Below are 72,089 nucleotides of genomic sequence, written 5' to 3' on the forward strand. Positions count from 1 at the left end.
TCACACCATTCCTCTTGAGAGGTATGTCTTTTTGTACGCCCTGGTTACTGATGCTCCTATTAGTTTTCCTCATCTTTTTCTTCATTCTTTAAACGATGTTTATAGGAGTTCTTCTACTACTCATGCTCTTGTTCATCATATTTTTATTCATAGGATTTTGCTTTATCTTGATCTTAGTGGCTTCCCTTCCTCTGAGCCCGTTCATGTGATAGCTCCCATAGGTGTGTCTTTTCTTAGATAGAGGGCCGCTCATCTTAGAGCTGGTTCTAAACACCCTAAGTCTGAGCCTTCTGGTAGTGCACCTCCTCCTTCTTCTTCTACAGGTCTTGCTGGTGAGGATGTTCCTGATCCAGTGGGTGATGATGCTGTTGCTGCTGATGTTCCTCCACCTCCTTCGACCGACTTTGATGTTCGTCTTACCCTGGAGACTGTTATGATCGTTCAGACGGCTCATGGTCAGATTTTGGTGGACTTGCTAGATGAGATTCGTGCTTTGTGAGCCGACTTTGCTCGTCTTCATTTACCCTCACCACCTCCTTTGGATGGCAACTTGTGATTGCCCTTTGGCATTCCGTCACAAAAAGGGGGAGTGGAGTTTTTGACTTATAGAGGAGTTTTTGTTGCTAGGGGGAGATTTTTTGTTTTTTAGGAGCTTGTGGAGTTTTTAGATTGTATCTAGGTGCTTCTTTTTGTATATCATTTTTGGGGATATTCATGTTAGGGGGAGTAACATTGATTGATATACATGTTATATTCATTGATTCTTGTTGCTGTGTGATTCATTGCTTATTGATTTATATTTATGAGTTGTTCATTCATATATTTCTTTATTTTGTGTTGTGTGAATTTTACAAGAATGTTATACCTGTTGTTTTACTCTTTTCTGTCACACATGTGTTTATGCGTTTGTTGAGTATTTCAGGAATATACAGGTTGATTCAACTAAGCTGTTGTCTACACATGCAACCGATGGATAGTAGTTAGGGTTGAATTTGAGTTTATGAGCATTATTTTTGGAAAGGGCTTTTTACTTGTAAACTTTGAACTTTTAATTAGGGTTTTGTCACGGATTGCCAAAAGGAGTGTTTGTTAGGTTCTAAAGGTTTAGGAATTTATGTATTTAGAACTCTAATTTGTAATATTGGCAAACCATGATCAAAACAATCTGTTTAGTCTTGTTAAAGTGTGCTCAAAGTTGTTTAATTATTGGAAAGTTGGAATCGAGAGACTGTAGATGCATTGGGGCATTTCGGTCTGGCTCGATCGATCGAAGAATATATTCGATCGATCGATAGTCGACCAGATTGCATTTTCTACAGTTTTTCCAACTCAGCCCTAACTCATTAAACGTTTAGGGTTTTATGTTTTTGCCCTAGGTATATAAGGTAAAACCCTAGCCACGTTTTTAGAGTTACTCTAGTTGTATTGTTGCTCATACATTGCTGTTTTGTGTAAATCTCTTGTGAGATCTAGAGGAGCTTTCCTTTACACAAAGTTTAGGGTTGTCAAGATTAAGATTACTTCAACATCATGATGATCAATTTGGTTGCTACCATTGAAGCTTAAAGAATATAAAGCGTGGGTGCTTGTAGCTGATTGAAGAATTCAAGAAAGAAGGAGTTCGTGGATTCGAAGCTTGCACAGGGTCGTGTCAGTAAGTTCTACCGGTAGGTAGCATTAGGAAGTTTAGTGGGGAGCTTGTAAGTCCTTTTGTATGAACTTCAATTCTTTCATAGTGAATTCAGTTTTGCCTTGAGGATCGGTGGGTAAAATCCTCCCCAAGTTTTTTACTGGTTTGGTTTTTCTGGGTGATCATATCTTGTGTTATTTATTATTCCGCTGCTATATTTTCTTGATATGATTGTTTGATTGTTTTAACCTAGAATTGCTTAATTTGACTAAGTAACAACTTGGCTAATTAACTAGGCTACTCAATCTGGTAGTGTGTTTAAGGGTCTAAATTTTTCCATCCGAAGAGGCTCCAGTGAACATCATGAATATAACATGCCATGGATGTGAAGAAGAAATAACATCTAGTGATACTTCTGTTATATTTCATTTTCTGATCGTCTAAAATGTTGCAGCTGAAGAACATGCTGGAGTCTTAATAATCTTGAATCAGCGACTTTGCTAAAGGCCATATCAACAAGGTGGCTTTAGAAGCAGGTTGTTTATAAATTATTGTTGTTGCGCTTTTGTTTATAATCATTTTGATTTTTACAGAGAAGATTCAATTGCATTGCAGAACGTATGAAGTATTGTGTTGTAAATTTTTATTTCATTAGTAATCATCTTGAACATGATCAAAGCTCTTGAACCCAAATATCTTCCCCAAAAAGATTTAAAAAGACTAAAATTGTCCGAACTGTAGTGTCAAAAAACCTGAAGAGTAAGTGTGGTGCCAGCCGAAAGTCCTTTAATGGTTAAGTATGAAACTTACAATGATTTCCAAGAACTCTAAAAGTATAAGAGTTAGGGAATTGCATTTTCATGTACCTTGAAAGTGTGATATCTTGGTGTTTATATAGGGATCTAGAGTGATCACGTTTGCTCGAATGTAGGCATCTACATAATGTGATAGGCCACAAACGTATTGACCCCTCGTGATTAAACCAATTAATTAATTAGCCAAGTTATTAATTAATTAATTTAACATGCAAACGTGTGGTAGCACAAACAAATCACCAATAACCTAAATAAGCAGCGAAAAATAAAAGACAAGGTGATTTGTTTACGAATGGGGAAAAACTTAACGGCAAAAACCCCACCGGGTGATTTTCAGGTCACCACTCCCGAAACTCCACTATTATCACAACTAGGCATCAGCATAATGTGATAGGTCACAAACGTATTGACCCCTTGTGATTAAACCAATTAATTAATTAGCCAAGTTATTAATTAATTAATTTAACATGCAAACGTGTGGTAGCACAAACAAATCACCAATAACCTAAATAAGTAGCGAAAAATAAAAGACAAGGTGATTTGTTTACGAATGGGGAAAAACCTGACAGCAAAAGCCCCACCGGGTGATTTTCAAGTCACCACTCCTGAAACTCCACTATTATCACAACAAGCGGTTACAAGTAAAAGAATCTCAAGTACCTTACCAACCTATAATTGAACCCTTATCCCAATACCCAGTTGGACTTGTTATGTAGTGACAGTTCCTCTTTTCAATGCATAGCTCCCAAGTACGTGACTAACCAATTGCACGGATCTCAGTACGCAACTTCAATCACCAATTAGAAAGAGATGTTGGTTGCAAAGTTTTTCAGTTCATCCACGATGAAGATCAAGAAGATGCTTGGTTACAAAACCCAAAGGTGCACATACATAGCAACTTCTTTAGAAGAGATGTACTAGGGCAAAACTTTGTATCCGGTCACAATTTGCTTCAATAGAGTTTTCTCAATGCTTTTGCAACTTGTGAACTCTTTGATGGCCCTTAAAACAATCCTTTTATATGTTTAGGGTTAGAAGAAAAGAAGGCGAAAAATCATATTCACGGATCCCAAGAAATCAGATCAGAAAATCTGATCTTATAAATCTTGACAGACAGCAAGGTGTCAAGTAGCTATCGAGCAGGTGTCGAGCTTTAATGAATTTGCACTTCTTCAGCTTATTTCTTGGACAGACTTGATGACTTCAACACTTGATCTTGAAACCTTGTTTCTTGAAGTATTAAAAACATCTAAAACTACCCAATTACAAGTTGAGTACATTTTGTCAAAAGATTAGTCAATTACATAAGGGTTAGAAGAAAAGAAGGCTTAAAAACATATACACGGATCCCAAGAAATCAGATCAGAAAATCAGATCTTATAAATCTCAACAGACAGCAAGGTGTCGAGCAACTATTGAGCAGGTGTCGAGCTTTAATGAATTTGTACTTCTTCAGCTTATTTCTTGGACAGACTTGATGACTTCAACACTTGATCTTGAAACCTTGTTTCTTGAAGTATTAAAAACATCTAGAACTACCCAATTACAAGTTGAGTGCATTTTGTCAAAAGATTAGTCAATTACATAAAAGAATGGCATATTTTCTTTAATAAGTGAAACCACATATGTCCTAACATAATGGAGGTAGTGGGTTAGTGGCACTGAGATTTTCGAGTTCGACATCCCATACTTAGTGCGTACAAAATTGTAGGAGGACCTTCTGTCGTAATGTGTAACTGTTCCTATATGTTGTAAATGTAGAGTACAATATTTATGTCACTTTGTGGAGTTTAATGTTCTCACTCATTTGATCATGTAGGTGACGAATGAGCATATAGGTGACGAGTGAGCATGTAAGACGAGTACTTGTAGAAATGATTGCCATAGGTCGTCCAACACCTTGGGTGTCAGACGACTAGTGCTAAATGGGTCAGCTGGTCAGTTGAGAATATGCTTGGTCAATCATTCCTAAGGTTAGCCTTGACGGATAATCAAGACCTCACTGAATTATCAGGCATTGTCAATCAATTTTCCTTGTAGAAATATTCCTTATCAAATATAAACCAATGCCCAAGCTATTTACTAGCCAAAATGACAGAATATCCATGCAAATTAATATCCCCGGATGTGGACTGCGTAAAAAAAAAAAGGTGGACAAGAAATCATACTTAAGCTGGGAAACTCGTGACAGGATGAGAGAGAGAGAGAGAGAGAGCTATTAAAATAAAGGACAAATTTTAGCTAGTGTTCAAACTTCAAGACCTTTAGAGTTATTACACATTGATCTCATGGGTCCTATCAGAGTTCAAAGTTTGGGTGGAAAGAAGTATATTCTAGTTGTTGTGGATGACTTTACTAGATATACTTGGGTTGTGCTTTTAAAAGATAAAGCTGAGGCTCCTGAGAAGATGATACATCTATGCAAGAAATTGCAGGTTGAGAAAGATACTGTGATAGCCAGAATCAGAAGTGATCATGGAAGAGAATTTGAGAATACCAAGCTAGCTACTTTCTGCAATGATCAAGGCACTCACCAAGAGTTCTCATCACCCAAGACACCTCAACAGAATGGGATTGTGGAAAGGAAAAACAGGGTTATACAGGAGATGGCACGAGTTATGCTACAGAACAAAAATTTGCCAAAATCCTTCTGGGGAGAAGCAGTCAACACTGCTTGCCATACACTCAACCGGGTGTATTTTAGACCTGACTCCAAGAAAACTCCCTATGAACTCTAGAGAGGGAAGAAACCTGTTGTCAAATATTTCAGGATATTTGGTAGTGACTGTTAAATTCTACGTGATAGAGAGAACCTAGAAAAATTTGATGCAAAGAGTGACAAAGGATACTTTCTAGGACACTCTTCCACCAGTAGAGCTTATAGAGTGTACAATATGAGAACCAAAACAGTCATGGAATCTTCAAATGTTGTGATAAATGATGAAGTGTGTTTAGAAGCATCTTCAGAAAGCACTGTTCCTGCTCAAGATAAGTCCCTAGAAGTTAATGATTCTCTTCCTACTGAGTATGTTGGGAAACATAGTGAGGAGGAGTTGTTGGTGTTGAATGATACAGCCTCAGTACCATCAAGTTCAGAACCATCCACTCTGGTTCGTGACACTCGACAAATACAAAGTAAGCTCAGTCCTCCATCTGAACAGAAAGGGATCACAACATCTCTTGTTAAACGTCCATCCTCTAGAGTGAAATTAAATCATCATTCCACAAATATATTGGGTAGTCTGAATGATAACATGAGATTGAGATCAAAAGCCTTGAATGTGATCACTCACTCATGTAATAATGCTGATTGGGTCAATTCCATGCATGAAGAACTTCATCAATTCGTTCGGAATGATGTGTGGGAATTAGTTCCTAGGTCGGAAAGTGTAAATGTGATTGGAACAAAATGGATCTTTAAGAACAAGTCAGATGAACATGGCACTGTGATCAGAAACAAATCAAGACTTGTTGCACAAGGGTACACACAAGTGAAAGGAATTGATTTTGATGAGACCTTTGCACTAGTGGCTAGATTAGAATCCATCTGGATATTGTTAGCCATAGCAAGTCATCTAAACTTCAAGCTGTATCAGATGGATGTCAAGAGTGCTTTTTTGAATGGAATGCTACAAGAAGAAGTCTATGTTGAGTAACCTAAAGGCTTTGTTGATCCTCACAGACCTGATGATGTCTACAAATTGAAGAGAGCTCTCTCTGGTTTGAAGCAAGCTCCTAGGGCTTGGTATGATAGATTGACTGCATATCTCACTGAGCATGGATCCAAAAGGGGATCTGTAGATACAACTCTCTTCATAAGAAAGGATAAGACTAGTTTTGTTGTAGCTCAAATTTATGTTGATGACATTGTTTTTGGTGCTACTAATGATTCTCTTGCTCATTCTTTTGCAGATGAAATGAAGGCAATGTTTGAAATGAGCATGGTTGGTGAATTGACTTATTTTTTGGGATTGTAGGTGAAGCAAACAGAGTCAGGAATCTACATCAATCAAGCTAAATATGCAAGAAATTTAGTCAAGAGATTTGGCTTGGACAAGGCTGCTCATGCTAGAACACCAATGGCTGCTAATGCAAAATTAACAATTGATCCATCAGGTGAGTCTGTTGATGTTACTTTGTATTGAAGCATGATTGGATGTCTGTTATATTTGATTGCTAGTAGGCCTGATATATCTTTTAGTGTTGGTGTTTGCTCTAGATTTCAGTCCAACCCTAAGGTTTCTCATTTAAATGTTGTTAAGAGAATTATAAAATATGTGAGTGGAACTTGTGATTATGGACTATTTTATAGTAAGGAGTCTAATTTGTCTCTTGCTGGGTTTTTTTATTCTAATTGGGCTGGGAATGCTGATGACAGAAAAAGCACCACTAGGGGGTGTCTTTATGTAGGAGCCAATCTTGTGGCTTGGATGAGTAAGAAGCAAAATTCTGTTTCTTTATCCACTGCTGAAGCAGAATATATTGCTGCTGGGAGTTGTTGCTTTCAGCTCCTTTGGATGAAAAAGTTGTTGAGTGATTATGGGATTCCTGAAGACACCATGGTTGTTTATTGTGATAATTCCAGTGCTATAGATATATCTAAGAACCTTGTTCAGCATTCTAAGACCAAACACATTGAACTTAGATATCACTTCATTAGGGATTTGGTTGAAAAGGAAATTGTTGTTCTTGAGTATATCCCTACTGATCGTCAAAATGCTGACATCTTTACCAAACCGCTTGATGGAAGTAAGTTTGAGACACTTCGTCAAGTGATTGGTGTGCTTTGGTGTCCTTAGTCTCTTTTGGCTTTCTTGGTCCTTGTGCTTCGTTGCTCATTCCTCTGTGACCATTCTTCTTTTTTTTTTTTTTTTTGTGTTTCTTTTGTTTTGTTTCTAGGATTTGTATTGCATTACATTCATGCATTTCATTCTAGGATTTATTTTGTTTTCTCTTAAAAAAAAAGGGGAGAAAAGGAGAAAGCAAAAATGTGTTTGACATTGTTTTATTGGTTTTTGAAAACAAGGTTGGTCAATTTATTTACACATATCATGTCCTATGTAACATGTTTAGTTTTGATGAGCTTATTTATTGCACTTGACTAGTTGAAGCTTTGTAGTGCATGTTGTGTGGGAAAGATGTTTACGGTGTTTATCATTTTGTCTTGATCTTGAAGTCACATGTTATTTGACTATCGGACTTGATCCTTTTGAGAAAGGCATAAATAACCATCTCACCATTGTTCACTAGCCAATCATAAACACGTTAGTGCATATCATAAGATTCTGTGCTCGAGAAAGTGTAGCACATGCACAAAAAGAATATAAGGTGATGCCTCGGCTTAATTGCTTAATGCTTAAAATTGGTGTGTACTATTAGGCTTGATGCCATCTCACATAAATAAAATTGGTGTGTACTATTAGGCTTGTTGCCATCTTACATAAAAAAAAAAAAAAATGAGGCAAAAATACAAGAAACTTACATGATTGCAAACTTTTGTTCTAGGAGATGTGGGAGTTATATGATGTAACTCTTTAGGTGATAGTCTCTTTTAAATTTTATGTGATGGATTGTGTAGACTTTGTGATTGATTGCTATTCACATATCACCTCACATGTTTCTCAAAATTTTTGCTAGTTGCACACACTACACAAGTTACTCTTTGCTAAACTTTGTATATGTTATTGTGTGTGTTTTTGGTCTGACCAAGCAAGTTTGAAAATACTTTGAGAATTATGCAAAACATTTTTTTGTTTGCTTGAGAATTTAAAAAGAGAATGGCTGAAATTTTCTTTGGAGAAACTGGGATTAAAATTGGGCTTTTGAAAAATCATTCCATCTCATACTTATGCATTTTGTTTTCATTATTTAATGCTTTGAGGAGTTGTTTTTCAAAACTGAGGATTGTGTTTTTCAAAACTGTGATTTTTCTCAAAATTTTTGTGAGCCTCTGCCCAATTCAATCGATCCATTTTGATTTTCGATCGATCGAAAAAGTTCTTTAATTTGTTTAAAAAATGACTGTCTCATTCGATTGATCGAATGTATTTTTCGATCAATCAAAAGTCGCGAATCAGGGTTTTTAAAAACACTGTTCTTGACTTTTTCAAACACTTTTTCAAAAGTTTTTCAAAGTCTTTTCTCTCTCTCCGACTTGGCAAGCTCAACTGTTCAAATTTTTGTTGTTTTCCTCTGGATTTTTTGCAAGAATTCTCTTTCCTCAGGCCGGTATGTCTACCTTACCCTTCCTTTTTGAGTTTATTTACTACTTTCATGCATTTTTTCATGCATTTATACTCAAAATTTCGGACCCTTTTCTTTTTGGGATTGTTGTTGATTTAAGCCCAATTTTGTGTAATTGATTAATGGGTTTTTGTGGGGACATACAATAAACATGTTCTTAATAGTTTAATTTGATCAATTTTGGGTTTTGTGTGAAATTGAAAATTCTAGGGTTTATAATTGATCCGAATTGGGGATTTTTGTTCAATTGGGTTTAATTGATGAAATTGGCTTGTTGTTTTGATGAAATTGGTTATTCTAATCTGTTTTCAACAATGTGTGATGATCAATTCATCAATTTGTTTCAAAATTATCAAGTGGTTTTTCAATTTTTTTTGGGTTTTTGTTAGAAACTCTATGTTCGAGCCAATTTTGTGAAATTGAACCTAATTTGAACTGTGTTTACTGCATTAGTTCATGCATCACAACATTGTTATTGTTCATGCATCATATAGATTTTTTATATGTTTTTATTGTGCTAACTTGCAGTCTGCTCTTGGTTTTGTTTTATTCTGGTCTTTTGGTTTTCTCTTTGTGTCTCTGTTCTTTCCTTAGCATCATGCCTTAGAAGACTAGAGCCTATAGGACTATTCCCTCATCTTTTCCATCCCTTCCTTCTTTTGACCGTGAGAAGTTTTCGAGTGAGAAAAACCAAGAGATTTTTGAGAAGCTAAACCTTAAGAGAAAGATTTGCGCTGAGCGTTCTGCTCTCTTAGATGAATTTGATCCTGCCATTAAGGCAAACTTTGAACGTCGGGACTGGTTACCCTTGGTGGATATTTCTGATCCTCCTCCACCTTCTGCCTTGATTAGAGAGTTCTTTTCGAACATCTCTATCCCCATCTATGATTCCAACACTTTGGTAAAGAATTGGATAAGAGGTGTAGAGTACACCATGACTCCTCGGGTAGTGGCTAATGCTCTAGGGGTACCTTTGGTCCAGAATCCTGCCTATCCTTATGATGAGTCTCCCGAGTTGAGTGATGTCTTGTCTTACATCACTGGGACTTCTGTCCAGTGGGGTTCTAATCCTAGGATCACTTCTGCTGAACTCTCCGGGTTGCACTATCTGTTCTTTAGGATTGCCTGTCATTTTATCTAGCCCATTTCTCATGTTCACACCATTCCTCTTGAGAGGTGTGTATTTTTGTACGCCCTAGTTACTGATGCTCCTATTAGTTTTCGTCATCTCTTTCTTCTTTCTTTGAACGATGTTTATAGGAGTTCTTCTACTACTCATGCTCTTGTTCATCCTATTTTTATTCATAGGATTTTGCTTTATCTTGATCTTAGTGGCTTTCCTTCCTCTGAGCCCGTTCATGTGATAGCTCCCATAGGTGCGTCTTTTCTTAGACAGAGGGTCGCTTATCTTTGAGCTGGTTCTAAACACCCTAGGTCTGAGCCTTCTGGTAGCACACCTCCTCCTTCTTCTTCTACAGGTATTGCTGGTGAGGATGTTCCTGATCTAGTTGGTGATGATGCTGCTGCTGCTGATGTTCCTCCACCTCCTTCGACCGACTTTGATGTTCGTCGTACTCTGGAGACTGTTATGACCGTTCAGGCGGCTCATGGTCAGATTTTGGTGGACTTGCTAGATAAGATTCGTGCTTTGCGAGCCGACTTTGCGTGTTTTCATTCACCCTCACCACCTCCTTTTGATGGCAACTTGTGATTGCCCTTTGGCATTCTGTCACAAAAAGGGGGAGTGGAGTTTTTGACTTGTAGAGGAGTTTTTGTAGCTAGGGGGAGTTTTTTTGTTTTTTTTTTTTTGTTTTTGAGGTGCTTGTGGAGTTTTTGGATTGTATCTAGGTGCTTCTCTTTGTATATTATTTTTGGGGATATTTATGTTAGGGGGAGTAGCATTGATTGATATACATGTTATATTCATTGATTCTTGTTGCTTTGTGATTCATTGCTTATTGATTTATATTTATGAGTTGTTCGTTCATATATGTCTTTATTTTGTGTTGTGTGAATCTTACAAGAATGTTATTCCTGTTGTTTTACTCTTTTCTATCACACATACGTTTATGCGTTTGTTGAGTATTTCAGGAATATACAGGTTGATTCAACTAAGCTGTTGTCTACACTTGCAACCGATGGATAGTAGTTAGGGTTGAATTTGAGTTTATGAGCATTATTTTTGTATAGGGCTTTTTACTTGTAAACTTTGAGCTTTTAATTAGGGTTTTGTCACGGGTTGCCAAAGGGGGAGTTTGTTAGGTTCTAAAGGTTTAGGAATTTATGTATTTAGAACTCTAATTTGTAATATTGGCAAACCATGATCAAAACAATCTGTTTAGTCTTGTTAAAGTGTGCTCAAAGTTGTTTAACTATTGTAAAGTTGGAATCGAGAGACTGTAGATGCATTGGGGCATTTTGATCTGGCGCGATCGATCGAAGAATAGATTCGATCGATCGAAAGTCGACCAGATTGCGTTTTCTGCAGTTTTTCCAACTTAGCCCTAACTCATTAAACATTTAGGGTTTTATGTTTTTGCCCTAGGTATATAAGGCAAAACCCTAGCCACGTTTTTAGAGTTGCTCCCGTTGTATTGTTGCTCATACATTGCTGTTTTATGTAAATCTCTTGTAAGATCTGGAAGAGCTTTCTTTTACACAAAGCTTAGGGTTTTCAAGATTGAGATTACTTCAACATCTTGATGATCAACTTGGTTGCTTCCATTGAAGCTTAAAGAATATCAAGCGTGGGTGCTTGTAGCTGATTGAAGAATTCAAGAAAGAAGGAGTCCGTGGATTCGGAGCTTGCACGGGGTCGTGTCAGTAAGTTCTACTAGTAGGTAGCATTAGGAAGTCGAGCGGGGAGCTTGTAAGTCCTTTTATATGAACTTCAATTCTTTCATAGTGAATTCAGTTTTGCCTTGAGGATCGGTGGGTAAAATCCTCTTCAGGTTTTTTACCGGTTTGGTTTTTCTGGGTGATCATATCTTGTGTTATTTATTATTCCGCTGCTATATTTTCTTAATATAATTATTTGATTGTTTTAACCTAGAATTGCTTAATTTGACTAAGTAACAACTTGGCTATTTAACTAGGTTACTCAATCTGGTTGTGTGTTAAGGGGTCTAAATTTTCCATCAGTTTAGTTGTAGGTTTAAAGTGTAAGGGCCTGTTGGCTTTATGATTGTAGGGCCTTTTTTAGTCTATTTTGCAAATTATGACAACCTTATTTGGTTAAGCATGCACACTCATTGGTATCTTTAGTCATCGGTCTACCAAATGGGTGGGACTTTAAAATTTTTGGGTGACCAAGCACTTGTCGGTGTCCTTAGTCGTCGGTCTATCCCGTAGGTAGGACATAGTTTTTATTTTGCTTTTCTATGTCGTAGTCTGACGATTCCTCAAGAATAATACTTTTATTAAAAATAGCAGGAATACATGAAAATGTAGATAAATTGCCCGACGAGCCTTTGGAGTTTACTTAGCAAAAACTGTAAATGCAGTAGTCTACTTAACAAAACTTAAAGAAAAGTGTAAAACATAGTTTTTAGTTGGTGCATTACTGGTAGTATCTCCTTAGGTGCTCGGCGTTCCAAGGATAACATAGCCTTTGTCCGTCAAACATCTCTAGGTGGTAGGTGCCCCTTCAATAACAGTCGACGAACCTGTAGGGTCCTTCCCAGTTGGGCCTTAGCTTACCCTGTGTGGGATCCTTTGTAGCAGTTGTCACCTTCCTCAGGACGAGGTTCCCAACGTCAAAGTGTCTGGGCTTGATCTTGGTATTGTAGTGTTAGGCCATAAGTTCCTGGTAGTGGGCCATTCACTTCATCCATTTGGTCCAAATGTAGGTGTATTCTTTGTTGTTCTTCCCTTCATCATAATGAGCTACCTTATAACTTGCGAGCCCTACTTCTACTAGGATAACGACCTTACTTCCAAATGCAAGTTTGAAGGTTGTTTCACTTGTGGGAGTTTGAGCCGTTGTCCTGCATGCCCATAAAACACTTGGTAGTTCGTCCAACCATATCCCCTTTTCCCATTCAAGCCAAGTCTTGATTAATTTTAGCAAGGATCGACTTATAACTTCAACCTGTCCATTGGTTTGCGGGTTGTCAAACTACTTTCCATTGTCTGAGACAAAAACTCTAGGGAGTTCGAAGCAGCAAATGATGCTCTTCTAGACAAAGTTTTAGAGATTCTTCTTAGATATGGTGGCCAAGGGTTATGCTTTAACCCATTTAATGAAGTAGTTGATTCCCATGACGAGGAACTTGAGCTGTCGTACTGCTATAGGGGAGTTCTCACAGACGACACCAACTATTGATACACAAAATCGTCAATGAGTTGATCAACCACACGTGCGCCAATTAGGGTACCTGAAGAACAAGAGAACAAAATATTTACAGAAAGCACTGGTGGGGTGCTGGCCAAAAACCCTTCGAAGGTTAAGTCAATGATAGAAGAATGTCCAAGAACTTAAAAGTGTGAGAGCTAGCAAATTTCATGTACCTTGATGAAGTGGAGGCTTGGTGTTTATATAGCGATTTAGAGCTGACCAAGATCCTTTGGATGAATGGTCTTTCCTTGTAGAGAAGATAAAGAGTCAAGGCCTTGAGATCTTAAGGTTTTTACTTTCCATACTAGGAAGATATAAACGTGTAGCAAGGTCCAAAAGGTTTTTGGACGTGGTGCGCAGGTTCTTTCCGTATAGAGATGCATGAGTAGGGAACACACAAATAGCATGGGGGAGCAAGCATTCTTATTTGTCGGTATACTTATCACTCTGTCGATATGTTTGTCACCTTGCCAGTTGTTTTCAGGCCTGATGGGTTACCTGGGTTTCGTATGGAAGGAGTCCTCGTGGGGCTTAGGTCAAAATGGGCTTCAAGCCCGACGGACGCTTTTACACCAATGGAAGACTCAAGGCCGAAGGATCTTAGTGGCCCCGACGGTTGAAAGAGTTTTTTTTTTTTTTTTTTTTTTTTTTTTTTTTTTTTTTTTTTTTTTTTTTTTTTTTTTTTTTTTTTTTTTTTTTTTTTTTTTTTTTTTTTTTTTTTTTTTTTTTGTTTTTTNTATTTAGCTAACACATATAAACTTATAAATGAGTCTATGCTTGAATTGTTGTGTATCAAGCCTAATAGCTCACGAGCTTGTTCGTAAACAAATTTTTTTTCTTGGGCTTGGCTTGTTTATTAAATGAGCGTAAAACTAAGGCCCAAGCTTGGTTTATTTAAAAAAAAAAAAAAAAAAAAAAAAAAACAAATATGAACAAGTTTTTTATTAAGCTAAGCCTGAGTTGTTCATGATCGGCTTGGTTCATTCACAGCCCTAATTGCCAACCCCCTCTTTTGAGATGTAAGGTTGCTGGTAGAATCTAACCTATGACTTCAAAGCTAACACTGAGTAATCCATCTATTTTTTCACTCTGAGGTAGCTTTTTTTTTTATTTTTTTATTTTTTTTTTATAGTTTGGTTATTAGCTAATTGTTTTATTTGTTTATTTAATTCTCTTGTATAACTGGGATGAAGTGAAATAAATTAATCCAACACCTAGTCAGAGTGATGTTTAACAACTCTCTTATGAAACTAATAACGTTGACTAAATCCATTTGTTTAGGCATTTGTGCAGCCTAAACATGCATTTTTAAATCAATTTGTGTTTTTAAAGAAGCATAAAACGCTGTTTCAAATACGCGATAGAGTCTAACTTTTTTGACAAATGCCCCTTTTTCAGGTTTCCACAACAGCGCAAACAAACGGACTTGTTGATAAATTAGGCAATAAGACGAGGTTTGATTCTCATGAAATGAACAATCTGGTGAATATAATTTTGGAGCCATTGATTGATTTTGCACTTCACTAATCCTACAATTAACACAAATTTTGGCGTGCATTTTAAGAAAATAAGAACATATTAATTATTCATTAGTTGAATTTTAAAAAAATTATACACCTAAAAATATTAAACGGTATAACATGAACACATACTTACACTAGTATAGGTATAACTTGATCCTAACTGTACATACACCTAAAATGCATCTCAGCATTGAAGCCTAACACAAATTATTAATAAAAATAAATAAAAAAACCACAAATGATTATTCGTATATGGGAATAGGTAGCCGTGAATATGAAGCCTAAGCATAAATATAAACACCCGTTCTTTCACTATTAGTATCGAATTTGATGTATAATACCTAATACAATGAGAGTCTCCTTTTCCTTGAGTAGTTTCTCCTTCTCGTTTTAAAGAGAAGCTGTGTGTCTTTGTTGATACAGTTGATCTTCTTTACATTGATTCACGATTTCTGGTTTTGTGCAATATTCTTGCGCTCGTTGCCTTATTACATTGAGACACTATCTTCATTGTTCCAAATGAGCATCTTTATTCTTTATTTCCGTATCAATCGTGTATCTTCTCCATACTATAGCCAATTTCTGCCTTTTTTATCACAAATAGAGGATAGAGGTTTTCTATATATATTCAATGTATCTCTTTACTCTTCACTAGTAATGATAGGATGTTTGATGTAAAAATATTTCTCATGCTATAAAATTAATGATTTATTATTATTGATTTGTACTGGTAGATTAATGCTTTGGATACACAACCTTTCTAATAATAAATTATTCATTAATTTTTTTAGAATAGAATAATAACTTATTTTATCAAACATACATACATATTTTGGTTCATGTCAACAGAAATATGATAAATCATTAGTGTTTCGGCACCTAGTTCTTGACTTTTAGGGATTGTTTCATTTTGGTCATTAGAAAAACTTCAACGTCAATTTAATCCATACTCTTTATATACCCACTTCAGTGTGCTCTTTGCCATCATCTAACTCACGAAAAATGTTATTGTTGTTGTTGGTTTTTTTTTTTTTTTTTTTTTTTTTTTTACCACTAAAAGAAAACATTACATAAAAGCTGGATGAACCCAGCTATGCTGTCCTGGGAAATTGGCTGCTATTTTAGCTATACAAAAAACTGAGCTCAAGATGGCTCTGGGAACACAAAAAGCTTTACAAACAACACCCTGCTGTTGTAAAGCAACAAGATCTGCAACCATTGTTTTTTTTTTTGCCAACTAGTACAGCATTTTATGTTAAAGCCTTAACTAACCTACTGCTGCTACACAAAAAAACAATCAGCAGAAACCCAAATTCCTGGCTTTTAAAGCTGCCTCCACTATTGCTTCCTGTGTTGCTGCAATGATGTTTGCTGCCGCACAACTAGCACCACCTCAGAAAATGGCAATCCCTTGAATGTTGATAGCTTCATATGCCAGGGCAATTTTCCGAGGTCTTCTTTTTGTAGCACCTGTTACTTTGATTATCAGGTCCAAGGTTCTCCCAGGACTTGACTAATGGAATGAGGTTGTACAGATTTCCTTTTCTGAGTATTTAACATGCTATATGCAACCTGATACCTGCAAGATAAATTCTGAGCAGTTAGGATAACTTCCATAGGATTAGGATTTCTACCTTCATGAGTAACAAGGTTCCTATGATTCCAGATAGTCCACAGATAGGTGAAGACTGCTTGGATATAGTTCATCAGAACTATATCTCTTAAATCAGAACTGTGAACAGCTAGAGCAGATTTATGCCAACTTGCTCTAGCAAATGTGCAGTGCAGGAACAGATGGGAAGTAGATTCTTCCTCTTCCTTACACATAGGACAGGTGCTATTAGTTTGGATGCCTCTCTTTCTCAAAGTGAGTAGAGTAGGGAGATTGTCATGCATAAGCTTCCACACAAAGAGACTAACTTTATGTGGCACTTTCACCTTCCAGATTATTTTCCACACCTCAGGTGGGATCTGTGATGGTCTGAGTTGCAAAGGGGAGTTTTGGGAGTAGTCCTCAAGCAGTAGGTTATAGGCATGCTTAACATTATATTCCCTTGTGTCACACAAACTCCTACTCAAATACAAATTGGAACACATGAGGTCTTCTTCTAATAGGAGTTTTTCACTACATGGCTCTCTTGCCACAAAATCGGGCTAGACCACAACACTTGTGCCAAGCATACAGGACCACTCAAACAAAAAGCTAATTTCAACTAGATAACAGAGCTCCATACCGTTAAGAATTCAGTTATTCATTTCCTCCATATTGTCCAATAGTAATAGAGTAGTCAGCAGCTCACAGAGCTGGGGAGGTCAGGACGTCACCACTGACGCCGCTTGAAGCCGTCACCACGAGGCTGCCTGGAGCTGCCGTCGAGGTTGCCTAGGTTTGTAGGGGTTTGGGTTTGGGTTCACAAGAGCCGATGGGTCGTAAGAGTTTGGGTCTGGGTTCAAACATGAAATCAGAGATAGGAAGGTTGGGTCTGGTTTCACCACCGCTGGAGCCTTTGCTGCCGAGATGAATGATTTGAGTTCGTGAGGTTTTAGTTTGTGGGAACAAGTTTTTGTCGTTTTGTTTTTAGATTTTAGGATTTTGGCTGAAACTGTGCCGTCTACGGGGACGTTTTTGTTTTAAGTTTAGCTTTAAAACTACATAGTTTTGATGCATGCCAACTCTTTGCTTGGTCATGAAAACAATGTAGTTTTGAGGCTCATTTGTTAAAAATAAAATACATCAGCATGATGATATGTCACTTAACAGCAGAAATTAATCATGGAGGGCAAATTGCACGCGGAACCAAACTTCAGAATGTAAAATTAAGTTTTCAAAACTTTAGAATGTAAATTTAGTTAACTCCAAATTTCAAGGATGTAATTTAGGAAAGTAATTTACGATTTAAAATCCTGTTATCCTCAAGAAAAACTCTTTGTTCTTTTAAAATTGCACGCATGCTTTAAAATTGATGCACGAAAATTATTAACTTTTACCAAAAAAAAAAATAGAAGAGCCTATGCTCAGAGGCTAGTAATTTAAATTTCATAAGAAAAATTGTAACTATTCTATCTTTGAATTAAAATAAATAGTTAGCTAAAAAATAGTGTATATTATTTTCTTTTATCAACGTTAGAGAAAGAGAGAGTGGGATTTATTTATTTACTAAAAAAAGTTGTAGTATAATCAAATAGCTGTTATTTCTTGAAAAAACTACTCATCCGAATCCGAATCCACTTTAAACCCACTATTAAGCTGTTAACCAACTCAAACTTACTTCTCCACTAATAAATGGTTACAACAATTACTACTACGAGAAGGCAAGCACGCTGCCTCCTTGTTGTATCATGATACTAGTACACACAGTGTGTTGCACTGCAAAAATACACTGAAAAATGTGATTTACGTTTCTAGTGTGTACGATAAACACCGCCTTTGGTGTTATTCTTGCTAAACCCTACGAAAGTTTACAGAGTTTCTTGAGCTCGGCTTTTTGTTAGCTCAATAGATATTAGTGAGAGTTTAGGGAGGTCTGCTGAACTAGTACGCGGATCACACTGTATAAAAAATAAACATTTCCTACAATCAGAAACAATTGCAACTTACAATTTAGGCAGGGGCGGAGCCAAGAATTTTTGTTTGGGGGGCCAAGTTGCAACGTTAATATATTTATCAAGACAACCCCATACACGCACATAAATACACGGGCTTTTTATTTTATATACACACTTTTTTATTTGATAAGTTATATATATACACACACCCAACCAAAAAAAAAAAAAAAAAAAGCTTAATATTTTCAATCAAAATTATGTTTGATGGCTATCTTTCATTAAATTAATAAAATTTATTTTCACAATTTTCATAGTGAAATTCTTAAAAAGTTTCATTTTCTATAAAAATTATCAAATTTTATACTAATGCAAGTAAAAATATTCAATTGAACTAATGAAATTTTCAAAAACAAGAATGATTCAAAACTTGGAGGAACAAATTAGGCTCTAAACATATTTGAAATTATCTTACTTTGACCCATTATGTGGGAACTAAAGAGACATTTCATGTGTAGTTTTAGTGACCAGAATTTTTTAATGAGTCAATAACTTGTTAATCGCCACATAACGGGTTGAAAAAGATAAATTCAAACATGTTTAGTGCCAAACTTTTTCAAATATTTAACAGATATAAAAGCACATTTTACAATAAAAAATAAAATTACAAAAAAATAAAGTTATTTCTTTATAACTATTAGACCAATTATTTTTTTTAAGAGCATCATTGAACTAATTCAAATACTTGGAGGGGCCAACTCTTATTTTTGTAAACTAAATTTTGAAAACATTAAAATAATTATATATATATTTAAGAAAATTTTCAAAATTTTGGGGGCGCCATGGCCCCCCCACCCTTCAACATGGCTCCGCCCCTGAAGTTGTCCCCAGGACAAGTAGTGATACGGGTTGTGTGGGGTACGGGTATAATTGTGAGGAACGGTGAGAGCTACTCACGCTCTTTTATTCCAGTAAACGTGGAAGACTAAGACTTTGATCACTCGACAAAAGTAAAGCTATCTAAAAGACATTTTTATAGTCTTTCTTTATAGGATACTTCAAAATTTTGCCGTCTGCATGGGTTTGAGAAATTGCGGTGTGATTGTGAGCGATTTAGGAAATTTTTATTTTATTTCAATAGTCTTCGTCTTTTTATTGTTAATAGTAAAGACGAGGAAGCCATTGCTTGATTTGAAGAGTACTGTATTTCTCTCTCTTTTTTTTTTCTTCGTAGAAGCTTCACTACGGGGCACAGTGCAGTTGTTGAAGGTATAATACTGTGACTTGGGAAATGCTGAATGGAAATGTTGAAAGTTGCATTTTTAAAAAATAGCTTTTTTTTTTTTTTTAGAAAATGTATTTTTTGAAAACATGATTTAGAAATCCACGTACACTTAAATGTTTCGTAAAACATGTAGAAATTGTTATTTGAAAACTCTAAAATTTTTGTTGTGGATGCAAATTACCAAAAGAGATTTTTCCTTTTTTTTGAAAAGGTAACAAAAAGACACCTCTTTTTTCTTTTTCTTTGTGTGTGTGTGTGTGTGTGTGTGTGGAGAAGAAGGTACCAAAAAGACTTAATTGTGATGTCGATGCTAATAATAATAGGAGCAATAATTATTATTTGCTAAACGCGTTAACACACAGTGACACCAGTCACTTCCTCCGTGCCCCACTACAGAGCTTTTTTTTTTTCTATATGATCCCCACTCCAGAGCTAAACACAGTAATATTATATATGTTGCTATTCACATTCCCTTTCCCAAGTCTTAGTCAATATCAATATTAACCAGAGAGAGAGAGAGAGAGAGAGAGCCGTGTGTCTCTTTTCAACAAAATAGTTTGCAGAGTTCACAATTGAACTTGTTCTTCCATTTCAGCGTTTGGCGTGTGTCGCATGACCTTCTTCCCAGCAGCACGGCTTGTGCCAAGAAAGTTGCAGGCACTGGAGAGTCAAACACAAGTGAGGATTTTATTATAAGCTGATAAATTTGTTATTAAGCAAATACTTCAAGGTATTTTAGGTATTGAGTGCCCTAATACATCCATGTTGCGAAAATGCGATGAGTTTTAAACTAGTATTTTCATAAAAAGCTAATCATTGGTACGATTTTAAAACGTGACTTCTTAGCATTTTGAAAAATGTATTTTCCTAAAAATCACTCGGCCAAACGCATGTTGTTTCGTGTTTTCTTCTAAAAACAAGTGTTTACTCTGTGCAAATGCTTATCCACACAAGCTCATAGTCTTAATAAAAAGAATTGAACACCAACCAATCAGAAGTGGATTTTGATGGAGTCTCGCTGAAGAAGAGCCTTACACATTTAAGGGTGTTAGCACCTAGTGAGCTACAACTAGGAAGCTAGCAGCCCCTTCCTTATTATTAGTAAGATAGGTTCGGAATTCTTATTATTAGAGAAAGGGGAGTGTAGCTAATTTCATTTTTCAATTCGAATTGAGATCATATGCAATAGCTGTCAATGACTGAGATTGAGATTTGGAAAAAAAAAAAACTTTTCAGTCTCAACCATTGAATAAATGAAGTGAAAAAAAAAAAGTAAAAGTTGAAAGTAGTAAAAAAAGAACGATGAAACCAGCCTTGCACACATGACAGTTAATCAAAAACAAATACAAAACCCTTATCTATTTAATTAAAGATCAAATTAACTAGAATGCTGGCAAGAGCTGTTGTCGGATCGCCAATAAGAATACTAACAATGGTCTGGAGAATTACTTTCACCATCTTCAACAACATTTTACCCATCCCACTATTTCTCTTCAATTGTTGACGCTCAATAGGCAGCTCCAAATTCTCCAAAGGCAAATCGTCAATACTAATAGACTTTCCCTTCTTCTTTATTAACTCAAACAACATTTCCCATGTGCAATAAACATGAAAATTAAATTTGCCACACTCCGACACATAAGACCACCCTTTAATTTGATTGCACCTTGCGCACTTTGACTCAGTCTTACGAAGGCGAAATTTCATACCATCATATTCGAGTTCATTCTTGAGGTTGCAACAGCAAGGGTGCAAAACCAAGTCTTTTTCATGGCAATGGTAGACGAAACCTTTGACTTGTTTCCCACAAGCATCACAATCCCTCCTGCATTTGTTGCAGTTCCTAGGGAGCTGATCGTAGAATTTGAAAGTGGAGTCTTTGAAGAGCTTGTGAGTTGTGGTGGGTGTGCTATGCATGCAAGCTATGTGAAGATCATAGTCACACTCGTCACATCTGTATCTCTTTCCAAGGCCATCTGCCTTGCATCCATTACATTTGTACTCATCTACCTTGCATTCATTGCAGTTGTTCTTTAGCTTGAGAACATGGTTCTTGGAGCAAGTACGATTTTTCTCCATACTACTACTTATTTGCAGACTCTGCACCAAAAAAAAATGTCATATATATTAAAAGACATAACATTTTTTACAATTTTTTGCAAGAAACAAAAATTAAGTTTGAAAAAAGAAAACAAATACAGAGGATAGAAGCGTGAAAGTTCCTTTAACAACTTAACTTCTATTCTTTATCAAAATAGGGATTTTACATAATTCAATGCTGAAAGATGGTGTTTCATGCTATAGGAAAATTAAAGTACCTGGTTTTCGTAGTTAATAATGCTCCTAGAGAGTATTCCCCTGTCGATGGTGCCATTGTTCTTGACCTTGCAAGAGACATTTAAGATACCATTGGCATCAATTTTAAAGCAGACAGTGATCTGATCTTCACCCTTGAAAGTTGGAGGAATGCCAGAAAACTCAAACTTGCCTAGCAAGTTGTTGTGCCTGGTACTTGTTCTCTCACCCTCATAAACCGGGATGAAGATACTAGAATGGTTGCCAGAATAGGTGAACACCCACTGCATCTCCATAGTGGGGATGGTGGTATTTCTTGGAATCAAAACAGTCGTCTCATCGTTGGTAGTCTCCATTCTAAGTGACCGAGGGGTGACATCCGATAACACCACCCGACCCTTCTTTTTACGCTCATCAGTCAAGATAGCAGCCTGAATAGCAGCACCATAGGCAACAACTCCATCCAGGTAGAGGAAGCTCATGCAAAGTTTCTTTCCTTCGAAGAATTCCTGCAACAGCTGCTGCACCTTGGGAATCCTAGTTGAACCTCCAACAAGGACAACATCATCGACAGTTCTCTTCTCCATCTTAGCATCCCTCAAACACTTCTTAACAGGCTCCATACACTTCTTAAAGAGTTCCCTATTTAGCTTCTCAAACCGAGCACGACTAATTTCTGAATGAAAGTCAAGACCCTCATACAATGAGTCAATGTAAATGGTGGCATTTTTAGCGGATGATAGTGTCTTCTTTGCCCTCTCACAAGCAGTCCTCAACCTACTAAGGGCTCTGTGGTACCCACTAATATCCTTATTGTTCTTCTGCTTAAGCACCTCAACAAAGTAGTTCACCATTATGTTAACAAAGTCCTCCCCTCCAAGGTGAGCGTCACCAGCTGTGGCCTTCACTTCAAATATACCATTTTCAATTGTAAGAAGTGAGACATCAAGAGTACCGCCACCAAGATCAAAAATCAAAACATTCTTGCCAACACTGGCCTTCTTATCAAGACCATAAGCAATGGCTGCAGCAATGGGCTCACTGATGATACGCATCACATTGAGACCAGCAAGGACCCCAGCATTCATAGTTGCCTTGCGCTGAGAGTCATTAAAGTAAGCTGGAACGGTCACAACCGCATTCTTGACTTTCGTACCAAGATAGGCCTCAGCAGTCTTACGCATCTTTCTAAGGACCATGGACGATATTTGCTCAGCTGTGTACTGCTCCTTCATGCGTTTGTAGTTGACCACAATCTTGGGTTTATCACCAGAATCAGAAGTGACCTCGAATGGCCAAAACTTCATGTCACTCTGAACAGAGGCATCACTGAATTTCTTACCAATCAGACGCTTAGAATCTGTGAACGCCAGAGGATAGAACATAAGCATCCAATAGACAAAAATATCACATAATGTCATAATCATTCAAATCTAATAAAGCCAATAAGTATTGATGACTACCCACAAAAAAAAAAAAAAAGGAACAAACCAACTCCAAAGAAAACTACGACACTATATTTGTATTTCTCATTGACCGAAAATGCAATTTTATTTATGTTTAAGTAGTTATCCAGTAAGACTTCCAACTAACTTCATAAATAATTTAAATTATTAGATTACAAAACAACATAAATCTAGCAATTTTTTTTCTCTAATTAATCTAAAATTGTCGCATCTAATTCTAAAAAATAATATAATAATAATAAACCAAATAATGAAAGAACTTTTGTTACATGACTCCTACGTACTCATAGAAATAGCTCTCTTTTCATCTGATAAGAAAGCAAAAAATACACATGAAGCCAAAAAAAAAAAAAAAAAAAACCCAGAGAATAAAACCTACATAACCATTTTCCTTGACACAACAACCCTCTACAAATCGGATCTCACTAGCTACATCAAAACGAGGTCGTTTTCTGATAAATAAAAGAAAAGAAAGGTCATATTAGAAACTTTACCGAAGACAGTGTTGCTGGGGTTCATGGCGACCTGGTTCTTGGCCTCATTACCGACCAAACGCTCGTAATCAGTGAATGCGACATAAGACGGCGTCGTCATGTTCCCTTGGTCGTTGGGTATGATCTTCACACGATCATTTTCCCACACAGCCACGCACGAGTAGGTCGTGCCAAGATCGATTCCAATAGCAGGGCCAACTTCTTCACCGCCCATTGTTGCGAGCAAAAAAAAATATCAAATTCTTCGAAAATAGAGACAGAAGTTTCAGCTTGAAAGAAAGAGATGCTAGGATTGTTACGAGCAAAAAATATCAAAATCTTTGAAAATAGAGAGAGAAGTTTGAGCTTGAAAAGAAAGAGAAGCTAGGATTGTAGCGAGCAAAGAAAAAGGAATTTCCGAAAATAGAGAGAGAGTTCAGCTTGAAAGAAAGAGACGAGGGAGTGAATGAAAGGTGTTGTAATATAAAGACAAGGACGTGAATGAAGAAGTGCCTGAGTGCGTTAAGGTATTTAAAGGAAGGTCGGCTAGGTGAAGCAAATGCTAGCCAGCAAGGCACAATCCCGTGAATCGTGAGGCCCCCTTAAAAAATAATAAAGAGAGAGAGAGAGAGAGAGAGAGGGCGTCGGCAGCAGTGCATAAAGGACTTTTTTTTTTTTTTTTTGAGCCTCTGCAGGACTATTCGAATTTTATTAGATGGAGCTATAAATTGCATGGTTTTAAATTTTTAATAATAGATACTAACTGTTAAAGAATCGAAAAATGAAATGAATACCGGTTCTTTAGTCCAACAAGTGATCCAACCGGTAACATCTTAAATGAAGAATTAATCATTTTAAAGTTGTATAAATATATAATAAGTTTATAATTAATAATATAAATTAGATTGATAATATAATTAATAATATATAATAAGTTTATAATTAATAATATAAAAAGGAGAGGGCGTCGGCCACAGTGCATAAAGGCATATTCGAATTTTATTAGATTCAGCTATAAATTGCATGGTTTTAATAATAGATACTATTAAAAAATGGAAAAATGGAATGAATACTGGTTCTTTATTCCGACAAGTGACCAAACCCGTAACATCATAAATAAAAAATTATATATATATATATATATATATATTAAGAATACTAAATATTTAACACACACGAAAAAGAGAGAAAAAGTTTTAAAAAAACTGACAGTGGTGTATATTCAAAAGAATTTAACTCTTGGATACACAAAACAGACTTTAAACTTCTTTAACTCACTGTCAATTTTTTTAAAACCTTCTCCTTAGAGACGGAGGGAGATTTGGACGGGGGCAATGGCCCTCCCCCACTATTTAAAAAAAAAATTAATATATACATAGTCACCAATTTTAGAAATTTTGTTATATAAAATCACACTTTGCCCCCCCTAATATTATCATTGATTCTTTTAGGAGTACTACTCTAGACACAAAATTTTTTATAACATTTTTACAAATTGTTATAGTAGTAAACTTTTATTGGTTTGCATCTTGGCCGATCACTTATATCGCATTTTTACTTACTAATAAGCACTCACCATACTAATAATTTGTAAAAAAAAATTGTAATTTTAGCATTTTCCTCATTTTAAAGGCTAGATCTAAAATCTAAAGCAAAATAAACAAGCCCAAAAAAAATAATTCAACAATAAAAATTACCAATAGTAAAGCTAAAAACAATTAAACTCAACCAACCAATTTTACTTAAAACAAACAACCTGATCCTTTAAAAAATTTAAAACAAAATAATTTTGTCCATACCTAGATGCACAAATAAAAAACACAAAAAAAAAAAAAAAAAAAAACTCATTAACTGTTAAGCAACTGAGCTAGAAGCTAGAGCTACTGCACGCAACTAACAACAAAACTACCCTCCTAACTTCAAGTTCTGCCTTCGTCCCTGCCTCTCCTCTCTTCCCTCTCTCCGTGTGTATATGTTAAATACGTAGTATTCTTAAAAGAAAAAACAGTAAGTTAATCTCACATTAGAAAAAATTAATAATTTTAAAGTTATACAAATATATAATAAGTTCATAATTAATAATATATCTAGTTATAATACATAATAATTTAAGTGGTTTTCTCCTCTAAATTTTTTTAAAAAGGAAAAAGAAAAAGAAAAGGTCGTGACAATCTCTGTCCTTTCTTCTCCCTTAATCCCTCTCAATCTTCGAATCTCTCTTCTCTCTGAGCTTTCCCTCATGATTTTGTGTAGGATCTTCGAATCTCTCTTCTCTCTTAGTTCTCCCTTGCAATTTCGGATTTGGGTTGGTGGTACAAATCAGAGTTTGGGTCAGTGGTTGTGGTTGGAGTTTAGGTGGGTCATTTGGGTCAGTGTTTGTGTGATTTTAGGATTTAGGTGGTGTTTGGGTTTGCATTTGGTCAAAGTTTGGGTGGTGTTTGGGTTAGATTTAGGTGGTGTTTAGGTCTTCGTTTGGATTGGCATTTGGGTGGCAATTTGGTCGACATTTGGGTCGGTGGGTGTTTTGATGGTAGCAATGGGTTGTTTCAGTGCTTGCTAGTTTTGGTGGTGGGTTTCGGTGATGGTTGTTTTGGTGGTGGCTAGGTTTCACTAGTGGGTCGTTCTGGTGATTTTATTTTAGCATTGAACATAATAAAATAATATAAATAATACAATAAAATAAAATATCTACCACATTAAACAACTGCCACACCTCCAACACAATAAAATAATATAACTTTTAATAAAATATTTCTTTTTTACCATCTTAGCTATCATGCATAGCCATCTTTGGCTATACATTGTAGCTCAATAACCAATTTTTTTAGCTTTTCCTTCATAATTGCAACATGCTTTTTAGTATTGGTGGTGCTAAAAAAACAACCAATGCTGGTGCTAATACAATGAAATTTTAGGAGGGAGATGGCAAAAATCTTACGATTCTTATCCTCAAATGCTGACAGTACGTGAACGATATTCTTATCTTCAAGTTAGGTGTCTGAATTGTTTTCTTCCCTGGCTAGAAAGTGCCAAAGTAAGGAAGGTAGAAGGAAATTTCTCCGCACAGTACAAGTGGGTAAAGCATCAAAGTTTCTGGGTGTATATATATAGATATATTTGCCACTCCTTAACTCCTAAATCCTAATTGCGTGCATTGTGGATATATGAATATCATGAGCAGCACATGCAAGTCACTTTCTGAAGGTTGGTGGTGGGTACGTATCGTAGGGGCCGGTTAGGATGTGTTTTGGTGTCATATTTAATTTTAAGTGGCCATGCGAAAGCATCCACATGGATATTGAATTATTGCATATGTCTTTTAGGATTTTTAATTCATGAATTAGCCATTTTCTCTTATTTTTTAGTCAAAGTTTCATTTACCATTCACTTGAAAATATTTTTAGTACTTAATAACAACTCTTAAAGTACAACTAATGTGAAGTATGATATTTTGGTTAATACTCATTAAATGTTCAGATTGTAAAATTTATAAAATTATGAACATATATATATACCTAAACTTCAAAGTTTAACTTAAAAACAATAAAAAATTTGGAGTTTATAATTTAATTGTCCTTATGTTATATTATCTATACACAAATTTCGGGAAGAAGAATAGATTATTCCATCAAGAATTTGAGCTTTTTTTTTTTTTTTTTTTTACTCTTAAAAAGTTATAAAAGTGTTTTTTTTTTTTCCTTTTTTTTTTTAATTATTAAAACTATTACTTCTTTTTTCTTTTTTCCTTCAATTTTTTAAATATATAGGTTTTGAACTAATAGGAAAGATTTTCTTTTCCTTTTTCAATTGAAGTTTGTCATAAAAAGTAATGGTCTATTACTCTTTTAGTTATGGTACAAAGAAAAAATAATTACGTAAATAAAATTCATAAGAAGGAAAGTTTTTTTTTTTTTAATAATGAAGATTATCATAATTGAAGGGAAAATTTCCTTTTTTATTTTATTTTTTATAATAAGGATTATCGACAAAACTTCATTGGTAAGTTTCAATGTTCATGCATGTGCTGACTCTTATAGTCTTATTAATCATCGAGTATGAGCATCCACGTTGAAATCTCACGAAGCTTCGTCTTTTTTTTCATTTTTGTTTTTTTTTGGGAGAAAAACACGAAGCTTCGTCTTTCCATTTCAAACGTATCCGGCCGGAACTGTATGGAATATTATCACATATCATAAAACTTCCATAACTAACAAACGGACACGCAAAATATCTTTTTTGCATGATTTTGTGGGATTAAATAATATATATTTACATGGGATTGGGTTAAATTAGTAAATTTGAAAATATTACCATATTAAAAAACAAATTGGGTGCAAGGGGAGTTTTAATTATTTATAATTTTATATATAGATCATAAGTTTACACACCAAATAGGTAAGAGTGCCTAATTCCATTACATCCCATAATAGTGCTTTAATATGGTAGAAACTTCATTTTGCAACTCTTATTTAATCTTGTTTGTATCTCATGTGCAATGTGCATATCATCATCACACCGCATCACAGGTATTTCAAATTATAACTCAAATATCATAGTCAAATCAAATCTAATTCAATATTTCAAATAACTAAATAATAATATTTATTTCAAATTTAGTTTTCTATTTGAGATACAATTTTGTGAGTCACTTCTTTCATTCGCAACAGGGAAATAATTGTGACCCCCTCTCTCTCTCTCTCTCTCTCTCTCTCTTTATTTTGTGTTAATCAGAGTTAGGCCATATTTTTTTTAATGATTTCTCACAATTTTTTAAATTATTTTAGTTTCATAATTATGGAGACTTGGGTTGCATAATGTGTAAGGAATCTTCAAGTAATAGATAAGATAGAGGGGTGTTAATTATTAATGACTCTTCGTAACCTTTGGTCTAATTTTCTAAAAGCAAAGGTTTTTTATTTTATTTTTTTATTTTTTATTTTTATTTTACCTTGACAGTCGACCATTGGGCTTGAGGTTAATATTCTTTGTTTAATCATTGATTGTATACATGATCTTATACTAAATAATAATAAATAGCAAAAATGGTAGTTACAAAATTCTTAGACACCTTATACAGGGCCCCTTAACTCGAGAGGCTTCCAACTGGGCGATCAAAGATATCATGGTGGACTCGGGGCTAGATTGGAACCGAGTGCCTTTTGAGTTTCCCTCAGACATAAAGCACTTGCTTCAAGCCACTCCATTGTCACTAACAGGTAGAAGTGGTGATAAGATTGCATGGGCTGAGAATCCGAAGGGTAGCTTTGATTTAAAGAGTGCCTATAAACTTGCTATGGGTAGTGAGGAAATTGCACCATTTACAGCCAGTTGGATTTGGAAGGCTCCGACTCTTCCTCGCATCAAAACTTTCTTATGGCAATGTGCTCACAATAGCATTGCTGTCAAAGCATGTCTCACAAGAAAAGGAGTGGTAGAAGATGAAAATTGTCTCATTTGCAATAGGGAAATTGAATCTACTTTGTGTTGAGGTAAAAAATTTTGGGCCTTAATTTCATTAGCCCACTCACAAAAATACCCACACAAGCCCATAAATTATTTTAAGCCTGCATAAATATTTCCCACATATTACTCAAATATTCTCCATGTTATTGGGCTCTCACAAATATTCCCTACATGAGCCCCGTAAGTTATCTTGGGTCCTCTCACAAATATTCCATATATAACCCCCATAAATTATCTTGGGTCCTCTCACAAATATTACTCATTATATCCTACATATTATCCAACTTAGATTTTCCCCAAATAATACTAATCATATTACTACCAAAATTGAGCCACAAAATTACACTATCTCCACAAAAAGCCCAAAATCATCTAACTTGTGGGCAAAGCCCAAAAAGCCCAACAAAGCGTTCTTACAAAGCCCGTTGCTACACGGCACCTCTAAAGCCCCTTGCTACAGGGCACCTTTACAAAACCCGTTGCTACACGGCACCATTTACTAAGCCCGTTACTACACGGCACCTTTACAAAGCTTGTTGCTACACGGCACCATTTACAAAGCCCGTTGCTACACAGCATTCTTACTAAGTCCGTTGCTACACAGTAATATTTTTACAAAATCTCAAATTATTTTATAAATCCCAAATACTAATTTGGCACTATTTTCATAAAGCCCAAATGTCGGATCGTGTGCCTTACCAATCCATCCAACGATCAATTGGTGAAAGATGAGGGGGCACAAATCTTTTATAGCATTCGATCGTAGACCAAACCCATTGATATTGGAGCGAATTGTGAAAATCCCTCACAATCCCTCCCTCACAATGCGGCTCCAACGACTCGAACCTATGACCAGGCTCTGATACCACTTGATAGGTCACAATCTGAATGACCCCTTGTGATTAACCATAATCAATTAATTTAGCCAAGTAATTAATTAATCAATTAATCATGTAATTTTATGGAAGCACAAACAAATCACCAAAAACTAAATATGCAGCGGAAAATAAATAACACGGTGATTTGTTTACAAATAGGGAAAACCCTAACGGCAAAAACCCCACCGGGTGATTTTCAGGTCACCACTCTCGAAACTCCACTATTATCAAATCAAGGGGTTACAAGTAAAGGAATCCCAAGTACCTTACCAACCTACAGTTGAACCCTTACCCCAATACCCAATTGGACTTGATATGTAGCGACAGTTCCCACCTTTGATGCACGGCTCCCAAGTACGTGACTAACCAATGCGTGGATCCAAGTACGCGACTTCAGAACACCAACTGAGAAAGAATGGTTGGTTGCAAAGTTCTTCAGTTCATCCTTTATGATGAATAGCAGGAAGATGCTTGGTTATAAAACCCTACGGTGCAAATACACAGCAACTTCTTAATGGAAGATGAACTAGGTCAAGAACATAGTCTTTTGATCACAATTTGCTTGAATAGAGATTACTCAATGATAATGCAACTTGTGTCACACTTGACGGCTCTTAAAACAATCCTTTTATATGTTTAGGGTTAGAAGAAAAGAAGGCCCAAAAACATATTCACGGATCCCAAGAAAATCAGATTGGAAATCTGAAATTTTAAATCTCGACAGATAGCAAGTGTCGAGGTAGCTATCGAGCAGGTGTCGAGCTTTAAAAACTTTGCACTTCAGCTTGCTTTTTCTTGGACAGACTTGATGACTTCAACACTTGACCTTGAAACATTGTTTCTTGAAGTATTAAAAACACCTAGAACTACCCAATTACAAGTAGAGTGCGTTTTGTCAAAGGATTAGCCAATTTACATAAATAAGTGACATATGTTCTTAAACAAGTTAAAACATATATTTCCTAACAATCTCCCCCTTTGGCAATCCGTGACAAAACCACAACAAACAAATGAGCATATGAGAGAAGTCATAAATCACTCAACTCATATTCACTTGTTGAATACAATAAAATCTATCCTAACACAAACTCTTGAAAAACTTTGCAAGAAGAGAGTTTATGGCAAGTAGACTTTGACAACCTGTATTTCTGAAATACTTTAAACAAAACTCATTAAGGCATCTCGTGTGAAACAGAAATAAATAGATTTCATACAAGTATAAAGAACATGTGTATAAAGATAGAAAAGAAACAACACATGAAGAGAGAGGTGAAAGAATCATACATCCACATATAGAGAATAAGATAAGTGCAATGTATGTAAAATGGTCAAAGGACCTCATATACAAGATCAATGTATCTAAGAGATGAGAAAAGAAAAAGATACATATATAGCCTCACTACATCCCTCAAAAATGACAACACTCCCCCTATCAAAAATGTCCTATACTAACTCTTCCCCTAAGATGACTACTCTCATAGCCCAAAACTACTTCCCCTTTTTGTCACGAGTGACAAAGGGTAGAGTGTCAAGTAGACATCTCATCGGCAGAGCTAGCATCCCCATCATCATCATTATCATCAAAATCTGAAGCTGCTAGAGTAGGTGGTGAAGGAGTAGCTTCTGGAGCAAATCCACCCATGGTCGCCTGCCGTCGTGCAATACGACCAACACGAACATTCACCTAATTCAACTCAGCAGAGAGTGTATCAAGACGAGTGTCCATGCGCTGCAGCTGCACCATAATATCTCCAAGGGATACATCGCTCGAAGTGGAAGAAGGAACAGATGTAGATGGAGCTGATCTGGATGGAGCCGAACGGGAGGGAGGAGTGGCACCCGGCTATCTCGACCTGAACTGCGCCTCACTACGTTTTACTGTAGCAGCATCTATGGCAGATATGTGTGTGAAGTGGTCGAACACAAGAAAGGGAATGGAAAAATGGCGTAGGATCCGCGTGATAGCAGAAGGAAAGATGAGCTTATCACGGGACGCCGAATCAAGATACACATCTATGATAGACCGGATGAAGTGAGAAGGAAAGTCTATGGTAAGATGCTCTAGCAGAGATAGCAAAAATCGAGCACGAGGCTCTGTGATAGAGTTATAGTGAGAAAGAGAATGGAGAACAAAAGTCATCACCATGTTAATAAATCTAGGACCTTCAGTAAAAGGCCTACATGATGTGAACTGATGCTCACCCCAATTAGCAGGGTGCTCATAAAAAGCGGAAATGAGCTCATCTTTGGACACAGTCCTCAGACGTTCACAAAAGGGGTAATCAGGAAACTCTATCCTAAGTACCCGAAGCACATCCGCAACAAGCTGCGGTGTGACAGGGATGCGCGTACCTCGAACGTGAGTGAAGAAGAGAGGTACTAAAAGATCAATCCCGTGCATGTTGGAGTAGAACTCCTGTATCAGCATGAGAGGGCAAGTGACTGGGATGTCACACAGTGACCCCCATCCCCTACTGTGAATGACAAAGGGAAGGTCAGTATCGGCGAAGTCCGCTAGAATAACTTGGCGTTCCAAATGAACACCTCGTTTAGAAAAGTTCTCCGAAAATGCCTTATGGGCATTTCCATCACGGAACCGAAGGTTAAAGGGAGTAGTATCAGAAGAAGTAGAAGCTCCAGAATGCAGAGGGTTCCGAGCAAGAGTGGATTTACATTTGGGTGCCATAGACACTACTAACGTAAATGAATGAGAGAGAGAGAGAGAGAGAGAGAGAGAGAGAGAGAGAGAGAGAGAGAGAGAGACACTCAGAAAATTTCCCAAAACAGTTCATAAATGACAAATATCTTGAAAAACAAGTACGTATGCATGGGAATGCATGATCATGGGAACACAAGGGTAAAAATTGTGGAGGGAGTCAGCCAATGAAACTACTGGATTGGAGGATGAGAAAAGTTGTTGATAATAAGCGAGGAAGATGGCTGAAATCTGATCTGGTTTGGTACACCAATTGTTTTCATGATCTTTGATGCCTGTAATAAGATTCTTCCGCCGCCTCTGTGTTGCTCGACAATGGAAAAAGCGGGTATTGCGGTCTCCATCTTTTAGATACATGGTGCGAGATCTTTGACGCCACATTCGTTCTTCTTTGTCCATAAGAGAGTTAATCTCTTTTTTTAATTCAACAAGTTTGACCGAATTCCCTCCTTGGAGAACCAACTTCTCAACCCGTGTGAGCTCCTTTCTTTTTTTTTTCCAAAGCTTTCCTAACGTTACCGAAGCATTCTCGGCTCCATTTGGTTAGAGCTATCCCACAGTTTTCTATTTTCCGTATCACCCTTGTGTTTCCTTCCTCATCGCACCCAATATTCCAAACTCCCTCCACATTTACATCGCATGGGAATGCATGATCTGGGCCGATCATTTACATCGCATTTTTACTTACTAATAAGCACTCATCACATTAATAATTTGTAAAAAAAGTTTGTAATTCTAGCATTTTCCTCATTTTAAAGGCCATATCTAAAATCTAAAGAAAAATAAACAAGCCCAAAAAAATTATTCAACAATAAAAATTACCAATAATAAAGCTAAAAACAATTAAACTCAATCAACCAATTTTACTTAAAACAAACAACCTGACCCTTTAAAAAAAAATTTAAAAAATAATTTTGTCCATGCTTAGATGCACACATAAAAAACACACCAAAAAAAAAAAAAAACTCATTAGCTGTTAAGCAATTGAGCTGGAAGCTAGAGCCACCGCACGCAACTAACAGCAAAACTGCCCCCCTAACTTCAAGTCCTGACTCCGTCCCTACTTCTCCTCTCTCCCCTCTCCCCGTGTGTGTATGTTAAATACATAGTATTCTCAAAAGAAAAAACAGTGAGTTAATCTCATATTAGAAAAAATTAATAATTTTAAAGTTATACAAATATATAATAAGTTCATAATTAATAATATATCTAGTTATAATAAATAATAATTTAACTGGGTTTTCTCCTCTTAAATTTAATTTTAAAAAAAAAACGTTACTAAATATATTAACATTATAATATTATCCTTAGTGGCATAGCCTTCTTAAGTGGATTATAAGGCCATCACTATAAAAAAGTTGGATTCAACTAGCATCTTGAAAGCTTGTATAGAAGTATTTATTTTCTTTTATGACATAAATTGTAATTGTTGATCATAAAAACAAGACAAAAAAGTGCAGTTGTGGATATCACAAATTATATTAATAAAATAATTAATATAAGAAAATAGAAGTTGGTTTTTTATGAATTCATTTTAAAGAAAAGTTTAGTAGATTTTAAGTTATTTTATTTAATTAACTAAAAATAATCCTCTTTAAAAAAAAAAAAAAAAGTCGTGACATACTTGTGCTACTTTACCAAAGTTCCAAAAGGGCCAAAACAATCCACTACACTAGAGATGACAATTTTGCCCCACACTGCCTTGACTCATCCCTACCCACTTTCACCTCACGGGTTTTTCCTACTACGGGGTGGGGCGAGATTTTAGCTCCTACTATGGGGTGGGGCGGGGATGAGTTTAGATACTTTAGCCCCTCCCTGTCCCATGTTGATAAAGACTTTTATTGTAAATTTTTCATATCCTAAATCCTTACTATTTAAACAAACAAATCAATACTAGCTTATTTAAATGCATGTATATTAAGATTTTTGTTTTTATTGTGATATTGTCTTGTTAAACACATGGATAATATTGTTCAGTTCTTGCCCTCCTTTCTAAAGGACTCATTGAACCTACAACCTTGCCATGGGTATGTGAAGCTTTTTATGTCAACAAACATACTGAGCAAGTACAAAGAAAACTCAGATTGGTAATCAATTACCAAGATCTCAATCATTTCCTTGCAGATGACAAATTTCCCTTGCCAAATAAGAGTGCTCTTTTCCAGCATCTTTCAAATGCTAGAGTATTCTCAAAGTTTGATCTTAAAACAGGATTTTGGCAACTAGGAATCCATCCAGAAGAAAGATACAAGATGGCATTTTGCATTCCAGACCATCATCACCAATGGACTGTTATGCCTTTTGGTCTTAAAAATGCTCCATCTCAATTTCAAAAAGCAATGGTAACACTATTCTAGCCCCTCTTGACAAATGCATTAATTTATGTGGATGATATCCTTCTGTTCTCAAAGGACGAAGAATCCCATGAAAAGTTACTCACTGAATTTTATAATTTGGTGAGATCTCAAGGGATAATGCTTTCTAGAAAAGAAAATGGTCATCGGACAGTCTTCTATAGACTTTTTAGGAGTAAATATTTCAGATAGAAAGTATACTTTGCAGCCTCACAAGGCCGTCTCTCTTGATGAATTTCCAGACAAGCTCACAGGTGCCAAGCAAATACAACAGTTCCTTGGAATTGTCAATTACATGTCAGATTTCATCCCAAAGATATCCAAATACAGGAATTGTTTGGCTCAATTACTGAAGAGATCACCTTCAGAATGGAATTCTGTTCATACAGAAGCAGTCCAACAACTGAAAAAATTACCAGAAAAGTTCCCCCCTTTGCAGATTCCAGGACTAGGTAAACGAATATTGCAGACAGATGCTAGTGATGAATACTGGGCAGCAGCATTTTTTGAAGAACTTAATGGCAAAAGAAGCATTTGTGGATACAAAAGTAGTGCATTCAAGCCTTCAAAACTTCATTATCCCTCTACTTTCAAAGAGATTCTAGCAATCAAACATGGGATTGAAAAATTCCAGTTCCATCTCCTTGGGCATAATTTTCTAGTAGAAATGGATATGTCTTCCTTTCCCAAAATGCTTCAGTTCAAAAGGAAAATGCTTCCACACCCTCAGTTACTCAGATGGTCAAATTGGTTTTCACAATGGTCTTTCCAAGTAAAACACATTAAAGGCAAACATAATCTCATCACTGACTATCTTTCTAGAAAGCCTCCTGTCCTTAACACCACTATTATCCCTCCACCCCTGTGTGTATACCCTATTACTGATCCATCCTCATCTTCAAACCCTCCCCTGGCAGACCCTGATGATATCCTTACCATGATAGACACTCTCCCTCCAGAAATAAAAGACCAAATAAAAACTTTGACCCTTCAAGCCAGATCCAAAAGAATCATTAGAACCCTCCATGAGTACCTCAAAAAACACCAGTGTCACTTCCTAGCCGTCTTTCCTGATATAGACCAACCTTGGAAAACCCCTTTGGTCTTTTGGATAACCAATTGGAATGTTGTGCATTACCTCTACATGTGGTATCTACTCAATGAGTATTACCTATGTCTTCACTTTGAACCTGAATTCTACAGGTACCTCTTTCCACATGGCAACAAATATTTTCACAAATTCTGGTTTGAAATTTTAAAAAATGATGCTCATAATGGTGAATGGACAAAGTATTCAAAAACAAAACACCCTAGATTTGGGCATAAAGTCACTTCTGCGTGCCTAGTAGCCAAGCTCAGTTCCAAAAATGACATCAGAGCAGATGGAATTCTCCACCCTTCAAAGATGCATTGGGTTACTAATTCAGATAGTACTCTCCATACACATTCAGATGTTCATTGGGTATCCTGTTATCATGCACTCACAATGGCTGGATCTCTTAATAAAGGAATCCTCCCTGAAATAGTACCAACTGATCCAGATGTTTGCAAACAACAATGACCACATGAAGATCATTGGGAAATGCCTAATCCTCTTGTGGGATATGAGGACCCTCATTATCATAACCATGATCCAGATGATGTTGATGAAGAATGGTTCCAAGGAAGAGACGGATGGGATTAAAAACCTTTAGCAAAAAAAAAAAAAAAAAGCCCTAGAAACGTCTTCAGACGTAATCCTTTATCTTTTATAAAGCTAAAAGACTAAAGAGTGGTGTAAAGCATAGCACACATTGAAGGATTTGTTCACCGACATAACGAATCACGCTTAACTTACTCATTCCCCTTTCAATATTTACAGAGTTTTCACACTGTGTGCTAACATTGGTATATTTTATTCTACTAAATGTGGGCAAAGGCAAAGGATAGAATTTGGTAATGTTGGGAGGTCAACCATATCTTTTTTTTTTTATGGGAAATACTCAAACTTTTTATACAATATGTTGTAATAAAGATACATCTTTTGCACATGCATGTGCCACTTGACTGGGACACTCCTCCAGCCAAACTACCAAGCTCTTAACCTTTTGGGCATGCTGAGCTAACAAGTGGGCAGGGACATTTCCCTAATTTTTAATATGTAGAAAATCAAACGTCCTGAAGCACTGGGCCTTCTGCAGCACACCTTGGATAATGTTCAGCACCGACGATGCTGCCTCTCCAATGTCGTAAACAGCGTTAATTATCAGCTACAAGTCACCTTCAAACACCACATCCCTGAGCCCCACCTCCTCGGCAAATATCATCCCAATCTCTAAGGCCTTCGCTTCCGTCTCTAGCACACCGAGAGGTAAGTCTAGCTTCCTGCACATAGCTGCAACCACGTTACCCACCTCGTCCCGCAAGATCACACCCACGCCGGATTGCTTAGATTTTGCGAAAAGTGCACCATCTACATTGACCTTGAAGTAACCCGGCGGAGGTGGTTTCCAAATAGCAAAGTTTTGGATGTCAGAACTAGACTGGCTTGGCTTCACATTGGCAGAATGATAATTCTCCAATAATCTCAAAGCGTTTCTCACAATTACAGGCCCTAGACGCCTTTTTCCTCCATGCCAAACCTCGTTTCGGCTCTTCCAAATGCCCCAACAAATCGTGACCCACCGCTCCAACAGCCCTTGCTACGCTTCCCAACAAATTCGAAGCCTACTGAAGGTGTCCAAGAAACTCCAATACTCTTGAACGTTAACTCTGTACTACGGTTGCAAAAATAGAGCAAGTGCATTGTAGTTTCAACATGCCTACCACAGTCTTCGCAAATATTGTTGGCCGTGATTTTTCTGCGAAAGAGAGAGTCTTTAGTGGCCAGGATACCATTACAGGCCTTCCAGGTAAACTGCTTTATTCTATTTGGCTGGTTCAAACTCCACACCCCTCTCCATACTCCGTGCAAATTTGCCAAGTCAGAGCAACTAGCGTTCTCACTCTCTGCCACAATTTCCAGAGTCAGCCTATAAGCACTCCTCACGGTAAATCTACCTTTCTTATCTTCAACCCATACCATTCTATCAATAGCAACCGAATCACTAATGGGGGTGCTTAGAATCGCCTCTGCATCCTGGGGTAAGAAGAGCCCCCTAACTAGTTCAATATCCCATTCCTTGCTCCCATGTTTCAGTAATTCACACACCCTTTTAATTTGGTTCCCAAACCATTCAGGAGAAACCGCCCTATAAGTGCTCCGAGTAGTAAGCCACTGATTCTGGCAAACACATATGTGACAACCATCGCCAACCTGCCATCTTGAACCGTGTTTTACCAGGTGTTGGGCTGCCATGATGCTCCTCTAAGCATAGGAAGCATTCTTACCTATCTCAGCTTCCACAAAGTCCCCATTGGGGAAATATTTAGCTTTATAGACCCGAGAAAGAAGGGAAGAGGAATTAGTTTGAAGTTTCCAGCCCTGTTTTGCTAAAAGAGCAAGGTTGAAGGAATTCAGGTCTCTAAAACCTAACCCCTCTTCTTCCTTTGGGCGGCACATTCTATCCCAGCTCATCCAAGCCACCTTCTTCTCATTCTTCACTTGTCCCCACCAAAATTGTCTCACCATTCCAGTCATCTCCTCACAGAGCTCGTTAGGGAGTTTGAAACAGCTCATAGTATAAGAAGGAATGGCCTGTGCAACTACCTTGATCAATACTTCTTTTCCCGCATTTGACAGAAGCTTCTCTTTCCAACCCGCTAGCTTGGAAGCCAATTTTTGTTTCAGTTAAGTGAAAGTGTTCTTCTTAGACTTGCCTATCAACGACGGAAGGCCTAAATAGAATTTATGAGGTTTGATAACCTGGGCACCAAACATGGACTTGATGACTTCCTGAGTGCATGTAGTGGTATTGCGACTAAAGAATAGAGTTGTCTTGTTCCTATTTAATTACTGACTCGAAGAAGACTCATACACTTGCAAAATTCTCTGCACTTTAGCCCCTTTCTTCTCTGTTGCTTTGCAAAAAATCAAACTATCATCCACAAAGAATAAGTGTGAAATTCTTGGCCCCCTAGCCGAGGCAGGCACACCATTCAATTCCTTCCTCATAGAGGCCTTATGCAACAGAGCCGACAACCTTCAGCACACAGGAGAAAGAGAAAAAGGGAGAGAGGATCACCTTGTCAAAGGCCATGGGTAGGAGTGATTAATCTGCAAGGTTGCCCATTAAGTCTAATAGCATATGTAACAGAGGACACACATGCCATTACAATACGAATCCACCGCTCATGAAACCTTAGCTTCTCCATTATTTTTTGCAAGCACCCCCACTCCACCTGGTCATAGGCCTTACTCATATCCAACTTCAAAGCCATCTTACCAACCCTGCCTTTCCTCTTCCTATGAATATGGTTCATTAATTCATGGGCCACAAGAATATTATCTGTGATTAGCCTTTCAGCTACAAAGGCACTTTGGTTTTCACAAACTATATCTTTCAACACAACCCTCATTCGGTTAGCTACTACCTTGGAAGCAAGCTTATATGCCACATTACACAAACTTATAGACCTGTAATCAATGACTTTAGAGGGGTTTTTTGTCTTAGGAATGAGCATAATGTGGGTTTCATGAAACTTCAGGGGAACAACACCATTATTAAGAAAGTCTACTACAGTTTGTATGAAAACAGAATTTACAGTAGGCCAATAATGTTGAAAAAACAACGGAGGCATACCATTAGGACCTAGCGCCTTCAACAGGTGCATCTACTTAAGGGCTTTCTCAACCTCAGCAACCCTAAAATCCTACAATAAGACTTCATTCATTCTGTTAGTAACTTTAGGTTGTATAGCATTTAACAATTCTTCACTAACTGTTGGGCATGAAGAAGTGAAAAGCTCTTGGAAATATTCAACAAGAATATGACCCATGATGTCTTCCTCATCCTGCCAGTTACCATTAGAGTCTAAAAGTCGAGTAATGGTGTTCCGTTGATGCCTTTTTGAGGCTTTCTCATGGAAGAAGGAAGTATTGCTATCTCCTGATTTAAGCCAACAATTTCTTGACCGTTGCTTCCACATCTCTTCCTCCACCAAAAGTAGCGTGTTAAGCTCCCCCTTTATGTCATGAATCTCTTCCATGTTGGCCTCACCCCTTGGTAAACACTCCAACCATTGAAGCTTCTTTGAAAGTGAGGTAATTTTCCGTCCTACATGGCCAAAGTTTGTCCTATTCTAGCTTTGCAGAGAGGAACTACACTCATCCATGCACCTCCCAAATTGATTTTGGCCCCCTAGAATTCGGCCTCTCTCCCAAGCCTCCTTTACTACTCCATCACATTCTTCCTCCTTAATCCACATAGCCTTGAACCTAAACAACCGTTGCCTTTTTTTATACATACTCTTAGGTGGTAGAGCTTTAAGAATCAACATGTTATGATCAGAAGAGCAAGTGGCCACATTGTAAAGTCTTACCCCAGGAAACAAAGAAGCCCAATTTATGGAGACCAAAGCCCGATCAAGTCTCTCCTGGACCCACCCATGTGCCCCTAACCGCCTACTCCAAGTGAATTCTGGACCTACGAAGCCCATGTCTCTAAGTTTACTTTTGTTGATAGCTGAAGAGAAAGCCCTCATCTGCCATTCAGGTTTCTCAACCCCACCTGCCTTTTCTCCCCTATGACATATCTCGTTGAAGTCTCCTATGCACACCCAAGGAAGCTCACACCTAGTGCTCAAGTTCACTAAGAGCGACCAAGACTCCTCTCTTTTGTTAGTTTTTGGGTGGCCATAAAATCCGGTAAAACGCCATTTCTTTTTCCCAGCATCCTCTGTAATAATCACATCTATATGTCTAGGAGAGAAAGTTTGCACCTCCACTAGTAGTGAATCCTTCCATAACAGGGCCAAGCCTCCACTCCTGCGAACACTAGGAACTATCATGCCTTGGCTTTTTTCCAACTTATGCTTGATCTCAGACATTTCCTCCACACTAAACTTGGTTTCCATAAGGAACACCAAGGTGGGATCTTCCTCCAAAACAGATTTTTGGAGAGTGCCAACTGTCCGAGGGTTCCCAAGCCCTCGACAGTTCCAACATATAGCACTTATTGTTCCCGATGGGGCTGCACCGCAGCCGCCGCCAACCCCATTTGTGTTGCCAACAATTTACCAAAAGCAGTAACTTCCTCTTCTACCTTGGGTCTCTTTCCAGCCCCAGCATTCTCCAATACTTCTTTAAGGGGAGCACGTGACTTACGTTTTAGCCCCACCTCTACCTCCTCTATATCCATTCGGGTTATCTTCGCCAAGGCGTTCACCTTCTGCAAGTTGGATGTGCGCAACCGTACATTTTCTTTCCTCGGCTTGTATGCATGCGCATTAGGCTTTTTTCGGTTTGGGCTCTTGGCTTTTCTATAAATCCTCTTTCATTTGCATCTGGCATTTTAGGCCCACTTTGGAACAAGAGTAGCTCCTTCACTTGATCAAGTGATTCATTTGTTTCAGCATGCCCAACATTAGCTTTTATATGGCCCAATGCATCTTGCAGCCCACTTGAGGACAGCCCGGCTCCCAAGCCAAGCGCTACTCATCACTCTCCCTATTTTCCTCTTGGTTTGCTGAGATCTTCTTCTCCGACTCTAGTATCCGTACCTTGGAAACCTTCTACATGTTAGCTCCCATGTCAGCTTTACCGAAAATCTCAACTTTATTGAAAATCTCGGCATCAATCTCCCTCAACTGCACCTCAAAATCTGGTTTTTCTTTTTCCCCGGTTAGCTTTTCCTTGAATTTCTCGCTTTGCAATATCATACTCTCCATGTCAACCCTATCTTTGTTAGTCTCCAAGACTCTTTGGAGCTATCGGCGTTCAACAGAGGCTACCGTTTGCTTACCGGGCTACCTCACGCCTTCAGTCATCTCCTCCCCCATCTACCCAGGACTTGCTCTCTCCCCTACTAGCTGCCCCATCACCATATGCAATTTTTGTAACCTATCTGGAGTTGTGCGCAGCCAAGGACCATATTGCTTGTCCTTAGATTTTATCGAGTCTGCCCTGCACATCCATTCTATGCATTCCTTCTCATCATGATCAAGTTTTCCACACAAATAGCAAAATACAGGTAAGTGTTCATACTTGAACTTAACCCACTATGAGTCTGAGCCTCCCATGCGCACCAACCTTCCCCTGATTAACGATTGCGAAATGTTCATCGTTACTCTAATCCTCAAATAACATCCCAGGTTCAACCCTTTGTCCCCTACATCCACCTTTTCGACCTTGCCCAAAATTCCTCCAATACTTAAACCCGCTTCCCTTGTTTGGCACAGAGTTGGTAAGCCATGAATCTGAACCTAAAGAGCAGCTTCATGAAAAGTTAGAGATGAGACTGACTCACCCATCTTTAGCTTATGCAGCAGTAGTATGTACTTGTCAAAGGACCATGGCCTTTGCAAGAGAACCCAGTCCAGATCTTCCTTTGCCTAGAACGAAAATAAAACTCTATTCTCACCCACATCGCTTACCTCAAAGTCCCTTTTAGTTCTTCACACTGACCGTAAAGCTTGCCCTATAGCTTCTAGATTCACTCTCCGCTTGGTGTAAAACTTCCCAACAAGCACCAAACCTTGGTATATCCCAGGAGGGGCTAAATCAACTTCACTTCTTTCCCTATCCAAGAGTTTGATGTTTGCACACTTTGTTGTGATTACGTCCATTCTTACTAAGTCTCTAATTTCCACCGACAAGCGGAGAAAGAAATTGCATAAAGGCAAAGGAGTTTCATCCCTAGGTTTCGCCGAAACCTAGAGAGAAAAAGTGAGAAAGGTTGCTATTTTCTTTTTGGAGGAACTTGTTTATCAACCAACCATATCTTTAGAGAGGCGAATAGGTGCACTGATAACCTTGCTCGAGCTGGCTGTTCCCTTGCTGGGAATTTTGTTGTTTTAGATTTGCCACCTGCTGATGTATTATGTAATATTTTAAGTTCAGATGTTGCTGGTATGTACTCCTTAAGGCTTTCTGCCATTACTTCGCCTTTCATAGCTAGCTAGTTTAATGCAATTTCCCTTTAACCGAAAAAAAATGTTGGGAGGTCAAGAAAAGGCATGACTCATATTTGGCATTGCTTGGAGAATCCTTTTGCAGCAATACACACCATCCCATTAACCAAAATCCACTCCTTGTTTTTTTTGGACTTGGGATACAGTTGTAGATAGTTACTCAGAATCTTAATGTCTAGACTTGGTTTAGGTACATTCTGCCTTTGTTTTTGCTTTGCTGAAAAGCCAAAACCTTAAAATACAAATTCTTTGGAATTTCCTCTATAGTACGTTTACGCATTTATCCACCGGATTCCACTAAGAATCTTCCAATTTCAAATTGAAAATTCAATCAATCAATATCAATCAATCAATATATATATATATATATATAAAGGCAGAGACCTCATGCAAAAGACCATGAGGTTAATTACCTTTATTGAGTGAATGCATCATCATTAATTTACTACTCTTTTTAGATACAACATCAATAGTTTACTAATTAAACTTCAAGTAATGGATAAGATAGAGGGGTGTTAATTATTAATGACTCTTCGTAACCTTTGGTCTAATTTTCTAAAAGCAAAGGTTTTTTTTTTTTTTACCTTGACAGTCGACCATTGGGCTTAAGGCTAATATTCTTTGTTTAATCATTGATTGTATACATGATCTTATACTAAATAATACTAAATAGCAGAAATGGTAGTTACTAAATTCTTAAACACCTTATACAAGGCCCCTTAACCCGAGAGGCTTCCAACTGGGTGATCAAAGATATCATGGTGGACTCGGGGTTGGATTGGAACCAAGTGCCTTTTGAGTTTCCCTCAGACATAAAGCACTTGCTTCAAGCCACTCCATTGTCACTAACAGGTAGAAGTGGTGATAAGCTTGCATGGGCTGAGAATCCGAAGGGTAGCTTTGATTTAAAGAGTTCCTATAAACTTGCTATGGGTAGTGAGGAAATTGCACCATTTATAGCAAGTTGGATTTGGAAAGCTCCGACTCTTCTTCACATCAAAAAATTTTTATGGCAATGTGCTCACAATAGCATTGTTGTCAAAGAATGTCTCACAAAAAGAGGAGTGGTAGAAGATGAAAATTGTCCCATTTGCAATAGGGAAATTGAATCTACTTTGCATGCCTTAAGGGATTGCCCTCAGGTTCAGTTGGTGTGGAGATAGCTTGGTGTGCAGATGAGCAATCACGGGTTTTGGACTTCCAACCTGACAAATTGGTTAAACTTAAATGGTAGATTGAACACCAACCAACCTGCTGGAAAACCCCCTTGGAAAATTCTTTTTCCTTTCGCTATTTGGAACATATGGAAGTATAGGAATGATTTTGTCTTCAACAGGAAAATGCAGAACCTTAACTTGGTGACTGATATTCGAAATCAAGTTGTGAAGTTTATGTGTTGTGTCTCACCTTCGAGAGAACTGTCACGCCGCATTATTAAGAGGGTGCATTGGCAGAAACCACCACTTGGATGGGCTAAGCTTAACACGGATGGGGCTACTGCAGGAAATCCGGGTTTAGCAGGGTGTGGGGGTCTGATCAGGGATGAGCATGACACATGGCTTGCTGGTTTTTCAAGGAATATTGGGTCAACTACTAGTTATGCAGCTAAACTGTGGGGCCTTAGGGCTAGACTAACACTATGTTGCAATTTGAATATACCTTCTCTTGTTGTTGAACTTGATGCCAAATCAATTGTTGATGTATTTTGGAACCTAAACTATGAAAATAATATTATATCTCCCATTTTGGAGGATTGTAGGCAGTTGATGATGCAGTTCCAACAAAATCAGTTTAAACACTGCTACCAAGAGGCAAACCATTGTGCAGATATGTTGGCTAAGTTGGGGTTGGACCAGAATTTATGTTTGGTGCATTTTGATTGTCCACCTTAGAACATTAGGACTATTTTGAATGAGGATTGTAATGGAATGTTTTTTGAACCTGTGATGATCTTGATGTATTTTCTTAATCTTTAATGAATCGTCTGTTTACCAAAAATAAAAGACCTATAATAAGCAAGAAGTACTTTTCAATTTTAGAAAAACCATAATGTGAGACCTATTAGATTAAATAAATGAATAAATTCATCATCTCCTAAGAGCATTAGCATTTGGGGGGTTGTAAAACCCCCAAATTGCTATTTTAGTAATTGAGGCACTAAAAAAGTTCTTTGACCCGATATTTATATCTAAAACAATAACCTACAGTTCATGAGTTTGTAAACACAAAATAATATAATTTATTCACCTTTTCTCTCTCTCTCTCTCTCTCTCTCTCTCTCTCTCTCTCTCTCTCTCATTTTTTCTCTGACTATCTTCTCTGCACTTCTTCGTCCATTCTTCTCCCTCAGTCCCTCTCAATCTCCGAATCTCTCTTCTCTCACAGCTTTCCCTCATGATTTTGGGTAGGATCTTTGAATCTCTCTTCTCTCTTAGTTCGCCCTCAAAATTTTAGGTACGGATTTGGGTTGGTGGTACAAATCAGAGTTTGGGTCGGTCATTTTGGTCTGCATTTGGGTGGTTTTTGGGTCGGATTTAGGTGGTGTTTGGGTCAAATTTTGGGTGGTGTTTGGGTCTTTGTTTGGATTGGCATTTGGGTGGCAATTGGGTTGACGTTTGGGTTGGTGGGTGTTTCAATGGTAGCGATGGGTTGTTTCGGTGCTTGCTAGTTTTGGTGGTGGGTTTCAGTGATGGTTGTTTTGGTGGTGGCTGGGTTTCACTAGTGGGTCGTTTTGGTGATTTTATTTTAGCATTAAACATAATAAAATAATATAAATAATACAATAAAATAATATATCTACTACATTAAACAACTACCACAACCTCCAACACAATAAAATAATATAACTTTTAATAAAATATTTCTTTTTTACCATCTTAGCTATCATGCATAGCCGTCTTTGGCTATACATTGTAGCTCAACAACCATTTTTTTTAGCTTCTCCTTCATAATTGCAACATACTTTTTAGTATTGGTGGTACTAAAAAAACAACCAATGCTAGTGCTAATACAATGAAAGTTTAGGAGGAAGATAGCAAAAATCATACGATTCTTATCCTCAAATGCTGACAGTACGTGAACGATATTCTTATCTTCAAGTTTGGAGTCTAAATTGTTTTCTTCCCTAGCTAGCTAGAAAGTGCCAAAGTAAGGAAGGTAGAAGGAAATTTCTCCACACAGTACAAGTGGGTAAAGCATTAAAGTTTTTGGGTGTATATATATATAGATATATTTGCCACTCCTCAACTCCTAAATCCTAATTGCGTGCATTGCGGATATGAACATCAGCAGCATAAGTCACTTTCTGAAGGTTGGTGGTGGGTACGTATATATAGTAGGGGTTAGGATGTGTTTTGGTGTCATATTTTGCTTTTAAGTGGCCATGCGAAAGCATCCACATGGATATTGAATTATTGCATGTAAAATCAGATATTTGAAAAATGTTTCCAAGCCTTACCTTACACGGTTTAGGCATTTTCATATATATGAGAGTTTGTTACAAATTCAAATTGTAAGTACAGTTCAGATATACAGATCCGGATATACCTCCAGCTCATCACTTGGATACAAATTCAAATATGATTCTATCTTATCCTAATCCTATCTCATCAACAGCTGTATCCTTAACATTGCATATGTCTTTTAGGATTTATAATACATGAATTAGCCATTTTCTTTTATTTTTTAGTCAAAGTTTCATTTACCATTCACTTGAAAATATTTTTAGTACTTAATAACAATTCTTAAAGTACAGCCAATGTGAAGTATGATATTTTGGTTGATACTCATTAAATGGTCAGATTGCAAAATTTATAAAATTATGAACACATATGATATATATACCTAAACTTCAGAGTTTAACTTAAAAACAATAAAAAATTTGGAGTTTATAATTTAATTGTCCTTATGTTATATTATCTATACACAAATTTCGGGAAGAAGAATAGATTATTCCATCAAGAATTTGAGCTTCTTTTTTTTTTTTTTCTTTTTTTTTCTTTTTTTTTTTAACTCTTAAAAAGTTATAGAAGTGTTTTTTTTTTCTTTTTTTTTTTAATTATTAAAACTATTACTTCTTTTTTTCTTTTTTCCTTCAACTTTTTGTATATATAGGTTTTGAACTAATAGGAAAGATTTTCTTTTCCTTTTTCAATTGAAGTTTGTCATAAAAAATAATAGTCTATTACTCTTTCAGTTATGGTACAAAGAAAAAAATAATTACGTAAATAAAATTCATAAGAAGGAATTTTTTTTTTTTTTTTAATAATGAAGATTATGATGGATAAAGGGATAAATTCCTTTTTTATTTTATTTTTTATAAGAAGGATTATCGACAAAACTTCATTGGTAAGTGTTTTTTTTTTTTTTTTGAGAAAAACACGAAGCTTCCTCTTTCCATTTCAATGTTCATGCATGTGCTGACTCTTAGTGAGCGTTTGGATAGCAAGTCTGCGTTTTGCGTTTTGCGTTTTGCGTTTTTTTTTTTTTTTTTTTGGGTTTTCACTCGTTTCAGGTGTAATGCGGCTACTGTTTATGAATAGTAGCCGCATTATTTGACTTTTCAGCTAGTGAATAGTGCACCATGCACTGTTCACGGATCCTACAAATTTCACTTTTTAGTAACTTTTTCATTAAAAATGGGTCCCATGACATTATTCACATATTTAAAAATTATTTTACTACAATGTTTTCAGTTTTTAGTTTTCAGCTGTATCTAAACGGACTCTTATTAATCATTGAGTATGAGCATCCACGTTGAAATCTCACGAAGCTTCGTCTTTTTTTTTTCTTTTTTTTTTTTTTTTTTGAGAAAAAACGAAGCTTCCTCTTTCCATTTCAATGTTCATGCATGCATGGTTGTCAAAATCCTGATCTAGATCCTACGATCCTACAATTTTACGATCTCACCTGCCCAAAACGATCTAATCTTTCAAGAATCTTAGCGATCGTTCAGAATCGTACGATTCTGATGATTCCAAACGATTTTTATTCCTTGTAATCTTCTTTAACTTAACAGAATGTTCAGTTTGACCCAAATGAAAAATAATATTCTAATATATTAAGTTTTGCTATTCTAATGTAGCAAGATAGAGTGTTAATTGAAAACAAACAAAAAATAACATCCCACAATAGATTGTTACGTTTTGAGATTTTTGACATCTTAGATGATGCTTACAAATGGATGTAATGATGCATAGTAATTACATCAAATAGATGCAAATTTTTTATTTTTTATGAATGTATAATTTATGTGATTATTTAACATACCAATTTGTTTTTTTTTTCTTTTTCTCAAATAATGTAGGATCTTACGATTCACGATCCGATCCTATGATCCACGATCCCACTTACCTCCCACGATCTTACGTAAAATCCCAATTTTGACAACCATGCAGACTCTTATTAATCATTGAGTATGAGCATCCACGTTGAAATCTCACGAAGCTTCGTTTTTTTTTTTCTTTTTTTTTTTTTTTTTTGAGAAAAACACGAAGCTTCGTCTTTCTATTTCAATGTTCATGCATGTGCTGACTCTTATTAATCATTGAGTATGAGCATCCACGTTGAAATCTCACGAAGCTTCGTCTTTTTTTTTTCTTTTTTCTTTTTTTGGAGAAAAACACGAAGCTTCCTCTTTCCATTTCAAACGTATCCGGCCGGAACTGTATGCATTGAAGATTGTCACATATCATAAAACTTCCATAACTAACAAACGGACACGCAAAATATCTTTTTTGCATGATTTTGTGGGATTAAATAATATATATTTACATGGGATTGGGTTAAATTAGTAAATTTGAAAATAGTACCATATTAAAAAACAAATTGGGTGCAAAGGGAGTTTTATTTATTTATAATTTTATATATAGATCATAAGTTTACACACTGACAGGACTGACGAATTCATTTACTAGAGACAATCTCAACGATACAAACGATGGCATACTTAGACAAGCAAAACAAATACCCACGTCACTGACGAAGGCAAGTAGGCCATTCAATGCGACCCAATTATACCCAGAGCGGTTACAGGGCCAACTATATGAACCGCTGGAGCACATTGAAGCCACATTACACAGCATCAGACGTTACCAAGTGGGACATTAAAACCTCCATAACTACCCCAACGGCTAGAAGCCATGAAAGCATATATAAGGCCCTCACAATATCAAGGCAAGGCATGAAAGAGAACTGAGAAAATTCTATTGTTATTTTGCTATTTTACTTCGATTTACTAAAGTCTTTTTTGGACTAACTTTGGCATCGGAGGCATTGTGGCAGGCACTACACCGGTGACCATCTTTTAGGATACATTCATATGGGCTGGAGATTGTTTCTATCTGACCACTCTGACTGACGAACTTACGCTTCATTAGTTTGGTGCCATCTGTGGGGAACGACATTTTCTTGTTCAGACTCGAAAAAAGTAGTTTCCGATCAACTATTACGATCAGATGGAGTCCAATCAAGATTCTGCAGCCTAAGCTCAACAGGTCCAGGCTCTTACAACTACTGTCAAAGAACTTACCAGGCAAAATCAGGAAATGAAGCAATGGCTCTAATAGGAGGAGAATCGGTCTAAAGGGAACCAGGATGACGAAGGAGATAGCCACAGAAGAAGTGACCATCGAAGGCCTACCACTCCAACTGAGTAGAATTCGGATCTTCTTCGAGAGATGAGGAGGGAGATGGACGAACTAAGGAACGCCATCAAGGAGAAAATAGAATGGAGTGTAGATTGAATGGCCAGGGCAACAGATTCGCCCTTCACCACAGCGGTCCTCGAATGTCTGGTGTCGACGAAATTTCGGTTGCCTCAACTTGAACCGTTCGACGGGCTTAAGGACCCTCAAGATCATCTTAATACCTTTAAGACGACGCTAGGGCTTCAGCAGCCCCCTAACGAGATATTGTGTCATTCCTTCCCTACCACTCTCAAAGGAGCTGCGAGGGAATGGTTCACAAAGTTGCCAACATCGTCCATTAACAACTTCGAGCAGTTGAGCAATGCCTTCCTGCATCACTTCATTGGAGGACAACGTCCTAAGAGGCCAGCGGACCACTTACTCACCATCAGGTAAGGAGAGAAGGAAACCCTAAGGTCATACGTGAAACGCTTCACTCGGGAGACGCTGGAGGTAGATGAAGCTGACAATAAGGTGCAGCTGACGACCTTCAAAGCGAGACTGAGATCCAGAGAGTTCGTTGCATTACTCGCGAAGAATCCCCTAAAGGCGATGGTCGAGATGCTCCTGAAAGCATAAAAGTATATGAATGTTGAAGATGCATTAGCAGCCATCAGAGATGTAGAGAAATCAAGAGATAAAGGAAGGAAGGATGACGAGCGTAGAGGGCAAAAGTGGGAGCGTCCGGATCGTCGAATCAGTGACGAAAATAGAAGGAAAGACGATAAAACTCCTCGAACGGTAAAATTTTCCCCTCTAGTTATGCCTGTTGACAAAATTTTGATACAGATTAAGGATGAGCACTACCTCAAATGGTTGAGATCGTTGCATTCATCCTCTCACATCCGAGACAAGAATAAGTACTGCCGGTTTCACAAGGACCATGGCCATTACAAAGAAAATTGTTGGGGCCTAAAGGAACAGATAGAAGAGCTGATACGGAAAGGGAAGCTGCAAAAGTATGTGAAGAAAGGGGAGTTCAGCAAGTTTAGAGACAATAAAAAAGGTCAGCACGAGTCCCCATCTAGAGACGAAGACAACACGTCCCTGTCTCCACAAAATGTGATAAGGGAGATAAAAATGATCGCAGGAGGGCCATTCACAAGTGGGTCATTCAAATCTCTCAAGAAAGCATGCCAACGGCAGGTAAACAACGTCCACATCACACCACCGTTTAAACAGAGACGAACTGATCATGACATGACTTTCAATGAAGGAGATACTAGAGGAGTGAAGCAGCCTCACAACGACCCCCTGGTCATAATGCTCACCATAGAAGGATTCAACACTAAAAGGATCCTTGTAGACAATGGTAGCTCTGCTGATATTATCTACCTTCTTGCATTCCAACAATTGAAACTAGATCCAAAAAGGCTGAATCCATTTGATTCCCTCCTCTTCAGTTTCAGTGGAGACAGGGTATATCCCAAGGGCATAATGACGTTGACAATAACGGTAGGGTCCTACCCAAGGCAGTTGACCCGTCAGTTAGACTTTTTGGTGGTAGACTGTCCCTCATCCTACAATGTGATCATCGGAAGGCCAACACTCAACAGGTGGAAAGCAGCCACATCCACCTACTGCCTGAAGGTAAAGTTCCCAATAGAGAACGGCATGGGCGAAGTTAAAAGAGATCAAGTCTTAGCTAAAGAGTGCTACCAGGCCGTCTTGGCCGCAAAGGAGAACCACACATGGATGATCGAAGAGAACGAGGAAGAAAAAGTGGAAGCCCTGGAAACAGTAGAACTGGTCGAAGGAGAAGCAACTAAGATGACCAGAATAGGGATGACTCTAAGTCCTGAAATGAGAACAAGGCTCGTCCAGTTTCTTAAAGAAAACCTAGACGCCTTCGCTTGGAGTCACGAGGATATGCCAGGCATATCTCCAGAAGTCATTTAGCATAAGTTGAATGTAGACCCAAAGAGAAAACCCGTTAAGCAAAGACGACAAGTCCTCGCACCAGAACAAAACCAAGCAGTTACTGACGAGGTGAACAAACTGCTAACTACAGGTTTCATCCGGGAAGTATTCTATCCTGACTTGCTTGCAAACATCGTCCTGGTAAAGAAAGCAAATGGGAATTGGAGAATGTGCGTGGACTTCACAGACCTAAATAAGGCTTGCCCAAAAGATAGTTTCCTCTACCAAGAATAGACCAGCTTGTAGATTCTACAGCTAGACACAAGCTGCTGACATTTATGGACGCTTTTTCAGGATACAACCAAATCAAAATGGCTAACGAAGATCAGGAGAAAACAGCTTTCATCACCAGTCAAGGGCTTTATTGCTATAAGGTAATGCCTTTTGGACTGAAGAATGCAGATGCTACTTATTAGAGGTTGGTGAACAAAATGTTCAACAAGCAGATAGGCAAGAATATGGAAGTATACGTGGATGATATGCTCGTCAAGAGTAAAGAAGAACTTGCCCATCTGGACAACCTAAAGGAGACATTTGCCACCCTCAAGCAGTACCAGATGAAGCTGAATCCTAGTAAGTGTGTTTTTGGTATAGCTTCAGGGAAATTCCTTGGATTCATGGTGTCCTAGAGAAGAATAGAGGCAAATCCGGAAAAGGTGCAAGCTATAATCAACATGGCATCACCCAAGACCGTCAAGGAAGTCCAGAAGCTCACAGGAAGGATTGCAGCTCTTAATAAGTTCGTCTCTAGGGCGACGGACAAATGTCTACCCTTCTTTAAGACCTTAAAGTAGGCTTTCACCTGGACTGACGAATGTGAAGCAGTGTTCCAGGAGCTCAAACGCTACTTGAGTAATCCACCCTTCTTAAGTCCATCCAAAGAAGGTGAGAACCTATATTTGTACTTGGCAGTTTCAGCTACAACCGTGAGTGCAGCCTTGATTTGAGAAGAAGACAAGAAATAGCTTCCAGTTTATTACGTCAACCAAGCTTTCTAAGGAGCTAAGTCCAAGTATCCAAGGATTGAAAAGACTGCGTTCGCATTAATAGTAGCCTCACGCAAACTAAGACAGTATTTTCAGGCAAATTCTATCCTGGTGATGACAGACCAACCTATCAAGAAGTCCATGAACAAACCTGAGGCAGCTGGGAGAATGGTCCAATGGGCAATTGAACTCAGCCAATTTGATATAGAGTACCATCCCAGGACAGCCATTAAAGCACAAGCTTTAGTAGACTTCATTGGCGAGTTCACCCTTACGGACGAAGACGACCTCACTAACAAGGTTGAGCAGTGGACGATACAGACTGACGATTTGTCAGCCCAAAAGAGGGGAGGAGTATGGGTCGTTATAACCACCCCTGATGGAGAAATACTAAAGTATGGAGTCCAACTAAAATTTTCGGCCACCAACAACGAGGCCGAGTACAAAGGAATTTTGATGGGATTGAGACTCGAAAAGGTGTTTGGAGCTAAGAACTTATTAGTCCAAAATGATTCAAAACTGGTAATTGGGCAAATTAAGGGAGAATATGAAGTAAAGGAAGAGAGAATGCAAAAATACCTCAGGCTGACGAAACATTTGTCTCAGGAGTTTGATAAAGTGGAATTTGTACAGATCCCTAGAAGCTAAAATATGGTAGCAGACGAAGTCTCGAAGATAGTATCGTCAGAAGAAGGGGCGACGAACGTGGGCTTAATGATAGAAGTTCAGAAAAACCCCAGCATTGAAGAAGTTCCAACATTCGCAATCCAGAGCACAAACAGCTGGATGACGCCCATCGCATCTTTCCTCCAGGACAGTCACCTCCCTCAAAATGAAGACGAGGCCAGGAAAATCAAGAAGAAGGCGGCCAGATCGTACTTAATGACACCTTATACAAGAGAGGCTTCTCCATGCCATACTTGAAGTGTGTTGACGAAGGAGAAGCCAAGTACATACTGGAAGAGATCCATGAAGGAGTTTGCGGGGACCATGCTGGTCCTAGATCCCTAGTGAGCAAGATCATTCAAACAGCTTATTTCTGGCCAACTATGCAGGTGGACGTAACAGAGTTCGTCAAGAAGTGTGACAAATGCCAACGATTCGGGAATGTCTAGCGACTTCCAGCAGAGAGACTGACGACGATATCATCCCCGTGGCCGTTTGCGCAATAGGAGATCAACATTGTCAGCCCACTGCCCCTAGGCAAAGGTCAGGTAAAATTCTTGCTAGTTGCTATTGATTACTTTACAAAATGGGTCGAAGCAGAGCCATTGGCGACCATCACTGAAGCAAGAATCCAAAGTTTCGTGTGGAAGAACATAATTTGTAGGTTCGAGATTCCAAGGACGATCATATCAAATAATAGACAACAGTTCGACAGCCAACGCTTCAAGGACTTCTGTTAAGGCCTAGGCATCAAGAATCAGTTCTCATCCCCAGGGCATCCACAGGCAAATGGACAGACAGAGGTGACAAATCGAACACTACTCAAGATTATCAAAACCAAGCTGGACGACGCGAAGGGTGCCTGGCCAGAAGAGTTACCTAATGTCTTGTGGGCTTACAGAACCACAACAAGAATCCCAACGGGAGAGACCCCTTTAGACTCACCTACAGCACTGAGGCAGTAATCCCGATCGAGGTAGGAGTAACCAGCATCAGACGAGAGGAACTCCTTCAGTTCCAGCCAAATGCCTTCCCAACTTAGAGCTGGACGAAGATTATGCGTGGAAGTCATTCAAAGAAATCATCTCTAACAAAGAGTTGAGTGTATGTTACGACATGTCTGTGAAAGACTTTAAACGCTCTGCCATCCATGATCTTTTCAAGGTATGTAGTTTTTTTTTATTATTCTTATTTTATTTTTCTAAGAAATTTAAGGAAAATTTCTAATTTTCCTTCGTCCATCTATTTTTTAGGCCATGGCAAAGTTCTACACTGTGTCCAGCCAAGCCAAGGAGCTCTATGACGAGGCTAAGGCCGCTAAGACGAAGAATAAAGGACTGAAGGATGAGTTCCTTTTGAAGAAGGGGGAAGTGATCAGGCTAATCGAGGAGCTCACTTGTCTTTAGGGAATAGAGAATAAACTAAGGAACTAGGTGAAAGAGCTCAAGGCAGACTCCATTGAGAAGGAGACTCGTATCAATCACCTTGAGGTGAAATGTCAAGGGTTCACTTCGTCCTTGGAGAAGGCTAAGAAGGAAGCCATTGCAACATTTATGAAGTCAAATGACTACACCAATTTTCTAGATCAACATTATGCTACTGGCTATGAAGACTTTCACTCTGATGCCAAAGAGGCCTACCCTAAGATGGACTTTGACTCCTTCCAAGTTCCTACTGTAGAAGAAAGTTCTTTGTTTTAGATGAGCTCCGAGGACGTCAACATCGTGGACGATGCCTCAACTAAGCCTGTTAAAGATGTCGTCGAGCCCGCCAAGGATGACCTAAAGTCGGGGACAAGGCCTCTAGTGGTTTATCTCAGTAATTTTCATTTATTTATTTTTATTTCATTAGGAATGCTTGTTGTTTTGGGCTTTTATTTTAAAATTTATTTAAGTACACTTTTCTTGTCCAAGTTTGTGGACAGATAAAAGATACAATAGCCTTCATTGGCTTAAATAGTACAAGGGTTTTTGGACGATGATCGTCTACCCTTTTATGAATGAATATCTATTTTCATCTTCATTCTTTATAAATTGTTGAACATATTATATTTTGTGTATGAATAAATTTTCCTTATTTACATTGTCCATGTTATATTCTATGGTCTTTTAAGTGTGGTCCGTCCATTTGTGAAGACATTTAGTTCGTCCATATTAGGATAACTTTTTCATGCTCAACATTCTACCATTCATTATATTTCACAAGTGTAACTCGTCTATGAATGGAATTTTTATTGCCAACTTTCTTTGTTCATAAGTTTGACTTTTAGCTTGCATTAATCTTTGTCTATAGGCTGGACGGTTCATTGTTTGTCTTTGGGCAAGACTTTTCCAGTGTTTACTCGTCCAAAGATTGAATTTTTTAGCTGGTCACATTTATCCATGGATTTTGAATATTCTTGCGTGCACGCTTTACCTCGTCCATTAATTAGATGAAGATACCTTAGGCTTATTTTACTTTGCTTTTACCTTATTTAAGGAAAGCTTATAGACGTTATATCCCTGCGTCCAGAGATTTTGCTCGTCTTGGACCTTCTTGTGGATTAGCTTTAATGAGAACTTCAACAATATGAAAATTGGAAATTCACACAACTTTATATACATTGGAAACCCAAACTGTATTTACATAACATAAACATCGTTCACAAGCATGGCACATGCTTAGAAGCTGGTGCCTTTAGGGAATGGAAAATACTTATATACAAACAGACTAAGTTCATGACTTTGTCCATCATGATTATGTCTATAGACAGTGCATAAGCCAGAAGCTAGTGCACTTTAGGGAATTAAATTACTAAAAACAGGTAGTACTAACAACAAGCACAAATAAACATAAGGAAAGTAACAAATAACTTAAACTTCGTCTAGGATGATACTCGTCCAGAATGATGCTCGTCCATATTGATACTTCATTGATAATATTTTCTTAAATGCTTAACATTCCAGGGTTGCTCTAATTTTCATCCATCCAAAGCTTTCAAGTAGTATGATCCCTGCCTTTTGCAATTGATAACCTTGTAGGGTCCTTCCCATTTAGGCCTCAATTTTCCATGGGTCAGGTTTCTGATTGCTAAGGAGACCCTTTTTAGGACAAGGTCCCCAATGTTAAAATGCCTAGGTTTCACCATTGCATCATATTATTTGGCCATGAGGTTTTATACCTTGCCATTCTTTGTTTTGCATCTATCCTCACCTCGTCTATCAAATCAAGATTGAGACGAAATTGTTCTTCATTTTCCTCGTCCTTGTACTTCATCATCCTGTGGTTTGCCATGTGTATTTCTGCAGGTATGACTGCTTCACTTCCATAGGCTAGTTTAAAAGGAGTTTCCCCTGTGGGGGTCTTCACAATCGTTCTATAGGCCCATGGAAGATCGGAAGTTCTCTCTTTTGGAACATTTTTCAAGCGGAAGAGAAGAAAAGAGAGGGTAAATTAAGTAGTAAGGATTTTAAGACCTTTATAAAGAGTTGTGCTTTGAAAGTGTTTGGTCTGCAAAGGAATTTAAGATATTTGTAACTTTAAAGACGACTCCTTATACTTATCAAAAAAAGATTCATGGTAAGAACAAACTTCTACTATGATTGCAATTTGCACATATCAGAGATTAGTTTAAAAAGAAGGATGTTTTGGCAAGATTCTGATTTGGATATGGGCATCAAACCCTTTTTTTAAGGAGTTAAAACCTAAAACGGCAATTTTATTGTATGGCTAAACAGAGCTTGAGTGAAATTAAAGAACTTGGGACCATCTTCAATCTACACCTAGATACATTCGTGAGCAGAGATTCCCCTTACAAGAGCTAAGTAATTTGTAAATCCAAGAAAAGACAATTGCGCCAAGCTTGGCCTTCCAGTCTTCTGTAAAAGGAAGATACTCTCAAAAAATTACATATCTTATTAGCAAAAATTTCACAATTGTGCCAATTATATAGCTAGAGCTTGCATTTTTTTTTTTTTTTAAAAAAAAAATCTTGAAATCAATAGCAAGATGTCTAGAGTTTTATAGTTCAAATGACATCGCTTTGGAGTTTTTAATTGAGACATTCAAGTTCAAATACCTTAGCCCCAACTATTAATGTCTAAAAAATAAAAAGAAAAATACCAAGAGCAAGATGACCTATAAACATAGAGGACAATTATATATTATCCTTAGCCTTATCACATGCCTTATGTGCATAATCAGATTTTTTTTTTTAACCTTCAAAATTCTTTATTCATCCCATTTGGTTGTTTCAGTCTTCATCCTAGTAAACCCAATCCAAACTCCATCTTCAACACCACTAGTTGCCATTAGTAACTTGATTAGAAGCACCAGATTTGTTAGCTTCATTTAATTTCTTCAAACATTTAATACCAACAACTCTACTACTTACGGTAACTAGTAAAGTAGTCCTACGAAATAGAGAATTAGCAACTCGATTAGAAGCACCAGAGTTATATTTAACAACACAGCAGGTCTATTCCATGTAAGAAGCATACCATGTAAGCATCTTATTGAGGTGTCTTTGATTCTTGAAATATTTCGATGATTTATTGTCTACAAAAATTCATGAACTCCATTAAAATTAAATAATTTTCCTATTCTCCAAGGCAACTCATACAACCAAGGTAAAATGTTTGCTAATATCTAAAGAAATTTGACCAATTTTCTCAAGAATTTTCATGATTTTAATAAGTCCAAAAGAAAATAATAGTAAATAAACAAGCATAAACAAAATGTTGAGTTTAGTGATCCTTCAAGTAGAAACTTCTAGTATTTAAATCTAAATTAAAATTATTCATACTCGTAAAAAAATGTATTTTAATCTAAATTAAGACCATTTTTAAAACAAATTTATATAAGTAGCACATTGACATGCAAGATCACAATTCTTAAATCTCATATTAAGCCATGGATAATTTTTCCTTTCAACATTAGACCATTACTTTCATGCCTTCTGCAAAAGAAAAGGAGCTTTCAGTATTCCTCAATCACAGCTTGAGTTGCAAATAATGACACTTCTTATCCAAATAGCATATTTTCTACATCAAGTAACGCAATCCTCTCCACAAAAGTAGCAGGCAAAGCTGGAAAAGCTAGAATACCAAGATCCTTCTCATGTAGAGTTTCAGGATCCAGTAAGTTCATACACAGAATAATTATCCAATTTTTCGCAAATTCTCCCTTTCATTTGTGTTATGATCAGCCCAATTAGTCAGGAAAATACATGAGAGAGTGATAAATTTAAATTTTTCTCGCCAACCTAAGCAGGGACCTGCTCTTTGAACCAAAAGTACACCAAGCCTGGTGCAAACGGAAAAAGTCTAGAACATTTTCCCATTGCACAAAAAAAGATGCTTACTCAATGATTATGATTCATGCAGACCAAACTATCTCATCACCCAAACAATGCATAGCTCACCCAAACAATCAAAGCAAAATTTTCCTTGTACAATTCAAGATGTTCCAGTTGCAAGTCATCTACAATAGCAAGAGGTAGTGTGATCCAATGGGAAGATTGAATAATTTCTGCAGGGAGTGCTATCTCTCCGAATTTCTCTCCATTGGCATCAAATGACATCATTCTAGGCAAGTAAGTTGATTTTGTTGTTAAAGTAACTTAAACACCATCAACTAGACTAACGCACCACTCTATCAAGGGGATTACAAAAGGATAAAATGTCAAGAACAAATATTGAGTTTCATATCATATCAAAGTACTTACTCAAAAATGCCTACATAGAACCTAGTTACCACTTCCCAGACACTATTTCATGCTTTGGCTTGCCATAAACAATTCAAAAAACAACCCACCTCTATTGTTTATAATATCATAGTTGTCCAATTGATACTTGAAAATCAAAATAAATGGTGAGGATGGGATTAGTCAATTTTTTGAGAGAATAAGTTCATAAAAGTAGCATCTTGTGTTCAAGAACTCCACCAATTAGCACAATCTGCCACATTGTTATGGGCATTACAGAAAGTCCAATTTTAATCTAGCAGGAAATAAAATATAACCAATAACATAAATAGGAGCCGATATAGAATTGTCCACTCAAAAGTACACTTTTCTACTTTAGTTGGCCATAAAGCAGACAATGTAAACTCAGTTTTGGTGAAATGCACATTTGAATAGATCCAGATATATATTTTATCAAAACAATTGGGAAAAGTGCAACAATTGATAGCAGTATCCGATAGAGATTAGAGATGGAGAGTTTAAGAATCAGAAGTACTGTATCAAGTTCAAAAAATCAAGATCGTGAAAGCAAGAACGTGTAGATAGAACCAATTTTAAAGTGTGTGCAAGAACAAGGATGACTATTGGATTTCCATGCAAGAGGTCAAATATATAACCATAAGCATTCTATTTCATGGATTGTTAACTTAAACTCCCACTGATGCCTGTCTCAATGCCAATGTACTTGACAAGCTAACAACTGTACACACCCCTGAATTCTTCTTGTCCAACCAAACGAAAGTTCAGGAAACACATTTGATGTAGCTCACAACCTAACAGCTATATATGCCTTTAAATTCTTCTGCTCCAACCAAACAAATTTAGTGAAACCATAGCATATTTCTTTAGGAAAATGAACACAAAAGTACTAACAGAAACACAACATTTAGGCTAAACTAGTTGATCCACATCCAATGAACGAAAAACATGTGATTTAACCCATCTAAGCATGAGATAATAGCATTCCTTATATATATAAATCTCTGAGACTCTAAAGATACAATAAAATAGCAGGATCACATATCTTGGGACAGACAGACTCTCTGTCATATAAATTAGCTTCTTATTGTCAATATTAAGGGTAAATATACTGCAGAAACAAACAAAAGACAATGCCGCCTGAGCTTGGGAAGTAAGAACGAGACCTTGTAATAATATAGCGGGATCACATATCTAGGGACAGACTCTCTTTCATATAAATTAGCTTATTACTGCCAATATTATGGTTAAATGTACTACTGAAACAACAAAAGACCTTGTAGCTTGAAACAGGGAAGTAAGAACAAGACCTTGGAATGGTAACATGCTCACTAAAAAAGCACTTGGCTACTTCTTTTCATAATTCTCAGTTTTAGAGCTGTCTTTATTCTCTCCTCTTTTTTTGGTCATTTCTTCTTTTAAAGTGTACTCAAGAGAGCCATAATCTAGATCTTTTTAACACTACCAAAGGGACATGTAAGCAAATAAGGATTATGTTGGCCAAGTATTGTTTTCTACTTACATTGCCAAATCTAGATTTGTGCACGACAAACATCCGCAGAGAAATATCATATACTAATATATAATATGATAATAGCCACAAAAGGATATTGTAAACCTGGGACAGAAATTAAGCTTTGCACAATACTATTGTGCCTACTACTAAAGGAAACTTCATCCATAGTCCATACCACTAGGGACTTCACTTAAAATATGCATGCCACCATCCACTTAGTAAGACACCATGTTTGCTCCATCAAGTAAAGCAAGGCTCTCCATGAAGGTAGCTACACATAAAGGTTGTTGGATATCAAAATCCTTCCCATGTAGAGTTTCGGTGTCAACTAAAACAAACTTCTGTTCTTGATTGTTGGTCCTGAGGCAGAGAGTCAAAAGTGAACCACACATAGTGAAGGCAATGCAAACAGCTAATCTCTCAAGTGGTACAACAAAAAAGTTTATTCCAAGACTCAAGCATGCCATACTCCCTCATCACCCAGATGGAGTATTGGTAGCCACCACGTTGTTCACTTTGTCCAAATGTAAGGAAAGCCAGATTCCCCTTGAATAATGCAAGACATGTCTGAAATCTCACTATTGACATAGCACCATCAGGCATTCTTAACATTCTAAATTCCTCACTATTGACATTAAATGACATAATCACTTCAACCTTACACTCCTCTTCTCGTTCTGCGACACGTGAGATCCAGTGCAAAGCTCCACTAACCAATGGAGTTGGCAAAAGAAAACTATTATCAGATGCCTTAACATTGGCTCTCAATGACATTCCAGCCCTTCTCCATGAATCCGAACTTAATGAGTACACCTCAATGTCATCAGGCACATTCGGTCTTATCCAAGGACAACACGAAACCCTCAAAACCTTGTAGTCATTGTTCTCCGAATGATAAGCAAATCCGAGTGTAACAACACCCAAATTTCCTAAGCAAGAACCGGGCAACTTCTTGAATTTCCTAGCGCTGGGGTTCCACAAATATATAACATTAGTCGAAGTGGCGAGACACATCAACCCATTGCAGGAACCGACTATTTTGGACAACCCAGAAGGTAAATCAAAGGGAATTTCAATCTCGAAAATCCTATCAAAGGTGCGGTCCAATGCGACCGTACAGACGGGTCTGTTAGAACTAGAAGAATTCATGGCGCATGTATGAAGCGGCATGTGTATGATATAACCATCACCATTATCATTATCAGTATCATGAGCAAGGTTCTGTCGTTTGTGACATTTTTCAATGAAAGAGTTGAAAAACAGAGACAAGCTCTCAGAGGGATTCGGGGTTGCTGTTTTTTTATTTATTTTTATTTTACTGCTGCGGGTTAGCTTTTGTTTCTTTTGAACACGTTCGTTTTATGTTTAACATTTTTTGGGCCCCTTTTTTTGCTTCGAGGCCCAAAGCTTTTGCTCCAAGGTCGCTCGAGTGTGTTTTGGGCATATCAAGCAACAACAAAAATTGACCCCCTCATACCTTAGTCCAATTAGCTGTTTGGATTTCATGAATTTAGCTATGGATTTGGATGTGAAGGACACGAAATCCAAATTCTTTGTCTAGGTAAGTTAAAAGAAATGGATTTGAACTTTAGCCTAAATATGTTTGATATAAGTGATTGATTTAATATATAAAAACTAATAGTGTGGTGTACCATAAACTTAAGCCTACCTCTTTAGAAAACATTACTTAACTTTTAGTACTTTTTAGCCTTTTTTTTTTTTTTTTTTTTGTTCTATACTTCTATTTTGATTCTACGATTTTTTGTAATCATGGCCATTAAATATCATGTTTGCATATATTTTGTAAAGCACAAGAGGATTATATAAATTGTATAAAATGTTTTATTGTAATTTTATATGATTAATTGATCATTGATTCAGCCAAAAAAAAAAAATTGATCATTTAATTGTTATATTGACCATTAATAATTTTTTTTTTAAATATACGCTTCACATCGACAAGTACGCAAGCTTTGTGCTTAGGCTCCAAGAGACCTTTGCGCTTTTAACAACACATGTCTATGGTCTACTTTGCATTTGTCCACACAATCAAGTTCCAAAATTGATACTTGAGACAATCTAAAAATTGTATAATAATGGCACAAATTGACATCTGATAAGTACTGGTTTATCTAAAAGTTTAATTGTGTTATTGGATTTTGCCAAACAATATTGTTAACCTTGCAGAACAAGTATCAATTTAAATTTTGTTCTCTCTTATAGCCTGCTGTTCCTTAACAGAGAATGTTGATTTAAGCGCTTTGGGATGTAGAATGCTAAATGGAAGAACCAATTTAATTCGAACGACGTGAGACTATTTTGATTTTTATACAATTGGTATGCCCTATAGTGACACATGAATTCTTGTCCTCCCTATTCATATTCTTTGATTAAACTATTGCAGTTTTTTTAGCATAACTAGGTGATGTACTTAGATGGTGACTGTGATATTGCAGTGGGCATTTGGGAACTTGGTGAGCCTTCATCGATCATTCCTAAGTTAGAGGATCATGAACACACTGATGGACAATGTACTACACAACAGTCCATTGAAGCTGCAATGTAGCAAGGGGTTATAATCAAAAGGATAAAAGAAAAACAAACACAAGGAGACACTTCTAGTACAAGGAGAGGTAAAACTGTAGAAGAGGGAAAGAATGTTGGTACAGATTCCATATGAATTCCATTATATTGAATATAAGGGGCCTTAATGATTCCTTGAACAGAAAGAGGTAAGATTGTACATTAGAAAGTTCCAACTATCAATTTTGTGTTCATAAAGGTGATTACTCTGGCCCTATTGTAGCACAAGTTGTGTGCCATTTTATGTTATAAAATTTTAAAGTACCAGTTTTTCCAAAACAAGGAGAAAATTTTTATGTAAAAAACTTTTGTTTTTCAGTCCCTCACTCCTGCTTGATATCATGGATATAATTCATACCTTGCTAGGAAAACATAAATAATCCCCCAGCCACTATTGAACTTATCTAGAAGATCGAAGCCTTAAATTATTTTCTTTCATCTTTTCACAACTATACAAGGGCTATCTAACAAAGAACAAAAATACATAAAATAGAAAATAAATACTTATTCAGACATTTTCACAAACACTACAGATGCACTCGTTGATGTACCTCAATTTTCTTTCATTGATTCCCAAAGAGCCCCTCTCGAAGCCTCTTGCAATCAACAAAGTAAGCGAAGCCATATGCCAAGTTCTTAAGCGTGGCCTCGTGCAGCTCCAAATCCGACGTGGCAGTCGCGTCGGTGGAGAAGAAGACCCTAAACCCCCTGACGAAAGCCTCACGCGCCGTCGTCTCGCAGCAGAGGTTAGTCATGACACCCGTGACGATCACCTCCTCCACACCCATCTCGCGCAGCTGCTCCTCTAGGCGCGTGTTCCTGAACGCGCTGTACGTGTTCTTCCCCACCACCATGTCCTCCGGCAGCTTCTCCAGCTCCGGCATCAGCTCCGCCTCCGCAGTCCCATCCATGATGAGGTCGCCGTTCCACCACTCCGCAAGCATGCCGCCGTCGGCGTCAGTGTGGGAGTGGCGCGTGAAGATGACAGGGATGGAGGCGCGTCGGCAGAGCTGAATGGTTTGGAGCAGGTTGGGGAGGATTGGGTGGGCCATGGAGGAAAAGTAGTTCTGCACGTCAATGACCAAGAGCGCTGAGGTTTTGGGGTCTGGGTTTCTCTTTCTCTTCTCGTATTTCTTGTACGACCCCATTATTGATTTTTTTGCTTTTGTTTCTGTTTCTGGAATATGGTATTTGAGGTTCGAGCCTTTGAGTTTGAGATTTTTATATGTTATACTTCTGTTTTAAATGTCGTGCTCCGTCCAAATCATGAAGCCTCTCAATAACCGTCAGATCAGAATGCTGCGTCCGATTTCTTTGGGATTATCTTCGAAAAAGGAGGGACTAATTGGACCATCTAGCTTAAATTAAAAAAAAAAAAAAAGTTAGAATCACCCCATTTTACACAAATTTAGTTATAACCCATGAGTAGTAAATATGTAGTAATGGTCCTAGAATTACTCAATTTTTATCTAGACCGAGATGGAATTATCCATAGTCTACAACCTTTGTTCAATTCACATTTTCTCCAAAAACCCGCGTTAAAAAATTGCAAATGGCTACTAACATCACCACTGGAAAGGCCTATGTCACTTTTTTGGCAGGTAACGGGAATTAAGTGAAAGGTGTGGTTGGCTTAGCCAACGGCCTGAGGAAGGTCAAGTCTTCAAGACTAAGTACCCTCTTGTGGTTGCAATTTTGCCTGGTGTCTACTGTGAGATATTGGCTTCACAAGGGTGCATAGTTAGAGAGATTGAGCCTGTGTATCCACCTGAGAATCAAACCCAGTTTGCCATCGCCTACCGTGTCGCCAATTACTCCAATCAAACCTTGTTTTACACGTAGTTTGCTTTTTGTGAGTGACGAGATTTTTTTTTTGGGAAACTGTGTTTGTGGGCTTCTGACACGTGTTATATCAAAAAATTGCATGCGAGAGTGTTTTGGTAATTTTGAATTAAGGGTATGTTCGGTGGCAGATAATACCTAGTTTGACAGCTGTTATGAAATAGTGAATAAATTCTACTAAAAGATTTAAAATTGTTAAGTCAGTACTAATTTTTTTGACTCATTGTTAAGCCTTATCTATCCACATACCATGATCTCCTTAATACCCTCCAAGATATCAATCCTACCACTTTTGCTGAGCAGTTATATATTATTTCCCATAGTTATTTTGGTCATTAGAAAAAATACCACATAAAAAATCTCTGAGGCCAATCTGATTGGCTTCGCAAGATCCATAATGGATCTCAAAATTTTGGGACTACTAGAAAAATTTGTGTATGACCCATTTTGGGACGTGTTGATTGCTTTGATAGATTCATATCAAGCTACTTTCTAGCCATTGGATTAATAGGTTGTGGATTTGGATCATTGGCTTAAAAAAATGAGCACATAAATCTCTGACTTTGTTTTCTTTAATTTGTGGTGAAATAATATTAGTAACTTATAGCATACTCAAAAATTTTATGATTCTTGTTGGGCTTTTTGAACAAGTTCTTCAAAGATATTTATAAGCCAATCTTCCCAGTTTACAATCATGTGCTTGCCATTTTATGGCACCACTCTGAGAATATTGAATTTGAAAAAGTTAAAATTGTTCACTACAGTGCTACCATGAGTATTCACTTTGTTCATAGTAAAAATCTCATGTTCAATAAAATCTAAACATTTTTTTGCTTGATATGTGATAATAATGGAGTATATTTTTATTTTTATTTTTTTTTTTTTGTAGGGCTCTAAGCCATGGAGGTACACTGGTGAGGAAGAAAACATGGACAGGGAGGACATCAAATTGCTAGTGAAGAGATGGTGGGATGGGACATACACAATGATGAGTCATTGGACTACAAGAACTCGATCATTGGCTTCTGTAGAGGCTGAAACTGGTGCTGGAAAAATGGCTTGAAAAAATTCTTGACAGCGCTTTCAGGTTTCAGCGGCAGCTGTTCGCTACATCAATGCCCCATCTGCTGCTCAGTGCTTGTTAAGTTCAATACAAATGATTTTGTGTAGGACTAGGGGTAATGGGTACATGGTTGGTTTTATATTAGTAAGGTCTGGAATAATCTTCTGTTTTAAGTCAAACACTCAAACTCCTACTATTATGTTGGGAGTTTCTGGACCATTGGTCTTACTTTCGCTTTGTTTTCTTTTTTTCTCATATTTTCAAATTTTCAATTTATAAAAACAAACATTTTGAGTATACAAGTTGTTAACTCTCTCTCTCTCTCTCTCTCTCTCTCTCTCTTAATTAATTGTTATGTCAACAAATGTCCAACTTTGGCTTCTATTGTTGACATGTAATGTTGGTAATGTCCAATGTGACAATGAAATTATCAAATGTGAGAAAACAATTTGAGTACCATTGAATGTGAAAAAAATATAAAGTCAGATGTGATGTTGGTATTGACTAATGTGACAACAGAACCATAAAATGTGAAAAAAATAAAATAAATAAGCAACCACGGAATATTACAAAAATACAGTTACATGGGATGTTGAGACTGACCAATGTGAGGATGGACTGTCAAATGAGAGAAAAAAATTTAGGGTAACATCAAATGTGACAAAAGTACATCACAATATGATGTTGGTATTGCCTAATGTGACAATGGAACCATCAAATGTGTAAAAAATAAGGGAACTACAAAATGTGACAAAAGTACAATTGCATGTGATGTTCTTATTGCCAATGTGACAATGAAATGTCAAATGTAAGAAAAAAAAAATTAAGGTGTCATCGAATGTAACAAAACTATGATTAAATGTGATATTGGTACTACTTAATGTGATAATGAAACCATCAAATGTGAGGAAAAAAAAATAAGAAAACCAACAAATATAACAAAAGTACAGTCAAATGTCATGTTTTGTGATATTGGTACTGCATAATACGAGGATGAAATTGTCAAATGTCATGTTTTTGTAACCTAGTATAACAAGTTACCTAATAGTTGACACCATACCCCTAAAAAAAGGAGGGGTACCGTAGAATTACACATTGAAGTAATAACATTTTAGACAAGAGTTTTGTAGTTCAATTAGTTGGCACATCCTAATATGTTCATGACATCTAGGGTTCAAACTCTCCTTCCTCATTGTAACTATTAAATTATAATAAAACAAAATAAAAGTAATAACACTCCACAAAAATACTAAAAATATACTAATTGAGTGTGGGGAACTTCAAAATACATTAAAAAAATGACTAGTTGAATAAGAGAACTTAATTAGGTATATCTTTTAAAAATAATAATAATGAATCATGACTGCGGGAACCATGACCCCTTGCCTTCTAGTGGATTTGCCACTGCCTGCTTGGTAGATTTCAGCTGAATAAGAGAACTTAATTAGTAGAAAATTTAAAGAAAATATTTATTGTATCGTATTTTTAGTAATCTATTGCTTTGAAAATAAAAATAAAAGAAAATTAAAAATTTTTGTAGATAACAAATTCTACCATTTTGGAAAAGTTTTTTGTCAACTCCAAGAGATTGACTTTGTGGTTCTTAAGACCTTATGATATCTATAAGGTCTTGAGTTCCAAATCTCTAGTCCACATGTAATACAATAATCTGATGGCCCAGAAGTTGGTCACTCTTGTAGCTTGTTTGGTAGGTAAGACATGGGAATGGAATGGATTTTTTAAAGGATTTTACATCTATTCCCATGTTTTGGCAAGGGAGACACTCATTCCTTTAATGTAACTTATATATTTGTTCATTTCTATTATTTATTTTATAAACTTGCAAATACATTAAAAAAAAAAAATTCACCATATAATTCCAATTCATTAATGTATGATCTACCCAATCTATTATTTTATGAACACCCAAACATGGTATTGAAGAGATAAGTTTAAGATCTTACTCAATACTAGTGGAATAAAAAAAAATGTTTTAGAATTTATATTGTACTGATTGGTACAATTTATATATACATATTTTTTAACACAAGTAACAAGTAAAAATAATCCCCATATTCGGTACTGGTTAAAATATTAGATTGCAAATCCAATTTTGAAGATATCAACTAATATATATGAATTGAGTTCAAATTATATTTAGTGTAACTTTGACAATGTAACAACATCACTTGAAAACTTTTATTGGATGTATTGAGAAATATTTGGATTGAGTTTTATTTTTTTTTACCTTGCAAAGTTTAAAGGTGACCAATGATGAGTTATTGTCGAAGAGTTAATAATATACAATTAGACAAGGCAATTTCGACAGGTAGTAATGGAATAATCAAAAGTTATATGACTTAATTACATTTTAGACAAAATTAGAGGAAATAATTTGTAACTTAAATAGAATACAAAAAATAATTTGTGTCAAGCATATTGGTCTGAATATGAATGCTCCTATCCCCACACATCCTGGTCAGAGTGATGTTTAACGGCTTCCTTAAGAAACTATTAACGTTGATCAGTTAGGGAATAAAACGATGTTTGATTCTCACAAAATGAACTATCTGGTGAATACAATTTTGGAGCCATTTATTGATTTTTCATTTCACTAATCCTACAATAAACACAAATTTTGGTGTGCTTGTTAAGAAAATGAGAACATATTATTCAGTGGTTGAATTTTTAAAATACTAATCACCTAAAAAATTGAATAGTGTAACATGAACACAGACTTATACTAGGTGTAACTCAATCCTAACTATACATGCACCTAAAATTGAGTCCAAATTTTCTGTCTCATTTTTCCTACACTACTTTATACTCTACCAATAAAATCTTGACATGTGTACACCCATTTAATTCAAATCTAATTTTCAGTATTTTCTTATTTATAGTTTCATAAAATGAATAAAAATCTAAACCACCCTATTAGACACCAGCCACTGCCACTGCCGCCACCCACCTTCACTGACATCATCAACGGTCAACCACTACGTCACCAGTCACGGCCACCACTTTCGTTTGATTTACACACCACCAGAAACCCAAGCCAATCCCACCGCGCCTCTCAATCCCATCAACCACCATCACTCCACCATAAATTAAAAAATAAAAAACCCATCAAGTTCAATCACGATGCTGTTCTCTCTGGATCTGAAGCAGCACCACCAAGGTCAATCACACTAGATCTGAAGCACCACCACCACAACCACAAGACATTACTATCGTTCTCTCTCTTTAAGCTCAACCACCAAGCAAAACAGTAACAACTATAGCCAGCAAAAATCCAACCAAAATAAATCTAAGAGGAGTGAATGAGAGAAACAGAGGGTGAGAGCAAATCTACCACATGTTGGTTGGTTGGAGCTCAGGAATACACACACACACATAAGCGTTTTTAAAATTTCCAATTTCTTTAATAGCCATGAATTACCGGTGGTTGAGGGTGGTGATGATGTTTGTGCTGGTAGCGGAATGGCCATGTTGGTGGCAGCAGAGTTCGGTGGTGGTGCTAAGATGTGTGAGGATTTTTATTTTTATTATTTAAGGTAAGTGAAATAAGAAAAAGCAAAAAATAGGGAGTTAATTAAATTGGTGGACACATGGCAGGTTTTTATTCGTGGTATATAAAGTGGTATAGAGAAAGTGGTACAGAAGATTTGGACTCCCTAAAATACATCTCGGTAATGAAATGTTATGCTCCAATGTTCAAATAGAAACCACCATCATAACAAATTTTAAAACATTGGGCTGGCGCTTCTGAAAAAGAAAAAGAAAAAGAAACTAGTACTTTATGCTACGTTATTTCCAATAACACAAATTATTATTAAAAAAACACAAATGATTATTCAAATATGGGAATAGGTAGCAATGAATATGAAGCCTAAGCATAAATATAAACACTCATTCTTTCACTATTAGTATCGAATTTGATATATAATACCTCATACAATGAGTCTCCGTTTTCGCGAGTGGTGTCTCCTTCTCTTTTCCAAGAGTAGTTGTCTCTTTGTTGACTCAGTTGATACACTATACACAATTTTTGGGTTTGTGCTCTGCCTTATTACATTGAGACACGATCATCATTGTTTTAAATGATCTTCTAAATTCTTTATTTCCATATAGATTTGTAGAACTCGTTCGTTTATCTTCTCCATACTATAGCCAATATCCCCCCTTTCTAATCACAAATAGAGGATAGAGGATTTCTATTTATATACAACGTACCTCTTAACTCTTCACTAGTAATGATAGGATATCGAATGTCTCAACATTTGATGACAAAATATTTCTCATGCCATAAAATTAATGATTCATTATTATTGATTTGTACCGGTAGATTAATGCTTTGGATACACAACCTTTCTAATTATAAATTATTCATTAATTTTGTAAAAATAGAATAATAACTTATTTTATCAAACATACAAAAAATATTTTGTTTCATGTCAATAGAAATACGATAAATCATTAGTATTTCGCCTCTTAGTTCTTGACTTTTAGGGATTGTTTCATTTTGGTCATTAGAAAAACTTCAATGTCAAGTTAATCCAAACTCTTTATACAACCACTTTAATGTGCTCATTGTCATCATCTAACTCACGAAAATTGTTGATATGGAAAATAAATTGCTCACATATCACTTAATCACAATTAAGAAAATATTCAACTGGCCAGTTTTAGAAAAATTCACATCAACAGCTTATGTGGCATTTGTGTTTTATTTTTTATTTTCCTATTTTCTTTTAAAATTCATGCCAATTTCTTGGTAACCAAACAAACACACACGCCAAAAAATTTCAAAACGACAAATCAAATGACAAGTACCAGCTCAAAAATCCTCAAAATGGAAATATTTAAGCAAAACAAAATGAATAACAATACATAAGAAAACAGTGAGTTCTAGTTAGCTCAAATCAAGAGCGGACGCCGTGAGTGGTTGTTTCTATTATTTGATTCCTAATCGATTATAAATAATTTTTCTATATGATTTACTATATCAAACATCGATGACAAATCAATATTACAAGGTTTTATATTTCGAGACCAAGGCAATTTTGACAGATAGTAATAGAATAAATCAAAAGTTATATGATCTTTTCAATCCCTATTGAATAGGCACTCCCAAATTCTTCAAAGCCAAAATATTAGTTGTTCCATTCTCCAATTCCTCAACTATTATTTCTATTATGCAAGAAACATGAAAATTATAGTCACCACACTCAGAAATGTACGACCACACCTCAATTTCTGACAATTCAATTCAATTGCAAAATTTGCACTTTGACTTAGTCTCACAAAGGTGAAATTTCACATGAACAATTTGGAATTCTTTCTTGAGGTTGAGACAACAAGGATGCAAATCCAAGTCCTCTTTAGGGCAATGGTAGATGAAACCTTTGACATGTTTCCCACAAGCATTACAATATCTCTTGGTTCTTGTGACGTAGAGTTCCGAATGGGGTGGTTGCTCATAGAATTTGAAAATAAAGTCTTTGAAGATCATGTGGATTGTGATGGGCTTGCTAAACATGCAATCTTTGTGAAGACTATAGTTACAATCTTCACATTTGTATCTCATTCCATTGCTGCCATATTCCTTGCATCCATTGCATATGTAACGTTTTAGGTTTGGATTGTTACTTAGTTTGAGTTCATTCTTGGGACAAGAAGAAAATCGTTGCAATAACATTAGAGTGATTGCAACAGTTGATAAGAGATGTTGCAATAAAATTTGAGGTAATAAGTTTGTACAACAAAAACTTTTGTTGCAATAAGCTCCAAATATTTGAATGACAACTTTAATGCAATGATATATAAATATATATATATATATATATATATATACATATATATTGTTGTAATAAAAAATTTACTGTTTCAAATATCTATATAGGCTATTACTTCATAAATTTTATTGCAATGTATTGCAAATAATTGACTAAAAATAAGTTGGATTAAATTATTGCAATAACATCTTCATTGTAATAAATAATTACTTCATTTTCTCATTGTAACAGATTATGAAATAATTGATATCAGATTATT

The 72,089-nt window shown here is 36.8% G+C and overlaps 4 protein-coding genes and 1 pseudogene across 4 annotated transcripts; 2 read left to right on the forward strand and 3 right to left on the reverse strand.

The window, feature by feature from the left end:
• Window positions 1–20,645: 20,645 nt before the first annotated feature.
• Window positions 20,646–24,121, reverse strand: LOC112029738 (uncharacterized). Its single transcript, XM_065764109.1, has 3 exons — window positions 23,631–24,121; window positions 21,694–23,030; window positions 20,646–21,475 (listed from the first exon to the last, which is right to left on the reverse strand). The coding sequence occupies exons 1-3, from the start codon at window positions 23,842–23,844 to the stop codon at window positions 20,738–20,740; spliced, it is 2,289 nt and encodes a 762-aa protein (XP_065620181.1). The 5' UTR covers window positions 23,845–24,121; the 3' UTR covers window positions 20,646–20,737.
• Window positions 24,122–50,343: 26,222 nt separating this feature from the next.
• LOC112029742 (uncharacterized) lies at window positions 50,344–51,657 on the forward strand. The gene has a single exon (XM_024062430.1). The coding sequence runs from the start codon at window positions 50,344–50,346 to the stop codon at window positions 51,655–51,657; it is 1,314 nt and encodes a 437-aa protein (XP_023918198.1).
• Window positions 51,658–60,762: 9,105 nt separating this feature from the next.
• On the reverse strand, window positions 60,763–61,696 carry LOC112029741 (F-box protein CPR1-like). The gene is made up of 2 exons (XM_024062429.1): window positions 61,017–61,696; window positions 60,763–60,907 (listed from the first exon to the last, which is right to left on the reverse strand). Exons 1-2 carry the CDS (start codon window positions 61,694–61,696, stop codon window positions 60,763–60,765), a joined length of 825 nt encoding a protein of 274 aa, XP_023918197.1.
• Window positions 61,697–63,545: 1,849 nt separating this feature from the next.
• On the reverse strand, window positions 63,546–64,443 carry LOC112040488 (nicotinamidase 2). The gene has a single exon (XM_024073411.2). The coding sequence runs from the start codon at window positions 64,276–64,278 to the stop codon at window positions 63,694–63,696; it is 585 nt and encodes a 194-aa protein (XP_023929179.1). The 5' UTR covers window positions 64,279–64,443; the 3' UTR covers window positions 63,546–63,693.
• Window positions 64,444–65,054: 611 nt separating this feature from the next.
• LOC112039109 (galactinol synthase 2-like) lies at window positions 65,055–70,174 on the forward strand (annotated as a pseudogene).
• The last annotated feature ends 1,915 nt before the right edge of the window (window positions 70,175–72,089 follow it).

Source organism: Quercus suber, unplaced genomic scaffold, assembly GCF_002906115.3.
Source record: "Quercus suber isolate HL8 unplaced genomic scaffold, Cork oak 2.0 scaffold_541, whole genome shotgun sequence".
In the NCBI taxonomy this organism is placed as follows: domain Eukaryota; kingdom Viridiplantae; phylum Streptophyta; class Magnoliopsida; order Fagales; family Fagaceae; genus Quercus; species Quercus suber.

Excerpts from the sequence above, each read along its gene's own strand:
- LOC112029741 (XM_024062429.1), bottom strand. The coding sequence starts at position 61,696 with ATGAATTCTTCTAGTTCTAACAGACCCGTCTGTACGGTCGCATTGGAC. Across the intron at positions 60,908-61,016 it reads TCCATCTGGGTGATGAGGGA|GACCAACAATCAAGAACAGA; the intron begins GTATGGCATGCT and ends TCTCTGCCTCAG.
- LOC112029742 (XM_024062430.1), top strand. The coding sequence starts at position 50,344 with ATGAATGTTGAAGATGCATTAGCAGCCATCAGAGATGTAGAGAAATCA.
- LOC112040488 (XM_024073411.2), bottom strand. The coding sequence starts at position 64,278 with ATGGGGTCGTACAAGAAATACGAGAAGAGAAAGAGAAACCCAGACCCC.
- LOC112029738 (XM_065764109.1), bottom strand. The coding sequence starts at position 23,844 with ATGGGCGGTGAAGAAGTTGGCCCTGCTATTGGAATCGATCTTGGCACG. Across the intron at positions 23,031-23,630 it reads CCCCAGCAACACTGTCTTCG|ATTCTAAGCGTCTGATTGGT; the intron begins GTAAAGTTTCTA and ends TGGCGTTCACAG. Across the intron at positions 21,476-21,693 it reads TTATTAACTACGAAAACCAG|AGTCTGCAAATAAGTAGTAG; the intron begins GTACTTTAATTT and ends TTTTTGGTGCAG.